General features: G+C 43.4%; 1 protein-coding gene across 1 annotated transcript; it reads right to left on the reverse strand.

Moving 5' to 3' along the window:
- Nucleotides 1-25,592: 25,592 nt before the first annotated feature.
- Nucleotides 25,593-53,813, reverse strand: STC1 (stanniocalcin 1). Its single transcript, XM_085633312.1, has 4 exons — nucleotides 53,576-53,813; nucleotides 48,641-48,783; nucleotides 33,734-33,945; nucleotides 25,593-26,271 (listed from the first exon to the last, which is right to left on the reverse strand). The coding sequence occupies exons 1-4, from the start codon at nucleotides 53,697-53,699 to the stop codon at nucleotides 26,007-26,009; spliced, it is 744 nt and encodes a 247-aa protein (XP_085489438.1). The 5' UTR covers nucleotides 53,700-53,813; the 3' UTR covers nucleotides 25,593-26,006.
- Between the last annotated feature and the right edge of the window lie 18,276 nt (nucleotides 53,814-72,089).

A 72,089-nucleotide genomic window follows, 5' to 3' on the forward strand; every position in this document is an offset into this window, starting at 1 on the left:
TTATTCCCATATCATTCCACGACGGAATATGTTATATTAGGTAAATTTATGAAATCTTTCTATAGAATATTGATTAAATCCGAAGCGAGAGCAAAACATTGAGATGTATATATTTTTTGTCTCTTCGTTTCAGTATACTTTGAATTACATCCGTTATAATGCAATAAAAAAGAAGAGATTTCCAAATCTAGAGAACAAACTACTGTAAGTAACAAAGGGAAGGGTCAATGTCTCCAAACTAACGATGGAGATATATATTTGACTTAAATAAATATTATTGCTTTTTAGTACCAAGAATCAACCAGAATACAAGAACGATAACGAAGTAAAAGAAACAACGTTGTTAGATTGTTGGAAACGTATTGAGGATACAAACAACGTAAGCATGTATTATTATTGAAAGAATCTACTAAAAAAAGTTAAAAAACAGCCACAAAAGAGATTAACAATATGAATATCATTTTAAATCTCCATGGCTGATAAAAGAATGAAAGCACTAACTGAAAAGCTAGAATTACAACAATTAGATAAATTGAGTCACAGAGGTGTTGGTGAAGGTCCAAAACATGTCGATTTGTAAAACATCAGAGATTGGAGTGTAATTATCACATTATGTTGTAGGTTAACGTGTGGCCCCTCCTGATGAAGACGCAGTTTGCGTCGAAACGCGCGTCGAGAAAGAATCTACTCGTCAGCCACTAATGAATATGTACTTATGTAACTGTAATTATTATGTGATGTGATAAAAGTGTAATATTTCAGAAATTCTAACAACTGTATTTTACTTTGTATTATGAAATGCTTTTTAATATGTTATTAAATGAATGTTTTTAAATATAGTAAGTGTTAGTTGAATTTATATAAGTTGCACTCCAATATCTCAAAGAATTCAAATGCACTAATTGGGCATAGATTTATCAATAGACTACAGACAATTTAAACATATTTGCCTAGGGATTTATACCTTACTTGATAGTACCCTGCCCTAGGAATTATACAACTATTGTACAGGGGGCCCTTGCTTTCTCATTTGAACATTACCCACAGCCTGTCTGTATGGGGCTTCATTTCTTCCTTATTAACTCTCCAAATATCGGCTGTTGACCTCTATACTAAATGTACACCAAAGCCTAGTGACATATACCTCATGTGAATTAAGAATATTGTATGACTATCACTCTTTCTGAACCGTAATCCGTGATTTCTATCAATATTGTTTATTTGTAACTTTTTCTATTGTTAATCCTACAATTATACTGTACTATATCAGATTGTAACTGGAGCACATTAGGTTTTGTCTATACTCTGACGCAGAGCCAGTTTTTGCAGTTTATTATATCTAAATTAACCATCCTCCTTCCAATATGGAACAATTGAAAACATTTGGCTTTTCTGATGAAGACTTTGCCACCTTAGTAGGAACTAGCAATTCCTTTAGTAACATTTCCAACACTAATATTCGTAATAATGAAGATATAAACCAATTAATAGACCTTAAGAAAAAAGTGAAGCGCATGGAAGCCCATGGAGCCTTTATGCTCGAATATCTTAAAGTTGGAATAATACCACAAGGATTACGTATTCGCAATATTCCGGGTCTCTTTGTCGAGTATAGACAATTCCTAGAAAAATGGAGCATGATTGCCAACAGGTGCTCCAGAGATTTCATGATCTTAATTATAGAAACTGCAAAAGAACTAGTCAACAAGTTGAAATTAGAAATTACAGAATTAGAAAAAAAAATTAAGAAATCCAATGAGTTTGAAGAAGCAAAAAAGAAATTAGAGAACTCTGAGAGAGAACTTTCATCCTTCTCAGATTATTTAACAAAACGGAAAACAGAGAAGTTGAGTAAAGACAAACGTTATCATTCTTTAGAAAAAACGTACCCTTATCTAGGAGAGAATTTCTATAAACAAAATCAATATGTTAATGATAATATCCCTAGACAACAGAAAGTTAAAACTTTCTCAGATACCACAGACTCAGAAGGTGAAGATAACTCTAATTACTATGAACCCCAGAGTTTACAAAGATCATATCAACCAAACCAACAATCACGTCGTCCTTTTTTAGCCCAACGCGGGGGACGACGAGGGAGACAGAGAGTGAGCTTTCAACTACCAGCAAGGGAAGAATATCAGAATCACCAATACCAGCCAGAAACATCCCATGTCCTAGAGACACGCAAGAGACAGTATTGGAGATGAGGAAGGAAATACCAATCTTCAATCTTTCCACAGAACCCCTTAATACAAGTATCCTTTCTTTACTATCTAAAGGTTTATCCTATGTCCCCCACACAGTGACTAACAAATTTGAACTACACAGAGATATTATCTCATTTTTCCGTAAGATTAGACTTAAAAAATTTTTTGGAGACAATAATAATTGCATGGAAGCATCGGAATACAACGAACTACATGTGAAATCAAACTTCACACCTTCACTCGAACAAATTGGTCCAGAAGTAGGCGTGTTTGAACACACAGTGCTAAAACGTCTGAATCAAGTATGCAAGTTTATCCCCAAACCAATATACAATCTAAATAGAGAAGAATATCTTACTCTGAAAGAGTTAAGAGAGAACTCTACATTGACCATAAAAAATTGTGATAAAGATGGGGGCATTGCAGTGATTGACACTGTAATATACGAACAGAAAATGACCACCATGCTTAATGATCAAAGATTTTACTCCAAAATCAAATCAAATCCTACTAAAAAAATCAGTCATAAAATTAAAAATTTGACAGACAGTGCCTATGATAAAGGAGAAATTAGTAATAAGGAACACGAATATCTCAATAGTTCCCTTGAAAAAATGCCATGCATATATGGAATCCCAAAGGTACATAAGAATGAATTAGACCCTCCTTACCGTCCTATAGTCTCCACTATCGGCTCGGTAACTGAACCCTTGTCGAAATATGTTGACTGTAAACTGAGACCCTATATTCCTAAGATACAGTCCTATATTAAAGATACTAGGGACATAATTAACAAAGTGGAAGGTCTTGAATTTAATCCAGGTAGGAGTACATTAGTAACCCTTGACATAGAATCATTATATTCTAATATTCCGCAAAAGGAAGCTTTAGAAGCCGTTACATGGTTCATAAATCAATATGAAGTCCCAGGCCCTACAAAATTCATACTTGACTGTTTGGAAATTGTTCTAAATGAAAACAACTTCGAATTTGGAAATAGCCTTTATAGACAAACTAAAGGCGTAAGTATGGGAGCCTCGGAAGCGCCTTCTGTAGCCAACATATACATGGCTCTGTTTGAAACCAAGAATATTTTTAATGAAATTGCCCCCTTCTTTGAGTCGATCACTCATTGGTCTAGATATATAGACGACATCTTTTTTATCTGGACCGATGATGATCATGAACTCGACGAATTCTTAACATGGCTAAACCTCACTGATCCAAATCTCAAATTTACAGCACATTCAAGTACACAAAAAGTAGAATTTCTGGACATTCTCATAAAACATAACTGTGGTACTTTAGAAGTAGACCTATTTGTAAAGCCTACCTCGAGAAATACACTTCTCCACTTCGACAGCTATCATCCTAGAATACAAAAACAAAGTATACCATTCTCCCAGTTTTTAAGAGTTAGACGTAACTGCACGAGACTAATAGACTTTAATAATCAGGCCGTCTCAATGAAACAAAAATTCATAGCTAGAGGATACCCACACCGATTGGTGAGGGAATCATATAAAAGAGCCAGATACTACGACAGAGATAACCTTCTAAAAAGAACCTCTAAAAAAAGAACCACACAGCTTGTATGTGTCACTAAACATTCGACACTCAATGCTAAAGTCAAACAAATCATAAATTCCAACTGGCATATCTTAAATAGCGACCCCACACAAGAGTACACCATACCGAAACCTTTATTTGCTTATAAACGCAATAAGAACATTAAAGATATGGTAGTACACTCAAGGTTTTCTAAAGTTAATACTTTCATACAGAAAACAATTGATGGAGATCAACCCTTAAAGGGAACCTATAAATGTCTATCTTGCAAATCTTGTGACTCTGTCCTAGAAGGAGAAGTTCTGATTTTCAATAATTATGTGATTCGTGCATCAAAAATGTGGAACTGCAAGACACAAAATGTAGTCTACTTAATCATATGTCCCTGTAGATTGGGGTACGTAGGAGAGACTTCTAGAGCAATCCACACAAGACTAACTGAACACCGTTCAGCAATCAGAACTGCTAAACTTACTGCCCCTCTAGTGAAACACTACATTGATTTAGAGCATAAACCTGAACAAATGCAATGGAGAATACTAGAAAAAATTAAATGCACAGGAGAAAATGAAAATAGCAGAATCCGAAAGTTGAGAGAAGTCTATTGGATTTTTTCTCTTAATACAGCAACAAATGGGCTCAACAATGAGCTACCCTGGGAAAATGCAATCTGATTAAATAGATATTATAGAGAAAACAACTCCAAAGTAGTAGAACTCCCTGAATTATTAATATTTATATAGAAGAAAAATGTTTATATCAGATCTAGGATTGTGACACACTGTACTATACGAACATCTAATGAGAGATTCGGTATAACTGTAAAGATAACCATTTACCCTTCTACAAGTATTATTTTGCATTATCATACATAAATTGCCAATACAGTTTGGCCATTTGAAAAGAAAACACAGGGTAGAACTCTTGTCCTATCACAGCTTTCCTTGGATATCGTAGAAAGAGAATGTAGCGAATCCGCACAAACCTACCCCTAGGTAACCAATTGGAAATGAATTCCCCGGTCTAATTCCCTCGATATCCTATGAAATCCTATGAAAGAGATTGTAGCGAAATTTTCTACTAATCCACCCTTAAGGAACCAATTAGCAACGATTGTTTCACTGCAATACCTCTGATATCCAACATAAATCTGTAAAAGAGAATTTAACTGGATCCTAAGCAACCAATTGGAAAGCAGCGCCAAGCCACAAGACCGCCGATATCCAATTAGAATTTACAAAAGAGAATAGGGCCATAGACAAAGTTGTCAACCAATGAGATATTTGATCCCACGCGCGAAGATATACTTAAATAACACAGAGGGAAAGGGAAATATAGAACGTACCGCAACAGACCGAGTAGGACGCAGAGACGCCGCCGGTTCATACATCGACAAAATTATTTTAAGGTAAGAAACCTACGACTGCTAGCCCTACTAAGATGACCCATATAGTCCCAAAGAAGTAGGCGTCTTAAGAGTATAACGTAGGAATTAGACTCTAGAAGTTCTTATTTAAAAACAATGTGAAAACTAGTCCAGAATAAATGATGTATACTTTTAAGATAGTAAAGACATACTCACTATGACGACCGATATTCACTTAAATGAATTACGATGTCTTTCAAATCAACACTGAAAAACGTAAAAGTAAAACAACAACTGTCTGAATATATATCACATCTCATTTTTTAGTTTTACCCGTATGACGACAATTGCCTTAAAAAAAGACCGTCGCCTTCATCATTATTCCCATATCATTCCACGACGGAATACGTTATATTAGGTAAATTTATGAAATCTTTCAATAGAATATTGATTAAATCCGAAGCGAGAGCAAAACATTGAGATGTATATATTTTTTGTCTCTTCGTTTCAGTATACTTTGAATTACATCCGTTATAATGCAATAAAAAAGAAGAGATTTCCAAATCTAGAGAACAAACTACTGTAAGTAACAAAGGGAAGGGTCAATGTCTCCAAACTAACGATGGAGATATATATTTGACTTAAATAAATATTATTGCTTTTTAGTACCAAGAATCAACCAGAATACAAGAACGATAACGAAGTAAAAGAAACAACGTTGTTAGATTGTTGGAAACGTATTGAGGATACAAACAACGTAAGCATGTATTATTATTGAAAGAATCTACTAAAAAAAGTTAAAAAACAGCCACAAAAGAGATTAACAATATGAATATCATTTTAAATCTCCATGGCTGATAAAAGAATGAAAGCACTAACTGAAAAGCTAGAATTACAACAATTAGATAAATTGAGTCACAGAGGTGTTGGTGAAGGTCCAAAACATGTCGATTTGTAAAACATCAGAGATTGGAGTGTAATTATCACATTATGTTGTAGGTTAACGTGTGGCCCCTCCTGATGAAGACGCAGTTTGCGTCGAAACGCGCGTCGAGAAAGAATCTACTCGTCAGCCACTAATGAATATGTACTTATGTAACTGTAATTATTATGTGATGTGATAAAAGTGTAATATTTCAGAAATTCTAACAACTGTATTTTACTTTGTATTATGAAATGCTTTTTAATATGTTATTAAATGAATGTTTTTAAATATAGTAAGTGTTAGTTGAATTTATATAAGTTGCACTCCAATATCTCAAAGAATTCAAATGCACTAATTGGGCATAGATTTATCAATAGACTACAGACAATTTAAACATATTTGCCTAGGGATTTATACCTTACTTGATAGTACCCTGCCCTAGGAATTATACAACTATTGTACAGGGGGCCCTTGCTTTCTCAATAGAGTACTATATCAGCCAATACGCAATCTCTGCCCAGTATTTAAGTGCAGAGTAGTAAAGTAAGTGCATCAATACATATGTGATTACAAATACCAAAGATTTTAATGTAATCTGTGAGAGACACAAACAATTTGCGTACTGTGAAACATAACTCTCCAAGTACTGGACTATATTAATTTTTAAAACACAGTCACCCCAAAAGTCAAATTGTTGTGAGAAAGTCATTTTTACTAAACACGTTTGCAGGAACTTTACCTAATATTATGATGTTGATTAAAATGACCTAGTACATAATAAAGGTTACTTTTTAGTTCAGAGAAATACCTGAATTTAATTATTTTCCGTGACTGTCTAACATATAACGTATGCTACCTACTACATATGTTTATTGGTAAAATGATTCTTTGACCCTTTTCGTTCTTTGGGGAGCCATCAGTTGTGTCCTTGACCTATATCACCGGCAAGTCACTGAGGATTTTAACACCTCCTTCACTACACAGTTGGGAGTTAAATAGGGAATGTGCGTTATGCCACTACCTACTGTTGATCCTTGTTTTTAAGAGTTCATAAACCCAGATCTCTTGTTGTAAATAAGTCTCTGATACCCCAGAGCTGATGCATGATATGTTTATTAGGAACAGAGCTTGTGATGTTCACAAGAGGCCAGCGAGGCTTCCATCTGCCTGAGGTGGAACTCTAGACAACATCCAGGGCACCGTATAGAACGTTGGGAAGGGGTTACGCTTAAAGCTACAACACATATTCTCTTCTTACAGTTGAAATCACAGGAATCATAAAATGTGTGTTGCAAAAACTATAAAAGGAACTAAATAAATAAGCAAAAAAGCATTTCAAGGAAGACATAAAAATAAACAAATACACAAAGTATGTTGATGCATATAAGTCAAAGTAGTACCAGTAAACAGGACTCATAAGAAATCATCCAACCATTCAGGAGCTCTCCTGGACCTTAATCCTTGGTGAGCCGTACAATAATTTTTATTTTGTCATAGAAAGTACTACCACTCCACCAATCAACTTCTGTCATGACAACAATTCGACAACCTTCTCATCCTCCTCCTTCTCTCACAGAAATCTCACCATTGCTTCCACTGTCATCTACCCCTCTCATCCTAATCTCACCATCAGACATTGCCATTGTCATCAACCACTACAACCTTCATTGATATCTGCATAGTCTCCACCCTTTGATGTAATGCCACTCTTCTCCTATTCTACCTATGACCATTCACCAACATTCATAAGCAGGTTTGATGACCTGTGGACTATCAAACTTGGTGAAACCAGATAAACACCTTCACCCAGTCTGCATTTTCTAGGTTTTTACTGACACCATCCATACATTGAGTTTGTTCTGCCTTTCCACAATTCACCCCATGTCTCAACCACACTGGGACAATTTTTAAACCTGCACCACTGCCTCTCATCAAAGGAAATTGTAAATAGCCTGTAGCTCCACATTCCTATGATGTTCCTGACTGTGTTCTCGACCTCTAAAAGACTTTTATCCAACATTTTCATAACCATTTTGGCAATCCGGTTGTCCTGTCCACCTGTCCAATTGCCTGGGTGTTATACAAGACAGTTCCAATATGTTTGGAACCACAAATGTCTAGGAATTACATTGTTACATGAGATACGAGCTGGGTGCTATTGTCAGTCACCAGGTAAGATGCATGCCCTATCTGCAAAAAAACTTCTTTCAAAGTTTGAAGGCTTATGTTGGCTGTTATAGCCCTCAAGTAGATGACCTCAGTCCACTTAGTATGAATATCAGCAAGAACCACTGTATAATGCAAATGCTCTGGCTAATGGTGACAAACAGTCCAAACAGACCTTTTCTCATTACACTCCTGAATCACACAGATGCCATTCTATTGCAGAATCTAAACATGCCTTAAGCCTTTTTTCCCCTTCTGTGCACTCCACGCAATCGGCAGTCCACTTGGAGATCTGATTGTCCATGCCAGCCACCAAAAGGTCTCCCTAAAGCATTGTCTACTCATTATTTGTCTCAAGTGACCTTCATGTGCCGTAGTTATCATCTTGTCCCTTACCTTAACAAGGGGCACAAATCATTCACTATGAATCATCACAAATTGAACACATGACAGCCCATCTAATATATTGATTAATGGTCAACCATCTCACCTCTCTTTTTGGACAAGGCTACCTCTCTTGAAACAGCTATGCCAAAACCTTCCATGGCACCACTCACACTGGCAACCGCCTTGTAAGTAGCCAACCCTTCAGTTGTCTCCTGATCATCTAGCAGCCAAGAAAAATCAGCCACCTTCTTTTTCCAGCAGGCACGTACTCTAGTTCAAATTCTGTATTTGGGCAGCCAACCGTGCCAGACTCAGTAAACCACTACTTGCCCCACCCATGTAAAAACTGTCAATAGAAGTCTGTGATCTATCCTTTGAATTTTGGAACACCACACAAATACTTGGTGCCCAACACTGCTGACAGATCCGGTCTTTCACTGACTGGGTACTTCCATTCCGTGGCTGAACGGGCCCTGGAGGCAAAAGCCATAGTCTTTTCCTTTCCACCTAGAATCAATGATAAAATCACTCCCAGATCAATCACACTGACATCTACTGTCATGCAATACTTATATCATATCAAAAGGAGTTAATATTCCTGCTTCAACTATGACTTTTCTAACATCCTCCAAAACCTTTTTGCGGTCCTGAAGCCCACATAAATGATTTCCCTTTTTTCAACAAAACAAGCAGGATTTCTATTTTGCCTGCACATTTTGAAAAAAATTGCATAGTGCTCAAATAAGTCTATAAACACTGGGTTAGGAGCATTTAAAATAGTTCCAACCATGTCCGCTTTTGGCTTACCTCCTTCAAGTGAAATTGAATATCCCAAGTAATTAAGCTCCCATTCCAAAAATCTGCATTTCTCCTTGCACAAGGTCATACCAGAAGCAAGCCGGTTTTCCAGAATACTCTAACTTTGTTGTAGGCTCCTTAACCCTTTTCCAAAAGAACAGAATGGCATTCATGAAAAAAATTATATGTTCTTCCCCTCAAAGATCTCAGTCAGAATGCATTAAAAAACTCTGGTGGCAGAGACCAAACAAAAGAGTAAACTGAAACATACCCTCTGTTATGATGAAAGCCGTCAGCACCTTTGTCTCCGAATACAACTTGAGCTGATGGTAAACACTCCCATTTGAGAAGTAGTCACCATCCTTAAGTATCAAGACCATCTCATTTATATTTGGGAGAGGGAAACAATCAATGATAAAATTAAGATTTAACGAGCACATGTCCACACAAACCTTCAGGCCCCTTATGCTTCTTCATAATGATCACTGGAGACAACCACTCAGTGGTTTGAATTGATTCAATAACGCCCTCTTGTAGCATGTGTTTTAAAATTTTTGTGACCTTGTCTTTTATGACCATAGGCTCTCTGTGTCCTGTTTTTATTACAGAGATGGCCCCTTGTCTCAAGACAATCCTATGTACCAGCTCTTGACTGTCCCCCAACATCCCTACAGAGATACCCTTGCTACTGCACGTGTATCCTCTTTAACCATTACTTGGTGTCAAGTTGGTGATGGACAATTATACACAATTCATATTGATGTAGTCACCTAGAATTGCTGGCCCATTTTTAGCAATATAAACCTTCCCTTTGACAAAGCAATCCAAGAATCTGAAATTAGCCTATATGTAAAACACAACATCAGTGTCACTGACCTGATATCCCTTTAGATTGATACTCCTTTTAATTCAATTGCAGGTCAGCGTATCTCACACAAGGAGCCTGCATTGAATATGAGCAACACCATTGGTCACCTTAGCTGAAATAGGGCCTTTGGCTGGTTCCTTCTCCAATATCTTCCTCCTTGCTTTGAATGCTTGGAACCTATTGTACAACTTCATTGGAATCATCATCTACCACTGACACTTGAACTTTGATTCCATCATCGCACATCCAATCAAAGTTTCCTCTTCTGCCATATCGCCTAAATACCTTTCCATTGGTAAAAAAAGGTTTTCAAACCTGGAACATGGTAAAAGCTCTCCATATACTACAATATCTGTGTTCTCCTTTTACTGGTGGAGATGGGCCACTCAGGCAGCTTGCTGGTACTCTCTCTTTCACGTCACATTCCTTTGCCAACAGATAAGAATCCTTCTCCCAACAGCGCTCACCTCACAAGGTTATCTTCGTAACCACTACATTTGCCCCCATCTTAGACTCCATTTTCTGCTTTTCCCTAAAGATTTCAGAATCCTCAACCACTTTGGCTAGGACAATGGTTTCGGTGGATATGTGATTACTAGTTCCTGCTTGCACATTATAGGATAAGTTGATCTTTTATCAGCTCATCAGCCATGGGTCGAAACTAATATTTTATTGTACACTTTTGAAGTCTGGCCAAACATTCATCAATCATCTCCCCCAGGACTTTGAGGATGGATATAAAAATTGTCTCATCATTGCCACGTTGACAGATTGACCACATTTTGTATACAAAGAGGCTACAGTGAAGCTTGAAACATCAGGGATTGTTGTTCTTTGAGCTTCTACAGCCACTTGGAAGTATTTGTACACATGTTTCACTTTAAACAGTGCACTTAGCAAGAGGACCTTCTTCCTGTTTGATGATCAGTTTAGACCATCAAGATACTTATTATCTTTTTTTTCAATTCAGTCCTCCCTCTTGATGAGGTGTGGGCTAGATTGAGGCATGATAGTGGGTAGTGGAATCACTGCATGAAAATCCTCCATGGCAAGGGGTAAACAGTTAGATTCACATTACAGACATGCAACGGAATGTCCCACTGAAACAAATGAAAATGAAGAGCCGATTTTGGCAGTCAACACATAGATTCTTCCGTCAATAGGCACTTGCTTGAAAGTTAGGTTCCCAGATGTCTGGAACACCCTCTACAACATGTAAAATGCTGGTAACTGGCTAAGTCTAAAGATACTACATGTACTCAGGTTACCTATGATGATCTGCCACTGGCAGTATAAAAAGTATTTCAATCAAAATATTATTAAAATGAAAGCCGCTTTCATAAATGACAATAGGCAATTAGTGGTTTGAATTTCTGATAAAGTTGAAGATGGCCATTTTGTTTTATAACGCTTTAAAAGGTTATTCGCCTTGCATGCACAGGCATTTCAAACTAGCTTTCCACATCATAGTTGGACTGATCTTAACATATGGGACTGCTTCTCTCCAGATCAGGAAAAAACACAGCCCACACAACTTCCTAAAATCTTCCTGAAGAACGGGGTTTCGATTACTTTGTTCCAATCTCAGGCATACTTCTTTTTATGCACCACCATGTACCTTTAAATGGGAACACCCTTTTATGCAAAAGTAGGGGCTTGGTGTTGTTTTATGACAGGGATGTCCAACGTAGGACCACGAGGGCCAAATCCATTCTAGATTTTCCGGCTGGTCACTGAAATTTGCATACAAATATTGGAAATCAATTACATAGCCTGTGTTTATCCTGAAAATTAGGCATGGGAGTACTTGCTAATAGACTAAAGTTGGACATACCTCTCATGAATTACATTGTATTTTGACATCTAGAAAGATGAACCTCCTACTGTGCGTTTCATCCAATTTTGCTCAAGTTTTAGGCTCACGGAGGAGCCTAGCGCGCAACCAAGATGGCCGCGTAGGTGCGAGGCTCCCGAGGACCTCCGTGACCTCCTGCATAAATCCTGATTATATCCTGTCCTAGATGAGGGGACTGTGTTCGTGAGACCGAGCTGAGGTGCCACCCGTTTTCCGTTTCCAAATCGGACTTCGGACACCGGTGGGAGCATCGATTGAGGTTTGCGGCCTTCTCCACGCCGGCCCCCCGGATTGGAGTTGTGGGGCGATCCGGAGACAAAGTGAACAACAGCGGCGGGCGAGGCTGGGCGATTCGCGTACCCCGCACTTTCACTTTCGCGCCCTCCTTGCTGCCAAGCGAGGTAGGGTCGCGAGGCGGCGTGCGGTGGTGTGACTTCATCGGGGTGCCCTGCCGGCCCGCCAGCTGTGATCCGTCCTTTGGAGCTGTGGTCACCCTCCCCCGGAGCCCGTGAACCGGTCTGTCAGCCCTTTTTAAGGAGATTGGCACGATTTGGGGACTGGAGCCATGTCCACGAAACAAGATGGCGACCGGGCAAAGGTGAAATCGACCCGCCGTGGCGCAGCCCCTCAGTCTAACAACATGGACCGCTACACCCTCCAGAAGGGATCTCCAGAGGCGCCGCGTCGGTCCCCCGTTGGCCCGACTGATGCCCCTGCTTTGCCCGCGGATCTGACCCTCCGGGACGTCATGGGCGCCATCGCCGAGATGAAGGCCTCAGTGGACCAGCGCTTTGACACTCTGGCGCAAAAGATTTACTCGGTCCTCGTGGATGTGGGCCTGGTGAGGGCCGATCTGTCCAAGACGAATGACCGGGTCGACTCTTTGGCCCACACCACCTCGGGCCTCACAACGGACGTGGCGGCCCTCCAAAAGGAGGTGCGCCGACTGGGCCAGGCGAGCGCCCTGATGGATCGTCGACTGGAAGATTCCGAGGGTCGGGCCCGGAGGAATAATGTTCGCATTGTCGGGGTGCCGGAGGGACGTGAGGAGGAGGCAGCGGATCTGTTTGTGGAGGACCTGATCCTCACCCATCTCCGGCCCCGGGGGCTGAGTAAACTCTTCGCAGTGGAACGTGCCCACAGGGTCCCCGGAGGGAGACCTAAGATCGGAGCCCCTCCGAGGCCTCTCATTGCCCGGATCTTCAACTTTCGGGACAGAGACGCTATCCTGCAGACTTCTAGGCAGCAAGGACCGGTCAGACTCGACAATATGGACGTAAACTTCTATCCTGATTTTACTCCGGCGGTCCAGAAGCAGAGACTGAGTTCTCTCGGAGTCAAACGTCGACTACGGGACCTGAACCTCAAGTATGCGATGCTTTTTCCAGCGAAGTTGAGGGTAGAGGTGGATGGCCGCACGCACTTTTTTGATCGTCCCGAGGCGGCCGGGGACTGGTTGGACACTTTGCCCGGGGACCGGGGCCGGGGGGGTGGGGGGGGAGCGGTTGGTGGGGAGGGCTTGCCGGATCAGGACTGAGGGACTAATAGTAGGCCTTGCTCTGGACAACATTATTGTCATCATTGACTGATTGTGTAAGTTCCCCTCCTGTGGAGGTCGTACGGGGTCTCTTGGGGGCTTTCCCTCCTCCTCTGGGGGACTAGTTAGTGTTTTCATCTTTGGGGCGACAGGCACACTGCACTTTGGGGGGGCTGTTCGGGCTCATGCAGGGGTGCAGGGAGGGGGGAGTTCTGTTGGGACAGGTGGGTTGGGGTGGGGTGTTGTTCGTTTTTACCGCAAGGCAAACCCTTTACTGTATTGGTGTTTTTGATGTGCTCTCGGGGGGACGAGTGATGGCTTCCGTATGTGATGGGGGGTAGGGACTTGACGTTGTTGTCTTGGAACGTTAATGGACTGGGGTATAGGATTAAGCGAGGTGTGGTCCTGCAGTATCTGAAACGAATTTCGCCAGATGTGGTCTTTCTGCAGGAGACACACCTTATTGGTAATTCCTTTTTTGCCATGAATCGGCGTGGCTATCGTTTGGTGGCCCACTCGGGCTTCACGTCTGGCTCGCGGGGGGTGGGCATCATGGTTAAGAACTCGCTCCCGCTGGAAATAGATGAGGTGCGCCATGATGAGAGGGGACGCTACACTGCCTTGGTGGGGAGAATGGAGGGCAAAGTGATTGTCTTTGTTTCAGTGTATGTCCCACCGGGGCTACAGTCTACTACTTTTGCGGACCTGGGGCGCCTCCTCCTTGACCTTCCGGGGGGGCTTCTGGTGGTTGGGGGGGATTTCAATGCGGTGGTTTCTGGGACTATGGATCGTCACCCCCCTAGGGACCTCCCCCGGGCGCAGGCGTGGCTGTCCGGCCTTTTAGATACATTGGGATTGGTGGACTGCTGGCGCTTAAAACATCCCACGCAGCTGCAATACACCTTCCATTCGGGTGCCCATGGTAGCCTCTCGCGGCTTGATCATATCCTTGTCCCTGCGGCCTATGCTGGGAGGGTGGGAGAGGTGCGCCACCTGGCGCGGGGTATTTCAGATCACTCCCCGCTCCTGTTGCACTTTGGTGTCCTCCCGAGGGGGGAGGGCAGGGTAGCTCCAATCAATGACTGGTATCTGCGTGACCCCACTATTCGCGCTGACCTGATTAAATCCTTGCAGCAGTATTTCTAGGAGAATGTGGGGTCTGTCCCTTCAGCTATCTCCCTTTGGGAGGCTTTCAAGACAGTTATTAGGGGGGAGGCCCTCTCCTTCATATCCCATGCCCGGAGGCGCGAGCAGGAGGAGGTGACCCGAGTGGAGGCCGAAATTACTGAACTAGAGGGTGATTTGGGGAGTGGGGTGACGGATGCTGCACTGCATGTTCTACACCTTAAGCAAGCGGCCTATAGGGCCCTCGTCACGGAGGCAGCCAGGGGCCTCAGTAGAGAGCAACAGGGGCGACTGTATGATGTGGGTGATAAGGCCGGTAAATTGATTGCGTGGTTGGATAAAAAGGAGAGAGCGAGTCGTGTGGTTCCGCTGATTGAGAGGATGGATGGTGTACGTGTCACCGAGCCAGAAGACATTGTCTCTTGCTTCGCGGATTATTTCCGCGAGGTGTATTCCCCGGTCTCTCCCTGCTCGGAGGCGGATTCTCAGGCCCTGCTTCGAGATATCGCGCTGCCCTCCCTTTCGGTGGAGGACAGGGAGTCGTTGGATGCTGCTCCTACCTCGGACGAAATTGCCCTCGCTATACGCTCGGTTGCATCTGGCAAGGCCATGGGCCCGAACGGCATCCCTATCGAGTTGTATAAGCTGCGACCGGACGTACTGGCATCCCACCTCCGCGCGATGTTCCTTGCGGCCCACTCGCGGGGCTCCCTCCCGCCAGACCAACGTCTGGCTACAATCGTGGTGATTCACAAGGAGGGGAAACCCCGAGACCGGGTTACCTCCTATCGGCCTATCTCGCTCTTGAATGCGGAGCCCAAAATCCTTGCCAAGGTGCTTGCCAACCGGCTGGTCGGCGTGGTGGGCGATTTGGTCCACCAAGACCAGTCTGGCTTTATCCCCCATCGCAACACGGCCCTCAATCTGCGGCGCTTGCATGGGGTGCTCGCGCGTGTTCCGTTTGTGCGGGAGCCGGCCATCTTGGCGTCCTTAGACGCCACCATGGCGTTTGACACGCTCGAGTGGCCATACATTTGGGCGATGCTGGCGAAATTTGGTTTTGGACCGGGATTCATCAGCTGGGTCAAATTGTTGTACTCGGGCCCGTTAGCGCAGGTGGTAGTGAATGGGCGAGTCTCGGCCCCGTTCGCGCTGGGACGGGGCACGCGACAGGGTTGCCCCTTGTCGCCGCTCCTGTTTGCATTGGCCTTGGAACCCCTGGCGGAGTGGCTGCGGTGGCATCCTTCCATCCGTGGTCTCCGTTGGACCCCCGAGTATGAGGACCGCGTGTCCCTCTACGCTGACGATATCCTTTTGTACCTAGCCTCCCCGCGCAAATCACTGATTGTCCTGGTTGATGTCCTGCGCTCCTTTGGCCGTAACTCAGGCCTTGTCATCAACTGGGCTAAATCATGTGTCTATGTGCTTTCCGGGGAGGCTCCCGTCCTCCCGCGGGGATGTCCGATCCAAATTGCTTCGCAGGGGTTTCGGTACCTGGGTGTCTATATCACGCTGGACCCGGTGGCCCGCTACGAGCGAAACTTGCTTCCCCCCCTCCAACGCTTGAAGGAGGACGTCGCGCGCTGGCGGCACCTGCCGCTTTCGCCGCTCGGCCGGGCGGCATTGTTTAAGATGATGTCGTTGCCGCGCTTCCTGTACGCTCTCCAGAACACTATGGACCTAGTCCCGGCGCGCTACTTCCGTGAGGTGGAGAGTCTACAGCGCCGCCTGTTCTGGGACGGGAGGCCGCGTATAGCCCTGGCGAAGTTGACGCTCCCGTGGTATGACGGGGGGATTGCCCTCCCGGACATTAAGCGGTATTACTGGGCCTCCCAGCTAGCTGCAATTAATCACGGCCTCTATGGGCCCGCCTTGAACCCGGCATTTGAAATGGACAAGATGCTCCTGCCCGGTGGCGACTACAATCGAGCACTCTACTCTGGCGCGCCGGATCCCCGCTTGACGGGGCCCACACGTGTCATGGTGCGGGTGTGGCACGCAGCCAATGCAGCTATGGGGTGGAAGGACCGTTTGACCCGGGCGTCGCCGTTGTATGCGCCTCAGCGGTTGGGCTCCCTGTGGACTTCGAAGGGCTTCGAGAAGTGGGACACGATTGGCATCAGTAAAGTGGGGGACCTCTGGACGAGAGGGGGATTTAAAACATTTGAGATGCTGCAGACGGAGTTTCAGCTGCAGGGCAGTGAATACTTTCGGTACTTGCAGGTCCGTCATGCGCTGGGCTCCGTCTTCCCAGACGTCGCCTCCATCCCGGAGTCTTCCCCCCTGGAGGATAGAGTGCTGGATGGCCACGTTCCGGATAGCACGATCTCCCTCATTTACAAAAAATTGATTAATGACCGCTCGGGCCTGCTGACCGGCCTCCGTGAGGCTTGGGTTGCCGACGGGCTGGAGCTGGACGACGAGGACTGGATTTCCGCGGTGGCCTCTCCGAAGGAGGTGGCCATACCGGCTCGCCTTCGTTTCGTCCAGCTTAAGATACTCCACCGGGTTTACATGACGGGGCCAAGGCTTCTGCGTATGGGTTATGCTGAGGATGGGTTGTGTAAGCGTGGGTGTGGTGCTTTGGCGACTTTTTTGCATATTTTGTGGGAATGCCCGAAGGTGGAGCGATTCTGGCGTGGTGTGCATGAGGTCCTGCGTCTGGTTACGCATGTCGCACTGTTGCCTGAAGCGAGGAGATGCTTGCTGAATGTGTGGGAACCAACTGATTACTCGGTTCCGCAGACGCGATGGGTGACTCTGGGATATATGATAGCTAAGCGTGACATCGCTCAACTGTGGGGATCCCAGCGGCCCCCGGCGGTGTCGGCCTGGAAAGAACATATGGATTGGTGCATGTTCCGAGAAAAGGTGGTGTATGTGGCGAGGGGCAAGCCTGGGGCGTGGGTGAAAATATGGGGCCCCTGGAACGCCTACCGTGGGGGTATTTGCGAGCCACCACCGCTCCCTGCTGCCTCACCGGCTCCGTCCCCCTAGTTGACCCCCTCCCCCAGCCCCGGGCACAGAGTTCCCCCAGTCCTGGACTTGTTTCCCTTCCCCCTCTTCAGATTCCTGTGGATGGTCGGGGTCCCTTATTCGAGGAGCACGTGTGTTACCTTCGATTGCGGGTTGCCTTGCGGGTGTGTTTTTCTATGTTGTTGCGTGTGTATAAAATGAAACCGTATTGTGGGCTTAGAGTCATGTGGCTTACGTCGTTGATGTCTCCTGATTTGCCTCTTTGTAACGCCAAGTGCCCTTTTGTAAGTTTGTCAGGTGCTCCTGACACTATAGCGGCCGGCCGGAAGGTTGTAGGCCCATACTTGTATATACTTGAGATTGAAATAAACGGTTTCAACAAAAAAAAAAATAAAAAAAAAAATAAATAAATAAATAAAAAAAAAAAAGTTTTAGGCTCACATGAAACCATTGGGCAGTATACTTGCAAATATCCGGAGTGTTTTTATATTAATAAGAAAATAAACAATATTTCAGAACTACACATCAGAAGTGTAGCCCTGAAGGCTGCCAAGCTGCTGGTTTTCATGTGTTAAGCTAGTGAGTGCCCTGCAAAATACAGGTGTTTTAACTTGATCGTTTTATGTGAAAAGGATTCAACCATGTCAATTCTTTAGCGAGAAGGTTGTGTTGAAGACATAAATACAGGAAACACGTAGTTCAAGTTGATAAATTTATTTTAATCTCTGTAGGTGTCCTTCAAGGGCTTCATAATACGTCATGGCATCTTTATAAAAATAAGCAAAGACAATAACTTGCATTTATTTCTCATCATGGTCGTGTAAATGCATTTCTTAAGCACACATCATGGAATAAAAACATTTTAAATAAATAATGACATATGCCAGCTATGCTCATTGTTTATTCCAGTACTCAACAAAAAAATAAAACTAATAATGACATATTTAATTTATAAATAAACAATGGAAATATATATAATGGCACAACCTTTTTTTTGTCTAAAGTGCAAAGAAATCTCCATGTAAAAGTTATGCATCCAGATGTTTCTCGAGAAGCCTAAAAAAACACTATTTTGCCAGAATATCTCAAGTGTGTGGGTTTAAGTTTCAAATCTGGAAATTTTGATTTAATGATAGCGCAGTAGTCAGTCCATTGCAAAAAAGCTTTACATTAACTGCAGCAAAATCAACTCAAGGCTTAATTAAAGTTGCTACATACTGCATGCCCCGTTCTGCAGATATACAAACATGAAAAAAATACTTAGCCATAGTGTTCAAAAGTCCCTTTATAGCAGTGCAATTTCTATCCCTTTTATATTAAAACAAGCAGTCGCGTGAAAAGCATTTGTTTTAACCAGCCCAGCAAAAGAAAATAAATATATATATTTGACATAAAACCCGGAACCTTTTTTTTGGTAATATATATTATAATGGGGAGATATTGCAAAGTAAATATATGATAGGTGGCCAGGTGTGCTGCAATCAAGCCAGTTCAAATGGTGATAAGTTTTGGCCAGCGCCAAACACAGACAGAATGTTGGAGTCATTTCAAGGAAATTAAGCGCCACAAGGTTAAAAACTTTGCACTAGCAAGCCAAAAATATCAGTCTAGGGATTTTGTTCTTAGACTCAAAGCGGCCTCCCACGAGATCACGACCGATGCGAGCAGTCTTGCTACATGCTAGAGTTCCCTAAAATGGACGGGTGGTGGAATGCACGTAGCAAGCCCGCCATGGCTGGACAGCAGCTGGCTTTGAGCACATTTCTAAGTCACAAGCAACGTAGTGATTTTTTTTTTTTTTTAAAGGGGCCAGACAATGGACGGTTGAAATGTCATCAGTGTGTGGCTTCTTTTAAAGGTGGGCTTTGAGGGTGGGGCGACTAAATGAGGATTCAGAAGAGAAAACAAACTATCCTTGAAAGGAACCACATGTCCGGAAATATGAAAGTGGCTTAAAAGGAGTTTGCATGTCAGCTCAAACATTAGGTCAGATTGTCTATATTGTGCTATAAGACAGTATAGGCTGTGAGTAGAGACAATGAATTTGACCAGTAAAAGTGCATTATATTATATACGCTTTGTAGAGCTCTTGGTTGGATGTAAATGTTTAGTTAAGAAAAGTTGGAGTAAAATCCAGATTATTGGAAGCAGAAATGTAGGGGCTCTGGAACGCCTAGTGCAGAGATGCTGCATCCAGGAATCGCCATTATAAAGTGCGCAGTATTAATGCATCATTACAGCATTCACCCTAAGCAATGAGGAAATGAGACAAAAAATGCTGTTTTCACACTGATTTGTGCAGGTTATTCCCAGATCCCAGGCAGTTTTCTGTGGATGTTTTCTGCTATGGTTTACGAGCGATAGTTGCCGTCAGACAAGCCAGTGTGCAGTAGCACAACTTGTACTCACAGTTCAGGTAGAATGTTCTCCATCTACCCAAATCGGAATTAAAACTTGACTTCCAAGAGTAGCCTTAATGCAATTATGCCATGGCGACAAGTCTTCCAAGGACTTAGTCATGGCACTCGGCAGTGCTAACTTGTTTTTCACCAGAACAGGGCTTCTGGTGTGAGAGGTTGTAGTCACATGTGGCGGAGGGAACTCTCCACCGCACTAATAAAAGGAAGAGATTTCGGTTTAGTAAAAAAACATACAAATACAAACCTAGATCCCATATTGAAACTTTCTCCATCTGTGTAAATTTATTTTAAGAGTTAGCAGAGTCGCCAAGCTATTCATATTATAGGTGCCAGACTGCTTAATTATAGCATTCAGATGCCCTTAATGGGTCCTGCACCATAGGTCATGCATTAGGCCCAAGTGGTTATTTATTTTAAATGTACGCAGACATATCCACAAATGGTAATCCGGGTCCTTATCTTGATTTCATTTCAATCCATAAAATAATTTTTCAGATGTCACTTTTCTGACAAAGTTGGGTCTTCTTAGTACACACGTCAAGGACCAGAATGGCAACTAGGTGTGAGTTCTTCCAGCTAACCAGTCCCTGTTGAACCCACCACATATGGACATCTCTAGCACTGAACATTGGTTGAACTGCAATCGCTACAATGTATTTAAGTGTCAAGGTGGTAGAATCTTTGAATAAGTGTTCACAGGTATGTGATCTGAAAAGTTAATGGTCTATTCCGCCCTTGCACGTTGTCGTGATAAAGGCATAACTCCCTAAAATACACAGATTGTTTTCCTAGATAGACGAAGTGACATTTTTGGTTACAGCAATGCTGCTTTTAACACCACTGGGAATTTTTAAACAAAATGTGCGCCACGCGTTCCCTTTTGTGCATGGGAAATGCAAGCATAGCACCGCGTGGCCGACCCCAATGTAAAACCAAGTTATGGTTGTCTCCAATCAGCAACACCAACCTCAAGGACATTCGGAGTGTCCAAAAAACAGCAAGAGTAAAGTGAGACTTGTTGTGAATCTAAAAGCAATCAACAGCCCAGGACAGCCCAACGTCCTTTTACAGTACTGTGATATCATCATTGGGTTGCTATTCCAAGGACAGCAAAGTTGTTGTGCCCCGTTTCGATTATTTAGCAGCATTAAATGAAGTTAAAGGCTTTTTGGTAAAATAATATATTGCTAAAGATTGTAAAAACAATAAACCTGCTACAAACAGTTTTTCGAAACTGTGGTTCCAACCGACGTCCAGAAAACCAAGCATCACCCTGCAAGCATATGGGATCAGTTACAAAACCCCATCCTAAAATATAATCAAAGCTCTCCAATTCAGAACAGGTTAGATCCTGCTCAGCAATGACACACCTGTCCCCCTTCCAAACAAGACACTAGTTGAGTTTGCAGCAAGGCCTTGAAACCAAAGTTCCACTCAAACACTATGTGTATTCACTCAATGAAGAAAAATGTGTTTGAGGTTAAATGCACTCACACAAGCAAAATTACTCAACGGCAAACACAGGCCATTTATGGATCATCTTCTCACTGTGCCTGTTTAACTTAACTAACTGGACCCCTTCATCTCATATTTGCTCTATTTCCAAACCTAATTTATTTACCTTGTGGAGTGGAGAAGTGTGGCTCAATGATTAGAATGGCAGACCCTGATGCAGAGGTCTAGCCCGAGACCAGGGTTCAATACCCCACCTCGGCGGGTCTTGGGCTAAAAAAATTCCATGGACCTGATAATTCTCGCCTCGGTTCCTATACCAATCATGGAGTCCCACTCTGCAACTCTGGGCAATAGCTTGCTTAATCTCCACAACGGCCCCCACAACGCTAAGGATGCCTGGCCTCCACCTTGGGGGTGCCCAGGAGTGGACGCCTCACAGGGAAAGCCAGGATGGGTTCCACAGCGGTATTTGTACAAGCGCCTTGAGACCCTTGCGGGTGAGAAGTGCGCTATACAAGTATCAAATTTACATTTACCTTGCAGAGCGATCCCGGAAACCTATCTTTCTGCCCACCACCATGGCTTCCTTTCAGCACTCCTGCCTCCCATTAGCCCCACAAAGTTGGCAGAATTTTTTTCCAGGTGAAGTAGAGATACCACAGTTCCCCCTTCTGCACATGACTGAAGAGCCACCCCTTCCTTTCCCTCAGCTCATTTTTACAGTAACATATGGGCTTCCAGTTCTTGCTTTTTTCATGGCCTAGTTTTTGATTTCCAGTCTGCCCTACACTCACTTCCCTTTTCAGGTGGAACATATCCTTCATCCAGTGGCGGCGCCTCCGCTAAGGCAGAGGAGTGTTGTCCCACTGCTTTTAAGCAGTGTCACTGAAGGAAAAATAAAATAACAACGAAGTTATTATCATTTAATTATTTTCCTTGTTGCGGCAGCTTTGTGGGTGAGACGGGGCTGGGCAGGGCTGCTCTGCTGACAGAGGAGGGGAGCAGTGGTTTGCACTTCCTAAAGTGCACAAGAATGTTTGGCCGTCCCTCAAGGGCTGGCCAAATATTCATGCGCACTTTACATGTTTACCAAGCAGGCTGCATTACAGCCTGCATGTAGAACATGCCCAGCCTCCCAATCTTTGGCCGATCCACGGCACTCAGACCAACGACAACGCTGCACTGCAGCAGTCTGACTGGCTATCGGGAGGCTGGGAGCCCGGTGCATCCTGCTTCTTGCCCTGTAAGCGGGGAAGAGGACCGGGAGGAGGCGACGGGGGTCGTCGGTGGCAGACAGGCAAGTGTGTTTTTGTTTTTAATTTAATTTCCTGCTCCCCCTCCGTGCCCCGCGATCTGCCCACCCACTGCTTTCAAATACCACCTGCCACTCCCTTCGTCTCCAGACAACAGCACAGTGCAAGATAACCCAGGCTCCTGTCCTGTCCCATCCTTCTGACATTTTCAAGTAATTAACACTGTGAAAACTCCGTTACTAAATGCGGCACAGTCATGCAGTCTTAACACTGTGCTCGCTGTTGAGGTGTTTTTTGTGTGTTTTAAAAAAAAAAAAACTTTTGCGGGCATTGTTGAAACTATCAGTTTTGCCAACACTATTATACCACAGTCAGGAAATGACGAAGATTAGCTCTTGCTGAAAGTCATTTTTTTGTCTCGTGTTCATTACTGTTTGAGCTATATCATATTTGCATCCTGTCACTGGCCAATGCTACATTATTTTTCCAGCATAGGTTGCAAATAGAGCATCAACGCTTGACCTGGAATAAGGGTCTGTATTTTTAATGCTCCCTGTTTTGCAGGCACCCCAATGCAAATACATGACTTTTACCCTGCAGCTTAAGAAATCATTTATACATTAATAAAATAAACTGGACTGGACCTAACCCAAACAGGAAACACTGTGCTCGCTTACAATACCTACAGCTGTTGGCAGGTACTAGGTAATACACATAAGGCCTTTGAAATTCACACAACAACCAGCACAATTTTTCAGACATACCGGCAACAGCAGCTGAACCCCCTTACCCTTTAAATGTGTTAGTAATTGTATTTCCCGGAAGAATATAGCAAGATTTTCCACGTCTCAACAAAAGCGAAAAAAGGACAGTTTATGCAAATTCCCTACTACAAAGTGCCATTTACCATGTAATTCTACGCAACACCATCCCAAGAAGCCCTTATAAATTATTGTGCACAAAAAAGTAAAAGCAAAATAGAGAACTAAGGAGATAATAGCAAAAAGTCATTGAACGCATCCCACTACATTTTCTCACCCCACAAAAAAAGAAAATAGGTAAAGCATCAAACGGCTGAAGAATTCTATCTTGCAGCATTTTGACATTTGTACAGTACAGCGACAGGCAACTTTGTGCAGCACATGCGAGGCATGACGTCAAGATATCCATTCTACAGTACATGGCAGATCTCTGTGGAAGAGTCTTCTTATATAGAAAGGCCACAAGGAGGAAGATGTGCTTTACAATGCAGATATATGGAGCCATATACAAAAGTAAATCTTATCAGCGTAATACATACGCCCCACCTTGCGTGCAGGGGCTCCTTGCATTCTATTTACATTAATCAAATGGAATGTTCATGACACTTTAAGGAACAAGACCCATTTCCCCCACACACATTTTTGAAGTCCTTTCAATAAGTACCTTAACATAACATTATTATGTAAGACGGATCATGGCAGACAACCAAACTTTAGCCTGGTGAAAAGATACGTCAGAGGACATCAGTGCACACAAGCGATGCATCTAACCAGGATCAACCTCATCACCCATGTTAGCCTTTGGCCTGCATGGACTAACATGCATCCAACTACAGTTTCTTCTCAGACACATCCAGTTTCTTTGTATAGTATAAACTGCATTCAAGTTGTGATTACGGTCTCCAACGTAGAAAAGGCCAACTATATTTGCAGCAGGGAGGAAGCAGCTATGGGGTGATGTCCCAGATATTTTTACGTTTTGCTACAGTCTGTCATAATCAGTGAGTAAGAATAGGGACCAGGAACGCCAAAATGAAAAGGTGTGTCTTGTAGCAACGAGAACTCATCTTACGCGTGTATTACCTCCTATGTGTTCTACAAGTGCTTAGCGAGCGGTCCTCTCATTTTCATGTTTGTAGAAAAATTGAAGATTTGTGAAGACCTTTAAGCGGTGTAGTGGGGTTGGCTGGATTCTCCACATTCTTTTGGGTTTAGAAAAAAAGTAAATTACCAAATTGTAATACTTTTGAAGGGATACACATCATATACTTAATAATTAGGCAGACCCTTATGGTTTAAGAATCTCCTTGGCATCTGCTGTCCATTAGGTTAGAGGACTTCATCATTACTGCCAATTCTGCTCAGCTCAACAAACACACCATGAACTGAGAGTAATGACAATTGACGATGAAGCTTTTGGTGGTGCCAGACAAGCACCCACCTTTGCTTCAGTTATGACAATTGGGGGCAAGACGGTCAGATGCTTGCAGTAAGCCATGGGATATACTGTGCTCTTTCTCTTCGAGTATGACCACTGAAAAGAGGGTATATACATTTTACAAAAAAAAAAAACGAATGGAGGCACTTTCCATGGTTAGCTTAGACTTGCAGATAGAAATGTTTGGTCAATAAGTGCTATACATTTTCTGTCAGCTATTATGGTGTCAAAAGATGAAACTAACTTGCTCTTGAAGACAGACTGCTGAGAACAGAGCTATAAACACCAACACATTCCAAAGATATGGGCCCAAGATTTGAGTGGCAGCCTTCACCAGTATTGCATTACAAGAAGATGGGTGGATTTACACCTCTACAGTATTTGTGAAAGGTTAAATGACCTTGGTCCACTTCAGACAGATCACATTTTACAAGGTCTTGCACAGTAGAAATATCAAACTCTTTTTGTTGATTTTTTTTCTTTCTGCAATGACATGTAGGAATCGGGGGGCGGGGAGTGATTATAGCTACAAATACTGCATGGATGACAAATGCAGAAACTGAACTAAGGATGAAATCCATTGTTTTACCTTCCCCTTGAACTATTTGCGAGAAAACGAAAATTGACTTCTCGGAGAGTATGTGTGTACTGGGTGCATCCCTTGCAGAAAGCACATCATGAGAGCAAGGATGCCTATTTCCATGCATTTATTCTAATGGGAATTGTGAATGGAGTCGATTAAAATGTAAAGGTTATCTAAAATGCATCCTACTTAAAAACATATTTAGTTGCAATTTAAATTTAGTGATTTTTTTCCCTCCAGCTGAGGAGGTTTCTACTTTGGTGAGAACACACCTTGCACCATATTCTGAGCCCTTCTCTCCCTCCCCCTCACAATTAGACACCCTCAGAGGAAGTACGCTTCATGTTGGATGGTCCTTCAGGCCTGAGGTTTCGGAAGTAGACCTTCAGCTTCTGGTGCTCTATGGGACGTCTTCTGTTAAAGTCCCCACGAGCGTGCAGTTGGGAGCAATGACTGCTCTGGAGCAGGTGGAAGAGACTCGCCATATTTGGCCCAATTTTCTCCAACAAGCTCTCTTTAATGGCACCAACCATTTCATCGTCACACTCCAAAAGACTTTTCAGCAGCGCATTGTAATATCTGTGGACATCGGAAACATTGGAACATTAGGACAGAATAACTAACTGGAAACAGAAGATAATGCACCATCAAAGGTAGCTGCAGCCCCCCCCCCACCCCTACAATGACACTATATGATCCAGCATTGCACATCACATTAGGTTTGGTAGCACGGCAAGTACTTTAATAAATACAAAAACGTCCTTAACAAACATTTTATTTGTTAACCATAAGAGCCCCAGTTAATAACATACCATAGTCCAGGAAAAGGGGTAGGATGAAACCACAATCAGGGGCCTGATAATTCCAAGGAATTTCTCCCTTTGTTTCAGATTGGCCAAGTGACATATTGAGAGAGTCTTTCCAACTTTTATAGCGTCTCCCCTTCAATTTGTGCATCCTGCCGTTGGTACCAAATAATATAAGCACACACAAATTGGCACAAGATCAATTGCAAAAGGGCACTACACAATACAGAAATGTATATATTTTTTTCCACTGGGAAAAAAACAAAGGTTATTGGGACGTTATAGTTAGGCTTAGATTTCACACATACAAAACCATAGCAATTCAGCAGTTATAGTTACCTGAGCTAACTATGACTTACGCCCCCACAATGCACTGTTTACGACCTCACATATCACATCACTCATGACATGGTCTGTGACTCAACTGATGACATCACTGATGACAACATCCAGTAAGAGTCTATGTGTTTTATAAACGTTTCTGAAACTTAAAAATAAATACTAAGCTGCAGCAAAAGGTACATAACTGTTCTTTCTGTACTACTGATGAGGGATTTATCAGTGGACTGGCCTTTGCACTGAGACACGTCGCCTGCTGATGTATATGTATGGTAGTGCTTAGCAACAAGTTATAGGCAGTGCATTCCAGGGGCTTAAGTTATAGTTAGCTCAGGTAACGTTTTGTACGTGTGAAATCTAAGACAAACTATAATGTCCCTGTAACCTTTATTTTTTTCAGTGAAAGAAATATACATATAAAACCACAAATGCCCGCTCCTATATATATTTGCAAGAATGTATCTGTAAGAGCCCACCTCATACTTCACAAGCGTAATTCAGATTGATGAGCCTTCTCAAACTATTCACATTTTCTTGCTGGGCAGGGACATTGCAGGGTTGGAAAGAAAAAGGCTAAAATGATGCAGCCAGAACCAAATACCTTAAATATGTTCAAATGTTTACAAACTTTTAAAGTTGCGCTCTTTATGGCAAACCTACATGGGAGCTGCAGTAAAAGAAGGATTATTTCATTTGAATTCGCGAAAGCACATCTTCTGCCATCAGTTGTGGATCGTTCCAGTGCATGACTCAAGCAGTCTCTGCTTAGGCACACCCAAATGTCTGATCGGTAGATTTCAGAGCAATGTGCCTCAACGTCTACGAGCCATAAAACAAAGGGCCTCATTCAAAACATTTTGAAGGTCATGACTCTGAATCAGAGAATTAAACATTTGATTTGCATATGTGGCTTCCTTCCTAGGTATTCGCAAAAAAACTGAGTATTCAAAATAGATTTGCTGTATGTAGATATAACATGTACACAGCTGCTTATTAACCAGCTTTGGAGGGTTGCCCGCAGGACACACAACCTGGCTCAACAAATGAAGCAATCTGAACACTTCATAGGAAACACAACTTCTCTCCCACTATAGACACGAAAAAAGGGGAGATTCCTCCTTTCACATCCCAGAAACACCCTTACTTTTGCCACAGTCGTTGCACACGTTTCCAAGATAGGAAAAAAACAAATACATCAGCGAACATCAACAGACCCATGAGCTTGTGAGCATTTGACACCTTTTGTCTCTCTCTATCACCCATACCAATCAAACCTTTACTGTGAAGGCAATCTCGATGCGAGTACATATTCTACTGTTTGCACATTCTGTTCATACTGCAGGGAGGACAAACTTGGACCGCTTTACAACCATAGCGATGCAGAGTTGCCATCAGCATGTATGGCCACATGGAGAGGCAGACATTTTGGATACTACTATGTCAAACATTCAGAGAAAACTGAAAATCCGTGCAAAAACGTGGCATTCGGCAAGAGAGCAAATCCCTGAAAAGTGTGGGAGGTGATAACAAGATCAGGGGGTAGAATCAGGAGGAAGAATAGCAAGGAGCATAGGGAAACTGCTCGAGAGCAGGACTACCCACTTTTTTGGGTAAGTTTACTTTTGAGACAAAATATAAACTTACCACCTGGGAACTCGAAAATGTAGTGGTGGTGATTGGGGGGGGGGTGAAAATTCACCCTAGGTCAAAGATTACAGGACAGCCAAGCAGGTTCTCCTGGACGCCTCAAGAGGAACATTTGGCTTTAGGGAGATCCTCTTAGATGTTTCAGTAGTGCATATCCTGAAAGGCGGTTTTCCAGTGAGGACATTTCCTGCGCAATTTCTAAAGGTAGTTTATTGCAAATCTTAAGAGCAGAATGTGGGCGTGTAATGAGGAGGCAGAGTGGCAAGATGAGGCTTTAGTGATGCAGAGTTTTTAGGCATCTGTCTTACGATTTGATTTAATTCCCTGGATAATTAGGCATGTTTTCTTTAAAAATGTTTTATTGACATTTCAATGCCATACATTTCCACATTAGAGACAACATTACAGACCCTGTACACCATGTCTTATAGAATGTGGAATTATGAATGTCTCCTTGTCCGTTCGGAACAGAGCATAAAATATCAATAAGCAAAAAGGGTAATGAACCATCCCCCCCAATCTGCTCCCATGCTCCGCTTGTTGCATAGCCCAGTGTCTGAAGGATATACGCCTTACAGGGGACTGTAGCAGTACACCCACCAGTGTAATTCCAGTTCCCAGTGCCATTGTGCAACCGTTCAATAAGGTCCTTGCTCTCCCTTCCACTGAGGTCAGGGGGATTAGGTCTGTGTAGTGTTCACATCTCCACCCACTGCGGTCACGGGGGCAGAGGGGAGTAAGGTCATGGGCCATGGCTCCTCCTGCTAACAGATCATCCAGAAGTCTATAATCGCATCTTACTCTCTTCATATGTGCCTCTTTCACACCCGCCCATTCAGTCACATTGTGCAATCTATCAATCGTCATGGTGGGGTCTCGGACTAAGCCATCAGATGGTTATACGGCATTTAGCCAAAGTCAATCCAAGGATAAAAAACTTCCTGGTGAGCTTCCTATTCATTCTTGTGGGGACTAATCCCAGCAGGCATTGCTTCAGTTCCCTAGGTATCAGTCACCCCCTAGCATAATGCAGGTGCCCCAGGACCGTGTCACAGTAAAAGACGATCTGAGAACAGCTCCACATAACATGAAGGACGTCCGCTTGTGTGTGCTCGCAGCAGGTGCACCCTGCATCTCTACTTGGGTATATTGTGTGTAGATGTTTTGGTGAGAAGTATGTGATATGCACTATGTTATACTGAGCAAGTTTAAATCATGCATTGGCTGAGACCTCATGTACCCCCCTTATGTATCTTCATCCATTCCCATTCTTCAGCCATGATAGCAAACCCACTAAGCTGCCGCCATGTGTCCTCCACCATAAGGAGAGAATTAGGTCTGTCAACCCAACACAGCTTGGTATATATGAGTAATAAAACTGCCGGCCATTGTCAACAATGCAACAAGAGTCTGGGTAGAGTCAGTTTTGGCATATTGAAGAAACTGACCCCTTCCCATATTAAAAGTTTCTTCTGCCTCCTGTAGAGTAATAAACTGGCCTAAGGGTATTAGTCACCTAGGTTGACACAGCCCCCCTTACCCACTCCAGCTGGTTATGGTTCGAGCTATTTGTGCGATGATAAGGATGTGCCACACCTCCAGTGGCCAGGGTGCCCTACGGAGCACCATTCGTACCGCCAGTTCCGAGAGCCTGCACATCAGTGTCAAGATTGCAGCATCATTCCAGGCGTTCTGCTGCCACACAGCAGTAGAGGACCCTAATCTTTGTCTCCAGTAGTACCGACCAATAGGAATTTTTCCAAATTGGGTTCATCGTCAAACCAGGTAATGAGGCATGTTACAATTCAATGCAGCAGACTCTGATTTGGAGCAAAGTTTGTAGAGAGATATCATGGTCAAATTTCTTAGATTGTATGAAAATACCTCTCCACATGGTGTGGTACTGCCATTCAGGAGCAGTTTCTAATCTGACTATAGTCAATAGGAGTGAGGTGTCCATATTCTACAAGCGAATTGATCAGCACCTTAGCAACTTCCTTTAGTTCTTTTTAGAAATTAACGTTGATCAATATGCATAGTCATAAGTAGAATATGGCCCTTTTTACTTTGGATTTAAGGTGAGCATCCATGTTCTATTTGTTTTCTGTAGGATGAAGCCAAGAGATTGGCCTTGTATTATTTCAGTAAGAAGGCCAGCCTCGTACGTATGGATCTGCCATGACTTTACAATATCAACATTAAAGTCAGCATGACTGTAACACTATGGTTCCAATACCAAACCATGTGGCTAGGCTGTAAAATATGATGCTGTTAATAGTTACTGTAGCCTTCTCTTTGCTAGCACTTTATTTATCTAGCATCATCCAATATATTGATCAAAGCTACGAAAGTACTAGCATTTTCTTAATCTGTGAGCTGTACAAGAGACAGGAAAAGACTGATTTTATACCTTACATAATTGTTTTTCTGCAATTTAGTTCTTTTTATTAGAAATGTATAGCTTTTTGCTGTGCTGTTTAACATTTTGTCAAGATGGGGCAGAGGTTCTTTCTCTATTTTAGTTAACATAACTGGTGTCTATATTTAAGATGTGGAAAAGAACAGTATTCGATTACCAGATCACATCACAGTCATAATGTTCAAGACCAAGAACCAGTATAGTTCAACTTGGTGGCCCCTTTCTGTTAAGGAGCCCACAATCCTGATGTTCAAGGAATCAAATGGAAATTTCTTTATATTCCTAACCCTCGGTACAAAAGGATTTGAGTCAAGATTGCGGCTGAATTTATCAACTGCAATCGAGAAGGACATTTGAACAGGATTCTATCAATTTAAATGTGAATGCCAAGATCTTAGAGCTCAGGAGCCAAAATTATGAGGACAAGAGTGCCTACCATATTGTCTGTTTTAAAAAAGTTATAGGTTATTTTCAGCTTGGAATGGAAGTTAGTTCAATAAATGTGAAAGCAGCAGTAAGTATGCTTTGGAGGACAGTCTTAATTTGGCTCTATATTTAATCAACTTCCCCAAAATTGTTTGGCTGTATCCAACTGCATAATTTAGACAACTACTAATAGAGCAAGTACTTGTGAATTGAGGGGCCGATTACGATGTCAGGTGGAAACTTTCTGCCCGACACAGTTTCGGAATTGTGACAGACCGACTCGCAGGCGGCGGTTCCGTCCGACCGGTTATGATGCGACTGAACACTGTGTGGTCGGTGTCCCGTTGTTCCCTATGGGAGCTCGTGTTCGGCCTGACAACACAGGCTCCGATGGAGAAATAGGGGGTGTGTAAAAACCCTGCATCCTGTTGCAGGCACCCCATTGTACCTGCCACACAGTACAGGGTGGTCCCTTAGGTATCCCCTCAACTACCAACCATAGACTGCGAGGGGCCCCCAAAGTCGCTTTCCGACAGCCTTTTTGTGTCAGACTCAGAAAGGCTGTTGGAAATCGACATCGTAATCAGTCAGTCGGAAGCGCTATCCATAGAGGTCATTGCTGCACTCCTACCGACACGAGTATTCAGAGAGCCAGTCGGAACCGATTTGGAATGACCGACCGGTTTACGTTCCTACCGCGAACATCGTAATAGGTCTGTGGGAATGTAAACCGACTGAGTTGGTCGGAAGGGTTTCAACAGGTTTGAGGAGATTCCGACTGTCGGGAGGAGGCTTTCCGCCTGTCATCGTAATTAGCCCCTTAATGTCAAGATGTTATTTTTTAAAGGAAGTGATAAGGCGGTATTGAGAGTTGCCCTTTAATATGACCATTGTATATTACATCCGCACCATCCCTAGATTTATTTTCTGTCCTTATGAATAATAACAAAGCCCTGAGGGACCATTAGGCCCATAAGGCGGAGGTCAGAGTGAAATGACTATGCCTCTTTACTTATATAGTAATTTTTCTAGCACAACTAGACTAAATTAGAACATGAAGTGTTTTTAAAAAGTGGAGGGGATGGGGTTAGAACAAAAACACTGCACTAAATTGCCTATCACATCGGTCTTTGGTGCATGAACAAAATCCGGGATACAAAATATATACAATTTCTTAAGTTAGTACAGTAAAATGGGAGTTGTTAAACAAGAGCATAGGATATTCATAAAGGCGCAAATACTGAAAATTGGAACATACATACAAATTGATAAAAGTTGAAGAATGTTCAAATCACTTCACTCATTAACAGTAAACAATGGTATTATTGGTTAGGGAAATATAGAAGGAATTTGTTCTGGTGAAAGAGCAATGAAACTTCGGAATATTTACAGAGGCAGAATGCAGCCACTGATGAAATAGATCATTGCTTCTTACTGCTTGAAACAAGATGGCCACTCTGGTGCATCGAATGAATGCTGTGGTCAGAGTAAGAAATGTGTGTAATAGGCTTGGAATTCAATGCCTCAAGTGCCTTTCTTCGTGTCAAGTTCTGCCTGAAAAGCAGATTGGATTTAATTCTGCACTTGCCTGGGTACGATTCCTTCAGACATCAGTGGCTGAAGGATATCACTTCAATGCTGATGGTCAGGGGTCAAGTGAAATTAAGTTAAGGTGTATTTATGATTTGACAAAATTCCTCAATTAATAGGGACTAGACAAGAAAGGCTCTCATGTAATATGGCCAACTGCAGGATGGCTAACATTAAGAGCAGCACCATGAAAGGCATACATTCTATTTCTATTACAAATTAAAGTGAGGGTCAGGGAATTCTATATATACATATATCTCATGTCATGTGATTACGGACTTTGAGAGTCCGAAACGCGCAATGGCGGCGGTGCGGGGTAACAAATAAACTCACTTAGGCACCAGAAACCTTGGGTCCGTGTTCGTCTTTGTCTGGGAGAGATCTGGATGTTTTGGAGACGAAGCCAGCTATATATATATATATATATATATATACACACACACACACACACACACACATATACACATGTGATCAAGGCCCGTTTTGCCGGTCGAAATGCGTAATGACTTTGTCTATGAGCAAATAAAATTACTTAGGCCAAGTACAAGTGGAGTTCGCGCCTTCTTCATCGCCGCCAGGAGGTTGAGGATGTATATATATATATATATATAGATGGAAAAAAGTCCCCTTTAATGCAGAAATTGATAGCAAACCCTATCAGGTTTTTACACACAAGAAAAGTGCTAAACAGGTACCCAATATTTGTTTATAAAGGAAACTGCTACCCAGAGGGTGCCCTTTCTCAATGGGCACTTTACCGCGGGCTGGTCACCGATTCATCTCATCCGGTGGGAGGGGGGAAAGTATGAGTTACCTGTTTGAGAAGTGATGAGGCAGCTGCACCACTTCGGTTATTGCTTCCGGGTTACGTTTGGCAATGCTGCATATGTCCAACTTGCTGTAACATTCTTCCTGGACATCGGAAATAACTCTTTGGAAAGTGGAGCATCTTCGAATTGCTAGGAAAACTTTAGACGTAACTCCATTGGCAATGCACTTCAGGCTTTCTTTAACAAACGCCTTTCCCTGTAAAATGAACACACACGTCAAATCACGGCAGCCAACAAACGGAAATACCTTCGAAACAAGTTATAGAACTAAAATGATACGACTACCGAAACAACTAATTGCTACTTATCTCGGAGCACGACAAGAATGAATAAACATTACACAAATGTGCCATATATGATGATGGGAACTTGGTCTTCGAGCCAATATGGCACGCCTATCAGGCTGAAACAATTCTGTTCCAGCAGAACGGAAATTCTTAAAATAGAAAATACATCTACTATCAGGCAGTAGACTGAAGGCAGGGCACATTTTTGAAAGTGTGCTTGGAAGCAGTCATGTACAGGGGAAGGGCAGATAACCGGCCTAAAGGACCTCCACCATGATAACCATGCGGGCAGGTTTTGCCCCTTGGCTGATGAAAGCTGGAGGGGGTGCTAGTGCAAATTCCATTGTTCCCAGGGTATGTGGACCACTTCAACATCTAGATTCTCACAGCTTGGACTAACACCACCAAGGCCCTCATGGTGAATGCCACAATAGTTGGGCCAAATGTTTTTCACCTCCATTGTTACTGATACTTAGCTCCTCATTTAGAGCTAGACTGTCACCCAGAGAGGTCATCTTATCTTAACAGCCAAACTCTCGAGGTGAAGGTTGAGATCTGCGGTTCTCATAATTCCTATGGGGACAGTTACTGCTGTTAAAAGCTCCCCTGCAATTAAGAGTGGACTCCGAACAAATGCCCAAGAGTCAAGATTTGTAAGCTGCTTCTGCTGCAACAGGGGAATTGTCACTGCTTCCAGTTGTAAAATCTTTCCTCCTTGGGCCATGTGTCACAGCTACTGTTCATGTGTTATTTTTAATTACACAAGAGGATTAAAAATTCTGAATAATTGGAATTTCATGTAGATTCTCCCCCAAGGATATTTCAAGAAGCGTAGAGGACGTTCAAACGTCACACCGAATAGTAGCATTGAGCTTACAAACTAAATGCAGAGTTCAACTGTTGTGGATAGTCCACTCATTCCACACAAAGAGTGCACAGTCAGAATCATGGGCTGCTTTCTCCATAAAAAGGAGTACCCTGCCATTACTGTCCCCAGCTCAACTCCAGAGAGGTGGCAGGTATCAAATTCAGATCTCCCACTTGCTGCGAGCGGGAACTCTCCTGTTCCATGGGATTAGTCAGGAGCTAACTGGTGATCTGTAACTTGGGGTGAATGTTTGACAATGAACAACATTCTGCCCATCATCTTTTTGTGTTGCTATAGTCACCCGAAGTGGGAAGGGTATACCAGACATGAGTCCTGTGCTCAATGCCCCACTGGATTCAAGCTAGCCTGGATGATGAGGGGTGATACCCTGAAGCTGGTCCCAGGATGCTTGTTTCCGGTCCAGGGAAGGCCTGGTCTGACAGTCTGGGTGAACGTTTCCCATGGGGAGCATGGACAAGACAGATTTGCATATAGCTGGGCCCACATTGCTGTGGCATGATGAGCAAAAAAAACGATGGATTAAACTCGGATCTGTGGCTGGGAGTGAATGTTTGACAATGTTCAACATTTTGTGCATCATCTTTTTGTGTTGCAATTGTTAGGTGGGTAACCAGGCTCCATTGTAGCTGCTCAGATGAGATATGAACTAATCATATGTTAAGTAGCTCTAAAACAGTCAAAATAATTACCCAACAGGATTCAAAACCGATCATTAGTGTAATCTATTTTCAAACAAATTATCGAGATGGGGAGGAACAGGCAAGGGGTGGGGGGTTGCACCCTCCATGACCAATTAGCATTAAATCATCATGGGGTAAATCTTTACAAGATGTAGTCTTTTGAATTGTTCATCTATTTCCTTTTAAGTTCTCGCCTAGGCGGCGCATGCGCTGCCTCTTTCGAGACATGCTGAATCTACTTTATGGGCTTCAAGCACCTCCCATATTTTCAATTTGTTCCTGTTACTTTTTTGTAAATGCCTGCATTTGTTTGGTCAAAATGCTTGATTAGCTCTGCCTTTTGGTGTTTCAGACCCTCCAGGAGACTGCCCTGTTATATTTGGTCTTACTCTTTTTTTTATTTATGTTCCTTCGTATGCACTTTTTTTGTTGCTTTGCCTCGGCTTGTTTCTCAGCACGGTGCCCACTTCACGGACTCCACATTTGTATTTTCCAACCAGTAGCTTGTGTAGACAAACTTTATTTTGTTTTATCAGTGCGGCACCCGCTTCACGGACAGGCGTCTGCTTCAAGTTTGTTTAATTTATTTTTCTGAGGAGGTAGAATGTGTGGGTTTGGAGTGAGCGTGTCACCTTCCATGTTTCATCATGTCATGGACGCTGTGCCTTATCAGCTTCTCTGGAGCTCTGGTTTCGCTACATTTCCACTCATGTTCATGGCTGGTGCCGGGAAGCAACTTTAGGTTAAGGCCTCCACTGGATTGCTTTTCCCCATCATTGCTGGTTCTTAATAGTGGGAGAAGAACTTGTTTGTTGAATAATTACTCCATTAGAGAAGACTCTAGCAGAGTATTCAATTAACAAGTTACCTCTGCTGGAAAACATCTAGCAGGAGACAGTTGTTGGTCGTCTCGCATCTTGGTAATCAAGCGAGTGGGTCAAGCGAGCCGAGGTCAAGAAGACAGAAAAGCAAACCCAGCGGCAAGCTTCAATCCTCAGGCATGCACAGGTATGCTGGATGGAAAATATAAGGCTGTCCAGAAACCACTCCTATCACTATTTACTCCAGTATCTGAAACAAAATCTCGACTGCTATTCTAATTTAAAGGTATTTTATTGCTTATCTTTAAATGCCTCTATGATGAAAGAAACCATCTCCATTTTGATGACAAAAAACACGCACAAACACAAAGCCTCTCAATGCATTACTGTCCTCTACAGGTCATATAAACAAGACAAAATAGACTAGACTTAGAAGGCACCTTTGATGTGTTAGATGGGACTTGTTCTTACAAAAACTACTCTTTACACCAATGTGTGTTAATCGAGAATGCTAGGAGTTTGAAAAAAGTTATCTACTTTTGAAAGAATGTTTATTTTACAGTAAACATGTTCATTTCCTGAAACCTGTTTCTAAGATACTTTAACAGTCTTAAGTTGGATTTTTTCACTACACAAGTTGTGTTATGGCTACAGGCTTACTAGAATGGTAGGTTGCCCTATGGATACCTGAGGTGAGCTCGACGGGTGGGGTTGTAGTGTTAGTGGCAGAGTTGTGCGCCATTAAGCTTCCAATTCCAATGCAATAAAATGTAGTTGTTCCCTGGCTGTGTGTTAAGTTAACTGTTGATGCAACTCGTCATTGGCCATATAACTGAACACAACTAGTGCAGCCGGATAAGAAGTCTATGTGTTCCATTCACATAATGCGACCCTAAGCACTGATCGACCATAAAAGTTTATATGTCACTCTGTGTATTCTTTCAAATGGCTTGAGCTTCCCATAAAAAAAAAATGAACATACCTCCTAACATTCTGTGAGTGACACAGTTCTGTACATCATAAAATACTGTGCAAACAAATCAGGCAGTTTGGGAATCGGACATGAAGGCTCATTGGAAAGTGGTTGCGAAATCCAGTTCTTCTTCTAACAGGGCACAACAGCTACAAACACTATACTAAAATCAAATTTATGACATTAATACACGTCCTTACCACATGTAGAGTGTCCCTTTGGTATTAGGGACACCAATATAATTGTATTTGACCGATTGCAGAATTCCCATCTTTTTTGACAAATTGTAGTGGTTGACTTTTTTGGGTGAACTTAGTAGCATGTATTCTTTGGTCACCGGTTAAAGGAATGACGCCCAAAAGTGCAGTACAATGTATTTAGCATTGCAGAGGGCAGTGAGTTGAAAATTAACAGATCAGCAGTATGTCAGCATAGCAGCAACAAGGGAGGGCTTCAGCAGGGCATTCTTGTGCCGAGCGTGAGTGGCATGACTGCTGGTGGTGTGGTGGGAAGAGATTCAGGTTGTAGCAGAGCCTAGTAAATGGCAAGCAGGGACTTACTATTTATCAGGGCTGGATGTTCAAGCATATATTTGCTTGAATTTTGCTCTTAATTTGAGTGGGCAGTTTAAAGTAGAATTTAAGGCATTTCTCAAAGAAGATCTGAGAATAGGGGCAAACCCTGCCCATTCAGAAAAAAGTCTTACATCGTCAAGAGGTCCTTAACTCCCACACAACGATATCTCTGTATAGGAGAATCTTAATTAATCTTTCTTGTGGCATTTTTTGCAGTTTTATATACCATAAACTTGGCCCATTAGCAAGTGCTTGTTTGGCACAGGGAGATTAAGATATTTGCCTCAAATCACAGGATGTTAAGCCAATGCCAGGAATTGAACCCGGTTCTCCAGTTAAAAAGACAGTAGCATGTGCCGGGAACAAAGCTGGTCTCATTTCCTCAGGACACAATACCTTTACTGACTCCAGTAACATAGGACTGTAAACGGACTACTAAACTGAGAAAAACTTATAGATTCTTAATACGCCTATTCAGAGGAGAACAACATTTTGGCAGTGCAGTATGAAGGCCCAATTTTAGAAGCCTCATCAATAAAAAAAAGTAAGCATTACCTACAGAGACATTACAACCAAAGAAAAATTATCACTTTCGTGGTGGGAGTAAACCCCTCTAGCTCAAGAATAACCAGCCTGCAACCCATTCTTGGTTATGTATACACAGCTAGAATGTTGCCAAGAGGAAAACACATTTTGGTGGGTTGCAACAAAAAATTTACAAGGACCACTGATGGGTTTCTTCTTTTTTTATTAGGTTCAGAAAATAAAATCCCACTCTGCTGACTGAGCATTCACACGCTCTGGTCCTCATTGCTAGTTGCCTCTTAATCCCGATGGGCTGGTAACTTCTGTTACCGGCCCCATCAGAATTATAAAATCAGTGGGAAGACCATGGTTCTCTCAGCTTTTACACAGCAATTTCAGCTGCTGAAATCTACTGACGAAAATCTGCCCAAAAATTAGGGAATGTCAGGGGGTGGGATTATCATTCCCCATTTCTTAGTTAAGAGGCCAAATCCAACTCAAAATGGGCTGGATTTCACCCCTGGAGTTAGATATTTTCGATAATGGTAATACCAGATGTGGGGAAAAAGATTTAGCCCATTTAGCAGGCCCCTCTTAATGAGGCTCTATGGTCATGGCCGTACAGGACTTTTATTCCACTGGGCATTTTACCAGTGGCTGGAGCCTTTGGAGTTCGACTTTTTAAAGGCCAGGGATGCTCCTGGTCCCTCTGCCACCTTCTTTAGTTCACCAAGGTTAGAATAGATAGAATAGAGGGAAGGAAGCGAGAAAGTTATTAGAGAGGAGAGAGGGTGGAAAGTGAGAGATTTCCGGAAGAGTCAAAAGGGAGCAGGCTGATTTCAGCATTTTTGCCTGGGCTGCTTTTGGTTCTCCAGTACAGCCCAGCCTCTGGTGAAAGTTGATGTTTAACGATTTTACAGATAGTAAAAACTGTAGAAAGCAGGGACCGTCATGGTCCCACAGAACTCCTAAAGCTCAAACATTTGCCATCAGAATAATAAAGAAATGCAATTTAAACGCATGTCCAAAGTGTTGCTTTGCTGATGAAGTGATGGGACACATCAATATGTGCATATGCTTCAGTCAGAAGGATGATTAACTGCATAGCTCACAGTGAGATCAATATCATGACACACATTTACGGCGCCGACTTCATTGGTAAAGACCATGCCAGTCAAATAGGCTTCGGCGCAACGGTGTAGGGAACACATTTTTGTATCACTCTGACCAGCAAGTTAGCCACTTCTGAAGGCTATGTAAATCCTCACAGATTAATCCACTCAAATGTTCAGTAAAGCAATGGCCAAAGTGTACTTGTATATACACTCATAGATTCACAAGGAATAAGGTAAAGATGACTTGGCACTGTGCACCTTTCACATTCTAACTCATGAAGTATATGCCTTTGAATCACCCACCATGGGATGAAAAGTTCTAAAAATGGCCTTTGTGATACATATACCCCCAGGTCCTATTGTCATCCTATTTTTGAGCTATGGCCCAACATATAGAGATGGTCATATACTGCAAAACCCTTTGACTACAGTTTCATCTAGGTGACCTATTCCATACCTCTCAAAGTTCTTTTAAAGGCATGCAAATTAATCCTGGCCTAGCCGTACAGGCTGGACATCTCCTTTTCAATTAGGAACTAAACAAGGCTAGGTACGTCCCCAATCCCCCGCCTATAACACAGACACGTTGAATGCTATGGACTTCTCAGAGAGGGACCTTTATAGCTCCAGTAGACATCATCCAAATGCAGTGTCAGTCATAGCCAATCACATTTTACTGGAAAGTTTCATGGATGTGCTGCTATTACAGCTTCAACCAAAAAAGGATATCCTTAAGATGCACTAGCCAAAGAGAATCCATCACTACAAAGGCCTTTAACAGACTGACGTACAACTTTCGCTCATTTTTTTATGAGGCATTATAATGGAGCATGACACAATTTTAAAGTAATGCCTAAGAGTGTAGTTGAAGGAGAGTCACCAACCACTAGCATTCTACCTATAGAGTATCAAATGCTAGCCAGTCAGGCAGAATTGAATGTGTTTCTTAGGGCTGAAGTATATGTATGGGCTCTTAACTATCAAGCTTCTAAAAGTGATCATATAAACTAGACCACCTGAATTTCTCCCTGAATGACAAAATTAGGTTAGCAAATAAACCCCATCTGCCATGTAACCTGCCGTGTTCAACAGAAAGCGGTCCATCTCAGGATGACTGAACTGTCATCGCACAAGTCATGTTAGCAGAATTATTGGACCATTCAGAGTCACTAGTTTCCAGAAAATGTGAATCCTAGGGATGTACATTATAACAAATGATCTTTGAACTTATCCCTCAAGCACCAGTTGACAGTAGAAACTAGTGACAATGAACTTCATCTTGCTAGTACTTGTAGGGCATCCCCCCCTCATGACCACTATGGCCCCATAGCAGCCACCTCTGAAGGTTAATACATCCATTCTTTGCCAAATGCTCTTGGACTGGGGAATTTCTGATCCACTTTTAAAGGCGATTCAAATGTTATATTCCACTACACGCAATCAAATCAAAACATGGTATCGGGGCAGATAGTCTTAAAAGACAATTCAAAATATGTGTAGCTGCACAAGGGAACCGTTAATTTAATATACAGTCAATTTTGGGGATTGTTTCTGGTATTAAAAACTCCAAGCATGACCTCCCCCCTAACTTGAATGTTCAGAATATCTGCGCTTTGGTATGCAGATGACGATGTAGTTGGACGGAATATCAAATGTCCGCAAAGAGTGTTTCATACTTTAAGAACGCTTAAAAGAATTGCCCCATGGTACCTTAATACAACAAAAATGGAGGTCTATTGGCGGTATAAAAGTGTTGTCAATGGCAAATGGCCACATTACTGATGCCGTAAGCCAATTACTGTTTTAAATACTCATGAGCAAGGCAGGACAATGAGGAGAGTCATAACAGACTCCTATTAAAAGCATGTGCACTGGATCTTGTACAGAGGGATGTTTATCACAAATATTATAGCCCTACTGTTCTTCCACTTTAAAAGCTGCATTTAGAACAATACTTCTATGGAATAGTATCTGTTTGAACTGGCCTCTTTGGCGTGTTTTTCCCTGTCTTTTTTGCTTCTGACCTCCTGTTTTTGACTGTGTACTGCATTTTGTTTTGGCCGGTTTTAGAATTCTGGGCACTTTACCACTGCTGATCAGTCATAAAGGGCAAGTTCTCCCTGTGTAAATTGTGACTGGTTATCCATGATTGCCATATTTGATTTACCGGTAAGCCTGTGATTCAAATGCTACTAGTGGGCCTGCAGCACCGATTATGCCACCCACATAAGTAGCCCTGTACCCATGTCTCAGACCTGCCACTGCAGTGTCTGTATGTGCACTTTTAAACTGCCATGTCGACCTGGTACGTGCACCCACTTGCCAGGCCCAAACCTTCCTTTTTTCTAATAGCAAGGCACACCTAAGGTAGGCCCAATGTAGCCCCATGGGCAGAGGGCAGTGTATTTAAAAGGTAGGACATGTGCTGGTTTGTTTTACATGTCTTGATAGTGAAATAATGCCAATTTTTCACTATTGCAAGGACTATCTCTCCCTGAGTTTTATAATTGGAGCTGCATTTAACATCTCACAAGTGTAACTTTCAATTGGGAAGAGAAAGAGATTTGGAGTTTGGATTCCTTGAACTCAGGATTTAAAAATACACATTTTAGTGAAGTTGTTTTTTACATTGTGTTTAAAAATGCTACTTTTAGAAAGTGGGCATTTTCTTGCTTTACCGTTCTGGGTCTCTGCCTGCCTGTGGGATCAATGTCTGCTTTAGACTGACAGTTGGGCTGTTTGTGCATTCACTATGGACAGTCACACAAAGGGAGCTGAGGATGCCGTGCATATCCTGAAGGCCCATCACCAGGCTGGTGGGTCATCCTGAGCTAGAGTGGTGGGAGAAGTGGTCACTGACACCTGAATAGGGTTGTGCGTATCCTGGCACAAAGCTGTCTCCACCCCCCTGTAGTGTTTCTGGAGCCAGGTTAGAGAAATGCAGGATATTGTGCACTGCAAAGACGATCCTTTGAAGATCGCCTACTTCAAAAGGCAGAAACTGGTGGAAGTGCTGGACCTGTGACAACTTCTTTGTAGAGCACTTCTGGAACAAGAGGAGATTGTGCCAAGAAGAGTTGAAGAAGCTGTAGGAGGGGGGACTGCCACTCTGCTTGTTCCTGTGTTTTGCTGGCCTGCTGCTTCTGTCTTCGACAGTAAAAGGACTGGACATTGTTTTAGTTATCCTGCTTGTCAAGGTTCTTAAAGGGCTTGTGTGCATTCGCCTCCTCTTAAGAAGCCTCAGAGTCATCAAAGACTTCATTTTGAACCCCCAAACTTCTTTGCTGGGAGCTCTGACCTGCCAAGTGGTGCCAATTCAAGTTCTGGGCCCTTGGAGGTGGCCTTGCTGCAAAGTAGAGAAGAAAACCCATGCATTGACCTTCAGTTCCTTTTTCCCTGTTGCAAAAAGAACTATTGATGGACAGAATGCAGAACAATGTCATACATTCCCCCCAGTACAGAGATCTGGGCCTAAATCCATCGTTTTTTTGCTCACCATGACATTCCAGTGTGGACCCAACCATATGCAAATCAGTCTTGACCCTGTGCCCTATGGGAACAGTTCAGCCCGAACTGTCAGACCAGGTCCTCCCTCGACTGGAAACAAGCATCCTAGGCCCGGTTTCGGGGTTTCACCCCTCTTCAGCCAGGACAGGTTGATTCCAGTGGCATGGAGAGCACAGGACTCATGTCTGAGCATACCCGTCCCACTCGGGGTGACAATTGCAGTTCGGGCTGGACTGTTCCCATGAGGCACAGGGTTAGACTGATTTGCATATGGCCATTTCTGAACTGGGGTGGTGGAGTGAGCTAAAGAATGATGATGGATTAAACCCAGATCAGTTGACTGGGGGCGAGTGTTTGATTTGCTCAAATGCTCCGTCCATCATCCCCTTTGGTATCACTTCGTTCTTCCTAAGTTGGCAGGGTATGTCCAGACGTGGGTCTCTTGCTCACTTTGCCACTGGATTCAAGATAGCCTGGCTGATGACGGTTATGAACCCGAAACCAGTCCCAGGATTCTTGTTTCCGGTCCAGGGAAGACATGGCTTGGCAGTTCGGGCTGGACTGTTCCCATGAGGCACAGGGTCAGACTTATTTGCATATGGCCATGTCTGAACTGGGGTGGTGGAGTGAGCTAAAGAATGATGATGGATTTAACCCAGATCAGTTGACTGGGGGTGAGTGTTTGATTTGCTCAAACGCTCCGTCCATCATCCCCTTTGGTATTGATTTTTCCCTGTTGCTGCATTGCCGTGTGGCTGAAGAATTGATGCAGCACCTGCCGTGCATCTGAATGATCATCATGTCTCCGATGTCTGAGACCCCGCTCCAACTATGACACAGGCCCTGCTGTGCAGCTACAGAAACCTATGCATCACCTGTCACCAGACTGGAAAAATCGTCAGAGTGTTTCGCCACATCAACCCAGCGTGTCCTGATTTTTTATGTATTGCACCTGTGCGCCAGTCATACATGGCTGCAGCCCAGCAGTAAGGAACCAAGGCCGCGTGTCAGAAATCGACGCATCACCTCTCCTCACAGTAAGGAACCTACACAGCACCACCCCTGACAGTAAGCATCTGCTGAATCATCTCCCATGGTAGTAAGGAACTGATGCAACACTATGCTTTTCCAGTGCCTCACCTCCCCAGCGCCTGTTTGTCTAATTTTGATGCATCCCAGGTACTGTGTGCTAAATGTGATGCATCCATAGTTGTCAATGAACTGAACTGTTTTATACCTTTTAAAAGCAACCTTTACTTGTGTATGTTGGATTTTTGTCATTTTTGTCTTGAATCTTTCAGATAAAGATCGGTTATTTTTAGGTCCAGTTAGACAGCCCAGCTGTCTCTTAGAGACCTGTTGTAATCGCTCTGTGGGCATTAAGTCCATCCCCTTTCTTGACATTGCTTTTTATTTGTCTGTGTCAGTGTCCTTCAAATATCCCAGCTTGCTAGTGGTCAGTCCTGCCCCTTGTACCTCCTTTCTCTCTTCTGTTCCTCCCACAGAGCAGGGACTTAGTACGGTTTCATTCCACTATGGTTCTTTATCTGTTATTTGTGGGGCTATTTTTCTGCTTGGATTCCTGTCCTGTTACTGTTTGACAGTGTTCAACTTCAGCTCCCTACCTGCTTACATTTAAATATAGAATTCTTACACCCATTCCCTCTTAATTCCACAGTTATGTTACTGCCGCCGTCCCTGCTGTGCCTCCCACTCTGTTGCTTTTATTTTATTTAGGTTTATTTAGACTTTTTGCACTTCTAGATGGTTGCCGTCAGTTGGGCTTTTTTTGGTAGGATAGTTTGGTTTGGGCTTCCTTTTAAGGCGGATTGGGCTTGTTTTGTTACTGCCTGCCTCTGCTCCCTTCTCAATTGCCTGTCCACCTAATTATTTCTGTGCTCCCCACCCCCAACCCTCCCACAATAGGGATTGTGTGGGCCCCCACCACACCTCCAATATTGATCGATGCTTTTTAGTGCATTTTAGGGCAAAGATTTGCCCACAATCATTCACAGGATGTTGAACTGATGCCGAGGTTTGAACACGGATCTCTAGCTCTGAAGTCTGCAGCTCTGGCTGCTGAGCCAAGTCCTCTCTCTCTGCAGGCTGCTCGCATTAGCAGGAGCTTGCTCTGCAGTCTTTTTGTTTCATTTTCGTTGTGCTTTCCACAAGCACCAGTTACATTATACAATTACAGTTTCATATTTTTTGCAGACACAGGGAGAATAATCGGCAGCTCAGGACATCACTTAAATGTATTTAACAGAGCTGCTGATTAATCTCCCCGTGTCTACAAAAAATATGAATATCTCATTCTCATTGTGGGGCACAATACATGATAACCATCGAATTTCCGCTCTGATAATAACAAAAGGTTTAAAGACATGTTTCTACTTTAATATTTTAGGAATCTGGTATCCATTTGGGGTGTGGTCTCCTTTCCAGTAGAAAGTTACAGAATGGACAAATGTGTTAAAAGTAAGGATTGTGGAATGAAGCACTGATGCCTAAATTAAGATTAATATGTCAGTGTCATTACAAGTATAGGGCAGAAGATTGCCTTTTCATTAGTGCCTGTAGCGAGCACCAGCTTCATTATTACGCTTGGCCTGAACGCTGAACGTCGTGGCATCCCATTCGGTGGAGAAGTGATTGCCCCGATCTGGAGGTGTTTACTTGTTCGTTTTGAAAAGAATTCAATTCAACTTCATTGTATAGCCTCTAAAATCCGACTGGGTCTTTGTCTGAAATTCCATCAGAACAAGTATGCTGCATATTAACCCTGCCCAATTTCTACTCAGACTGGATGAAACCACGCAGAGTCTAGAGAGGGGGGCTGTCCTACATGACAGCGCACCTGTCAGGTTTGTTGTCTTCCTGGGGACATTCAGAAAGTATCCCTGTGAACACATTCTGCCCATTGCTTACCATTGGCTTGTATTTTGTAACTCGCGTTTGCTTGGTTTATATTTGCTGGCTTTATTTGTTTTTGTTTGTCCAGCTTCATCCGCACCTCCCATACAGCACTGTTAGGTCAAGCCGGGCAGTGCAGGCACTGCTCAGCAATGCATGCTGTATTCGAGTATGGACTCAAACCCCCACCCACTCTCAGGCCCATATTTGCCATTGGCTTGTGTCATTGTCCTTCGGAAATTAAGGCTTCTAATTAGTTAATAGGCTTGTTAGGTCCTCCTTAGTACCACCTTGTCTTAATTTGTATCCTCCCATGAGGACTGGCCCTTTTACTTCTGGCCTTACACAGTATGTCTTATTTAGTCTGTAAACACTTTTTCTATAACGAGTCTCTCCTACTGAAGGCACAACATGCTTTCCTGCAACATTCAGCACGCCATGCGCGCTTTCACTGTCCAAGCAGCCCAGGACAATGGCGGCCGCATTCTTTGAAATGAAATAGGTCGAGCATTGACAGGAGTTTGAGCTATAGGTATTGTAAATGACAATACTTTTTATTTATGTTAATTTTCAAAACAGATAAATAAAAGGCATTGTCATTTATATTTCTAATAGTTTAAAACTCTCACAAATGCAAGATCTATTGCACTGCAAATGCTTGTTCTAAACTGGTGTGGTGTCCATTTGTAGTGTTTAACTGTTTTACACATTGCCTCTGAGATACGCCTCACTGCTCGCGCCAATCTACCAAGAGGGTGAGCAGAGGCAATCTTGTGTGTAATTCCCTTACCCTGACTAGAAGGAAGGGTCCCTACTTGGGCAGGGTGCAAGCCACTGCCAACTAGAGACCCCCATTTCTAACAGTATTGTACGGGAAGTAATGTACCAGCTGGTTGGAGGAAGCACTGGAAAGCTTTATGAAAGTGGTACTCAATCTGCCTAAAGTGCTCCTTAGTCCATCTCCAATTTGAAATTGGGTTGATCCAAATGTTTCGGATATTGGACTCTTCATATAGAAAAACAACTTTAGAGAAAAAAAACTCAAGTCTGCAATCTTAGTTCATGTAACACACTAGTCCTGCAATATTAAGCCCAAGTGCTGAAACAAAGGAGATCATTTAAGGTTCCAACTGTTATTGCTTCGGATTTAGGAAAGTTGGTTTAATTGGTAGTGGAATTTGAAATCTACTTGCCAAGGCATCAAACAGTGGGTCAAAGAAATAAAAGGGGAAAAATATACAAAGACTGGTCATCTCCAATGATTGTGAAATGGTGTAAACCCAGAATAGTTAGTCGCACGGTTGCAGATTGGGCGGGCAGTGTGCAAAAGCTAGTTTCTGCTTTTTAAGAAGAATAGATATTGAAAGGGATATGCGGCACAGTCAATTTGAGCAAGAGACAACCCTGTGTTAAAAGATGTAATAGAACTGTGTCCTTACTAACATATGTCTCATTTTTAGACTTTGAAGCAATCAGTATTATGTCACAATAGTCTTAATGTATTTTTAAGTTTAACCTTAAATGCTGGATGGGAGTCATTGTACGGCAGGAACACCCATAGTTTAGACTTAACAATTCTGAAAGGCGTATCTGATTTTCTGCATCTGGTGATTTAGGTGCACTTTAATGGATCTTCATTAATACTGTAGTAACTTTGACACAATAAACGCATTTAATACCGATGTTTATGCCCACAGCCTGATTAAAACATCTACAGTAATTCATAGACTCAGTTTTTCCTTGTACAAGTTTAGCTAGACAATACCTGATGAAATCTGGTTGTCAAAATTTAGGCCTGTGTAGGTTTCTTTGTAGGGATAGAGAAGGCATTATGGTACAGTAATGCAGAGTCAGTTAAACTGAGGCCTTCATAGTGAACAACCACAGGTTAAGCGTGTAAGAGACTTGTTGGTAGAGGCTTCGCTCCAAGGAAAATATTAAAACAGGGAACAACAGGATGCAGTTACTATGAGATTCGGAAGTTGATGCAAGCTATGAGGGGCGCTTTCAATTGCAAGGACAAATCAGAGTAGTAAGCACATTTAAAGATGGACAAACCAATCGAATGGAGGTTCATGGACATGTGACGTGTGATGGGCGGGGTGGTCTTCCCGACAACTCACGTACATGAAGAGTACATACAGCATCTGTTTTTGGTTTATCTTGAAAGCACAGCTGTCTGCATGACCTACTGTTAAGACATCTTAAAAATCTACTTTAAGTGGGTTGAGACTCTGCCAGGAGAATGCTCTCCTATCTTGTGATTTTGGATGTTTGATAGATGATTCCACCTCCTATAGAGTGTATGCATTGCAATACATGAAAGACTATTTTACATATAAAAATCCCAAATCACACCTTAAATTCCTTTACATAGATGCATTTTATACAGAAAGTAATCAAATATTTCCTTTTTTCCACTTCAGCAGGCTTTTAAATGTATTACTCAGGGCTTAAAATGCAAGCCAGACATTTTCCTTTAAGCAATCCTCCACCCTCAAAACGCTTCAGCGTCCCCAAGCAGGGCCTATTCACTGAGAGAATCCTCATTAAAGAAGGCACCATACACAGAAATCAAACTGTGATGCAAAAGACCAACCACGTACCTGAGTGTCAAATTTAGCAGCACTGTATAGAAAAGACTTGCAGATGTCATACATTCCGTCAGTGTCACATGTTGAATTCTCCAGGCAAGCGAATGCTCCACAGCCTACCTGGAGGGCACTACTCAGACAGCGCACCACTTCAGCTGCAAAAAGAACACAAGGAGTGAAAAAATGATACAGGTTTGAATACCGTACAGTAATTCAGCAAGACAGGAGCTTGGTGCTTCCAGTAGAGAACGACAGACTTGCAAGCCAACTCAAATACCCACGCTAAATACCATACGTCCAACATCCCAGTCAGGAAACTCACACAAACACAAGCCCTCCACTGATAACCTGCAACAATAGGATCAGACGCATTTCTGCTTGAAGAACTGTAGCCAGCAGCCCCTCTATTCTTGGGAGGGACAATCTCTTGCCACTCACTTGCATCAACATCATTTGTGGTGGTTTCAGTGCTCACAGTTTTGCCCAAGAGCAAGGGATACAACAAGACTAGACCTACTTTGTCACTAGGCATGAAGTTGGGCAGCCATTTTTGAGAGCAAGTAATTGCAGTCCGCACTAGTTAACTCTTCGCTCCTTTCATGGGACTCTAACAAAAGTGAATTTACAACATGGGTAGGTTGCAAACACCACACTTGCAGCGAGAAAGGCCCGGGAGTTGGTGGCACTCCATTGTTTCAATGAACTCTTATTGAAGGCAGCAAGAGCTATTATAAAGTGCATATGCCTGAGAATCTACCACCATTTGTCAACCTGAATCCGAGAATCCAGCTGCCATGCTCATGAGATGTAAACACTCTTACACTCTAACCCAAGTAGATTTCCATTAGGACTGCCTCTGTTCCTTTGTCTCACAGTGTGCAAAACGTACAAAGTGTAGACTTCAGTTCACGTTTCATACTTTATGTTTGTTCTGTAATGGAACGAAGAGAGTGAATACCTGCTCCTACGAGTCAATTTGTCGATTACATTAAAAAGCACTAGAACCCAGCTGCCAATCATCCTACTTTAATCGAAATTATTAAACACCTTTGGTTCCCCAGCAAGTTTCCTTCCTGCCTCAGGCATACATACACAAATCCATAATCAACTCCCTTCAGACTGGAAGGTCAAGCAATGATGCCTTGGACTGAGGGGACCCTGCAGAGAAACTGCAAACTGGGAATCCGTCCGCGCATTTTGTTGGAGGGATGTGCTGGGTGAAGTGTTACAGTTGGCTGTAATACTGGCTTAAAGGTGTTCTGGTTCTTTTGATGTGCATGATTTGTTGTGGGTTTAATCTTAAAACCTTACTGTGTGGCCAACTGGCCAGCATACTATTTAAGACAAATATCATTTTAAAGATTAATTAGACTTTTTTTTATTTTTATACCTGGAGAATAACAAGCTCTATATAATGCACTACGATTACATATCTAGCTAGTTAAAGATTAAAGGCCAATTACCCACCGGATAGTGGACCAATCATGCCAAGGATGTTTCAGGTCAATCAATTCTCACTCCCTTGATGAGCGGCTTCAAATTCTGCGAGTGAAATTGATGCACTTTATTGAAGTGAAAATGACGCTCCCCTCGGGAAATGTCCACCCGGAAGAGCTTCCAGCTGATATGTGCACCATCACACACAATTATTTAGTAGGCAGAGCAGTACTCAAGCTCTACGCTACCCCCTCCCTTCCCCCCCTTCCCCCCACACACACGGTACTGTTCAAAAACAGGCTTATGAGAACTTGCACAAGTGTTTAGTGCATGGAAAAGCGGCCCCTTGACGGCAATGACAACGGTCTGTGCATGGAGTTCTTGTCTGGTCTAAGGCAACAAGCAGTTGAGCTGTACAGAACACGGAAGGGGTCCGTTGGAAGTGGAACTATGCCATGTACACGCCGCCATCGACCCAATAGTGCACGATAAGGGGTGCATTTAACCAGTAGAGTGTAGTGCACCAACGGTCTTTACTCAAAGTAAGCAATGCCTTGATCTATACTGGCCCTCCCTCTGGTGGGGACGCGACACCATTGCCCCCTTCACCCCCACAATGCCACACACTTGAGGATCCCTGCGCGACTTGCTGGTGTTAACACCAAAGAGGGAATCAGCGTCCCAGCCCTCGACAGACTGAGGGAAAATTTAAAAAACAACAAAAAAAACACATGTTGTAGGGCTGCACTGTGTTGAAGCGCCAAGGGAACTCGGATTGTGCATGACGTAGTCGAAGCAGCCATTAAAGCAGAACATGTCCTCCGCCCCTAGAGACTCGAACCACACAGTTGGGGGAAGAGCCCGTTCATGTCTCATATCGCCCGTTTGATGCCAAACCGCGCTCTCTGCACTTGACCGAATAAATACTTTCGAAGCCACCGAAACATCTTGCAGTAATGAGACACACTTGAGCAGGGGTGTGTTGGAGGGTGCGGCCAACACACGTGCTTTCACCACAGCCTTCTGCGGCACATGACCCGGGTACTTCCGGTGCTGGACAGCGCCTCGCTGCTGCCGGTGTTTCACACACATTCGCGAGTGAAGCCTCTGGAGGGCATCTCTGGCGATCATTTGTCAACAGACGTAGGGATCTCACTGATGGACACACTGGTTACCCCTCGCACTTGACATGGACCAGGTGAAGCTCTCAATAATAGCCTAGGCGTGAGTGAGGGCCACTCTTCAGAGGTCCTAAAACTGTGATTCTTCAGTCAATCTACACTAACCAGGTCCTGCAACAAGTCTCGAACCTGCACCCAATAACACCACTTTCATCAAAGCCTCTCATAAAACCGCCCCCCCCCGTCCGTTGGAGACTTACCGATAGCACTATGCCCAGTCACATCTCGGCAATGAATGGCGCTGCCCCGGGCGAGCCGTGAGTCACTCTCCCCCAGTTCCCCCTCACTGGAGTTGAGTGCCTTGCCCTCTATAGGTCAGAGTACTAAGCCCTATATCCGAACCCCTCACTTGGTTGCTCCACTCCCCCACACCTCCCGCCCCTAGCCTCCAGCCCCAGAACTGCCGCTGATGGTCACTGCTTAAATGTGACCATATAAAGCCTGACCTTTGATCCATACAACGCCCCTCCCACCTCCCCCTCAAATCTACTACTTGTTTCAAGGGTGCTCGCATCTCATTCCGTCTTTCTATGGAACTGGGGGAGCCGGGTCTGGTGGCTTTAGTGGACCAAGGCGTCCACCGTAGGGGTGTATGTTCGACCTCATGGTCACAGGTTGAAATCCCGGAGGGTCCGCTCATCCTTCCATCCTTCTGAAGTCAATAAAAGCAGTACCATTGAGTTGGGTATCACAGGTTGAAATCCCGGAGGGTCCGCTCAGCAGTCAATCCTTCTGAAGTCGATAAAATTAGTACCATTGAGTTGGGTATCACAGGTTGAAATCCCGCAGGGTCCGATCAGCCTTCAATCCTTCTGAAGTCGATAAAATTAGTACCATTGAGTTGGGTATCACAGGTTGAAATCCAGGAGGGTCCGCTCAGCCTTCAATCCTTCTGAAGTCGATAAAATGAGTACCATTGAGTTGGGTAACAACAAACATCTGTTACTGTGTCGCCCTCCTTCACTGGAAAGGGGTCTCTGCTCTCCCTGGCCGCTACTTACCCCGCATGCTGCTGTCCCTCTCTCGACCTGTGCTGTATGTTCCGGATCCTCTCGGGTGCTTTCTGCTGCTTCTCTGGTCCCTTCCAAAGCAGCCCTTCCTCTCCCTTGAGCTGTGCGCTGCCATTCCGTCGCCCCTTTCCTGCTGCTCCACCCTGCTCCTTAATCGGAGCTGTGTGCAGCCATTCCTCGCACCCGAGCTGTGCGTTGCTAATCCTTTGGCTCCCATCCAAGCTGTGTATTGCGGCACCTTACGGGAGCTGTGTGCTACTGTCCTCCTCCTCGAGATGTGCGGTGCTACTCCTCGCCTCATACAAGCGCTGAGAGGCGGGCGAGGCGCGGAAGAATCGAGCGGGGTGTCGAACTCTGGCTCAGCTCGAGGACTTCTTGGAACTGCGAGCCTAAAACAAGCCGAGCCTTCAGGTAGTTCCTGCCACCCTCCCTCGTCGATAATTTTACGACAAAGTCGTCCTATTTCAACTTGATATAAAAAATAATATGTATGTTCATTGAAACAAAATGTCCAGGTGTAGCTCCTCGAGAAAGAAAGAAAAAAAACAGCACGAAACTTTGATCTAAAGCAAAAGAGAGAGAAAGAGAGAGAAATGCCCTTCTTGTGGCTTAACTGCACAAGCAGCAATCTAAAGATCAACCCCGGCTTCCTTCCTCGACTAAAATCAAATGAGTGATCAGAGGCAATTATCTTATTTCACCTTGCCTCCTATTCCATTATCACGTTTGAGAGAGCACTTTGAAATGCATCCCTTAAGGATGTGCATTGTAAAAAACCTAATTGTATGTGTTTTTAAGAGACCCTATATCACAACTACCAAGAAAATATATAGGATACAGACGACAGCTGGCTTACTTTTGAATCACTAGCGGCATCGCCATTGGGGTAGGGGGGCATACATGTTTCCAAGATAATGTTTGTAAATTATCACTTGCAATAAATGGCATTCAATGCAAACTAATTATCTAGAGAGAAACACTTCTGCAGGTTAAAAAAATAATTTCATATAATTGTTATGCCACCGTTGTACTTTTGAATGGCTTTCGATGCACAATTTAAATGAAGAAGTATGTGAATGGCTCAGCTCACGTTATGGTCCTTAGAGCCAAGCTGGACCCCGGGCTCGGTTCTCCCAGTTCATTTTCTGGCCCGCCCCCCTCTAGCTGCTGCTGCGAATACCCCCCCACCCTTATATGAGACGTGACGGCTGCTTCCCCCGCCGCCTGTCCGAGCTCTGTGTGCCTCTATTCTTTCAGTGCTCTGTGTGCTCCTGCTCCTGTCCCCCCTAAACCGTGCGCGTGGTCCCCTCGACCCTTACCTGAGCTTTGGGCTGCGCCTCCCCTCGACCTGCGGCCGCTCAAGGACACATCCTGCTCGAAGTCCTGGGCCGCGCAGGTACACACCACCACCAGCAGCAGGAGCAGGGCACACTTGTGGAGCATTCTCTGGCAGGGTCCCTGAGGGTGGTTCTAGATGTTTCCTGTGTGTTTCTGGTCCCTTCTGGGAAGCTGCACAGCTCTCCTGCTAGTAGTTCTAAAGCTGTCCGGGGTTTGAAGACCGAGCTCCTTTCCAGTCCGCCCTTATGTACCCAGCACGTATCGCACCCAATCAGAAGCCCGGTGAAGAGAGCCAATCAGGTGCCATTCTCATTCATGCGCTGATGAATAGTTTAAAAAACTTAACTTTCCACTGAGCCGGAAAAAAAAACATCCTGAGGATAATCGAACTGCAAGTGGCACCCGTCTCCTCTCTCTCTCTCACATGCACACGACAATCGCCTGCTTCTAACAAATATATTAATCAAAGAAGGTCCGGCAGATAAACTGCACTTCACCAGCAGGGTGTGGTGAACCGGGGATCCTGCCTTGTCGCCATCAATAGGCATTAATTAATGCCCCACCCCCGACGAGAACAGTTTAATCCGAGCAAATAAAGATTTCAAGTTGCCCCATTTCCGTTTTTTGGTGACACGAGGAGATAGGGCATGCATGCATTTCAATTAGTTAGTTTGATGCTTGACGTTTGGGTGGATTTTGTAAATGCTGTATGTGCATGTAGGACTTTACCCCCCTGCCGACCTCACCTGAAACATAAGGGTGGAAATATGTGCACTGCACAATTTACGAGTTAAATCGTCTGAATATCGGTGCCTTTGAATTATTTCTAATCAAGGATGTAGTTGTTGGCGAGTCTAACATTGTCAGTGAATGCTCGTTTAGTGAGGAGATATGCAGAGAGATGACTGACAAGCAGAACATTTTTGCAAATTTTGGACAGTAAAAGGTTGCATTAGGGTTGTACGGCATACAGTACAAAAGCTGAAAAGTAGCTCCCAAGTCATATTTTACACTTTCAGTCAGTCCTGGGAATTTTTTGCCAACATCACGTTGCATTCTTGAACATGCAGTTTCCGATCAAATATTTTCATAGTCTCAAAATCCCAGCATGCAAAGTCCCCCTTGGTGTTAAAGCCAGAAGTGCTGCCACACCTAACCGTAACAAGTGTGACTGCAAATGTGACACCTGACATAAGGCCATTTGATATCTATGACAGCATTTGGTGGAAGCAGAGAAAGCACTCAAAACAAGATCTCAGTTGCACAAGCAGAATGCATGCCACCTAGTGTGAAACTTTCAGCCTCTCAGCGCTTTTGAGCTCAAACCCCTTTGCAGTCTGTTTCTTGCAGCATTGCATTTAAACCGGAAACGTCAAACTATAAGAATACAAATAACAAACAACAAACAAAAGCAACTCTTCTTTTTTTATTTAATGTACATTTTTGTCCTTCCAGGAAAGGGGGTGGGGGCGTCAATTGTATATGTCCATCTCCCTGTTCCCTTTACCCTCCATAGTCCTGGAGAAAGCCATCAACCTCCAATTCACCGAACACCTGGAGAGAAACAAGTTATTGGACCCTTTCCAATCAGGTTTCAGAGCCAACCACAGCACTGAGTCAGCCCTGATCTCAGCAACAGATGACATCCGCACCCTACTCAAGAGAGGAGAATCAGCCACCCTGATCCTCCTGGACCTATCAGCAGCTTTCAACACTGTCTCCCACCACACACTCATCAATCAACTATGCCAGATAGGAATTACAGACGATGCATTTAGATGGATGGCATCCTTCCTCACAGGATGCACCCTGAAGGTCCGCCTCCCTTCCTCACCTCGCAACCCAGGTACACCATCTGCAGCGTCCCTCAGGGCTCATCCCTCAGTCCTATCCTCTTCGACATCTACATGACACCCCTCACACAGGACATCAACATCATCTCCTATGCCGACGATACACAGCTCATCCTCTCACTCTCAGTGGACTCCACCTCGACGAAGACCAACTTCCACAACTTTATGAAGAACGTCTCAGCCTGGATGAAAGGCCACTGCTTAAAGCTCAACATGGACAAAACGGAAGTTCTGATCTTCGGCAGACACACCGCCCTCTAGAACGACTCCTGGTGGCCAGCAGAGCTCAGACCCATCAACATGCAAAAAGACCACGCCCGTCACCTCAGCATCATCCTGTACAGCAAACTCTCCATGAAACATCAGGTCAACACCAGTTCCTCAACCTGCTTCTGCATGTTCCACAAAGTCTTCAGACAGCTCTTCATCAGAACCAGGAAAGCGGTGACACTGGCCCTCATCACCAGCCAACTAGACTATGGCAATGCACTCTATGCAGGCACCACCACCAAACTCATGCAAAGACTCGAGACGATCAAGAACGCAGCTGCCAGACTGATCCTCAACCTGCCCAAAAGGACACACATCATCCAGCACCCGATGGACCTCTACTGGCTCCCCGTTCAGAAGAGATTTAATTTCAAGCTTCTAACCCATGCCTACCAAGCCCCCCACAACCAAGGACCGCCTACATGAACCAAAGCCTACATTTCCACTCTCACAGATAACATGTATTCGCCACTGAAGCTCTGGAGAATGCTCCTTCTCCCATCTCGCCACCAAAGCCTGTATGCCCTCCCCCTTCACCTCCGCACCGCACCCTCCCTGGCCCACTTCAGGAAGGGACTCAAGACCTGGATCTTTGACTGATTCCTGCAGCATAGCTCCTGTATACCCTTTAGGGCGATAAGCTGTGCTATACAAGCATTTAACAATAAGCTGAGACTGGGGATAAGCATTTTGCATACTTCCACTCCCCTTCTAAACTAAACGCTGAGAGATGCCTGCAGTGTGGTTGGATCTGCACCTGAACACGTGCAAAGAGAGAAGATTTAAAGAGCCAGAGCTGCACACTGAACACATCCATATGAACCACTTCCTACTCTGAGTGCTGCTTTCAAAATCACCCAACAGGTGTGCACGTGTTTTTTTCCTCATTTTCCAACTACTTGCATTTGTACAGCCCAATAGCTACTTCTGTTAGGTTAGGCCAGCACCAGAGACTCCTGCAGAACACTTGTTTGGACCAGGGACGCAACAAAAGTCCGTAAAGTGGATGGAGCACCAGTCTAAAGCCCATGGATAGCAGTGAGAAATGGCCCCTTATCCCATTCTGGAGGGTGAGGGGGTGGAGGGAGAGGAGAATAATTTTGTGTCACACTACTCGTTCGGGCCTGCAGACATGTATATATATATCCAAGAACAATTACTGTTTTCACTTTATTCTATCACCATCACCATAATACCCATGTTCAACATTGCGCTGCGAGAGAGGGGAGCAGTCGCAGAAGCACTATTTGACAATCTACCTAATATTGTTAGTCAAGTAAAAACACCTAACACCCGAACCACAGAAGACAATAGCAATTACAAAACCTTACTGAAAAAAATGGAAAAACTATTACGCACAGAAATCACAAAATGGCGGGAGGCCAAGTCACCGCAGAAATACAGAGATGCTGGGCGAGTACCACGAGGCCTGAGGATTATGCTATCACCAAGTTTTGAAAACCCAAACCCGGATATGCTAAAGGAGTGGGCAGAGAGCAATCTCGAAGCATCAATGCGTATGGTAACCATTCTGGTCAAATACGTAGAAATCGATCGAGCAACTGTGATAACTGAAATAGACAAAGTGGAAAAAGAACTAGAGGCTTGTGAACAAAAAGAAGCAATAGCAAAAGGAAGAGTAGAAATCAACGCGCGTCTCAAAAAACACGAAGAAACCATACAAACCCGTAAGATCTTTAAGTTTGCCAGAGATAAAGCAGACTATGAGTGTGGGCAAATATTCACCTTCGCTAAAAAATACGATAAAATCAGGCAACAAAGGCTCAACAAAATAACCCTACAAGCGCAACCACAGAACGCACCCGGCGGTGAAGGAGACTCTTCATCGATATCTGACCTAAGCTCGGCTATAGAAAGTGGTACTGACTCAGAAGAAAACGTATGCGAAAATGTTTCTAAATATGTTGATTTTTATCTTCAGGAACATGTGGTTTCCCTGCCATCCTACCTTAGAGACACAAGTGACTTTTTGCTGAAAATCAGAGAAATCAAGTGGCAGAACGATTATGTACTTATGTCTCTTGATATAACTTCACTATACACCAGTATACGCCACGCAGACGGAATCAAAGCTTGTAAACACTTTATAGACAAAAGACCGATCCACTGCTACAAACACAATGCCATGCTATTCTTCCTCATTAAGTGGTGCTTAACACATAACTATTTTATGTTCAATAATGCTGTCTACCAACAACTCAGGGGAGTGGCCATGGGTGTTTGCTTCTCCCCCAGCTACGCATGTCTACATGTGGGGTGGTGGGAGGAGTGGGTCCTCAGGGACACCCTCTTCGTAACTTGGAACAACAACATCGTATCCTGGCTAAGGTACATAGATGACATTTTTGTTATCTGGAGGGGGGATGTGGAAAGTGCTAAGGAATTCATGAATGTACTGAACCATAATCAGTTTAACCCTGAATTCAATGCTAGCATCAGTACCACCTCCATTGATTTTCTTGATGTGACTGTATACATTGCTAATAAGGAAATACATTCTAAACTGCACAGAAAAACCACGACAGGGAATTCCACACTCCATGCCTCAAGCTTTCACCACACGTCACTTAATTGCCAGTATCCCTTACAGTGAGATGCTGCGCTTGCGCAGGATATGGAGCTCAGAGAGTGACCTCAAAATGTCGCAGGAGGAGGCCTTTCAAAGGTTTAGAGCTAGGGGGTACACAAAAGCTTGCATCAAAAAAGCAATCAACAAAGCCAACAACATTCCCAGGGAAGAACTTCTCATAGGGGTACCTACGTCAGATCCCTGCACCGCCACCAGTGAACTTGCTGCACAGGAACACCCAGTAACCACAAGGTTAATCATTACCTACAACACGCAGGAAAGAGCTATAAGATCTGCCATTAACAAGCACTGGGGGATAATTAGATCAGATCCCACACTGGGCCCAATGGTAGCCCAACGCCCCAACATCTCGTATAGGCGTGCGGCCTCTATGCATGACGCCCTGGTAAAAAATAGCCCTGAAGTCACTGATAAAACTAACTGGCTCTCGAACATCAAAGGCTTTACTAAATGCAATAGTTGCAGGGCTTGCAAATTCGGCATGAATAGAACACAGGTGGACTCAGAGTTCAGAAAACAGCCCCTTTTAATAAAACATAAACTCACATGGAGAACAGAGTTTGCTATTTACCTGCTCGAATGTAAATGTGGCCTGCGATACATTGGAAGAACTAAGCTTCAAGCACACGCACACATCCTGCAGCACATACGGGCCATTGTAAATAACGACCCAACCTATCCTGTTGCCAGGCACTTCAGGGAAAAACATCTGAACAATCTTGATCATTTGCAATACTCTGTTATTGACTGCATACCGATCTCCAAAACAGGAGGCAACAGAGAAAAACTGCTAAGACAGCTTGAGAGTAGATACATCATTGAATTCAATACCAAGGCACCGGCAGGGCTTAATGCCAGTGAGGACTTACACCACTTTCTATGAGACATCCTTGATACCCTAGGCTAATCTAGTTTTTGATACACTGATTACTGGCCTCCTCCTCCCTTCTACTGATTTCTGTGTAAATACATATGCTATACCTTACCGCTATCTGTATTCTCCATTGTATATATATGGATTTGTTCACTATTAAATGTATTCATCTTAGATACCTGTATATACACCCCTGTGTACTACCAGCTATACCTCTTTTTTGTACCATCTTACTATTTCATTTTGTTGTGTCTTGAATAGCCATTGCGCACTAGCGCTGTGATCTCTACTTTAACGCTATTCTGCTCGTTAGCATGGTAGACCTATTTCCATGCTTAACTAAGGGAGACCTATGTCGATTGCAATCACTTAGTTAATGCTTCCAATAACTTTAAGTTCATTGAGATATGTGAGACAACCTTGGTCTCACGTGGGGTGAGCCTTATACCCCTTCCTTGGATACATAACGTTTTCTTTATTTCTGATATCCCCCGCTTTCTCTTTATATTTATTTTTTATTTATTATTTATTGCTAGGTGGGGTTGTTTAACCGAAACTGTAATAGTAAAGACTGGCTTAATTTATCTATAACCTTGACTTTGTTCTTCTTAGGGTTCATTATCCTGACTTCTTACATTTACATTCACTCATAAATTGAACCACACATAGAGCACAGGTGAACCTGCGCCCACAGTAACCAAGCGCCGGTTTTCCTTAAATGAGCACCTCAGGTTCCCGACTGTCGGCACCACGTTATTTAGCTTCTGGTAAAGTACTACATGCTTTCCCTTCACCTTCCCTCTCCCCTCTCTCCCTTTACTACACGTATTTAACACATAATGACTCATTTACTAATCACCATCTATGTGTAACATTACATTTGCCAGCATTAAGTAGACGCTCTTTTTCTAAATAATTAATTAAAATTATTTTATTTTATTTATCCTTTTTGACCAGCGCTCGCTCACTATTTTTTCACAAGCGATTCCCCATACTTTGACACACACGTGCTATACTAAGATCTCCATCTATACTTAGCTTTGGCCAGGTCAAATAGTACCAGTGTTTGCCTGCTATATATTACATCTCTTTTCATAGTGTAAAAGATCTGAGCTTACCGCAACTGAGCATTATATTGGCAACTTTGCCTCTGGAGCTCCATAGTCCTTAGCCGCAGGCACATAGCACACCTTGTTGCACTGCCATCAATCGTCCAACTCACACTAGTACTTCCTTTATTAGCCTCTAGTGCCACATGGCACAGTTAGTCTTTTTTCCATATTGCTTGATGAGTCACAATCCTGGACTTACCGCAAACTCTGACAGTAAAGCATTTCTTCTGCTGTAAAAACGCACGGTCATGTTGCAAAACATCTACTCACTGCATGAACTTAGTAAAGTTACTATTCGTTTTATGTGTCACCATGTATGTGTATCAATGTTACTCACTGCTATGCAGCCCAATGTGCGAACAAGGCCGCATGTCTGGCGGCCGAAACGCGTCACTTTTGGATATCTTTATGTTGGAATAAAGACAATTGATTTATCCTCGCTTGTGGAGTCTGTGCCATGGTGTTGCGCCGGTGTTACTGGACCAGCCCTAGGATTTTCCTTGGATATATATATATATATATATATATATATATATATATATATATATATATATATATATATATATATATATATATATATATATATATATATATATATATATATATATTATCTACTGGCGGTCGTCAGTAGATAGTTATAGTTAGGACCGTGTTTCCATAGGAAATCCGCAACATTCTATTTGGAATAACTTTGGCGCCGGTTGACGAATCCTCGCGAATTTTTCAAAACTAATGGGGCGCTACGCTCCGCTCCTACCCTGACAGTCTCGGGGGGATTCGTCAAGCGGGGTCTGAGAAAAAAGGGGGGTCCCAAAACGCGTTTTCCCCATGCATTTTTCCATAGGACCTTTAGTCCAAGCTACAGCCCGAACGGCTGAACAGAATTACTTGTAATTTGGCAGAGAGGTAGTCCGCAGGTCAAGGATGTGCCTTTTGTAGGTCTGGTGTAAATCTGTTCAGTAGTTCCTGAGAAAATAGCATTTAAATCAATATATATATCTGTAAGCGCGCAAAAATTAACAATAAATAGATAACTTAGCATTTAAAAAACCGTACAAATTCACTGAAAAAACCATAGGTTTCACACACGTTATAGTTAGGAATTAGCATTTAAAAAACCTTGCAAATTCACTTCAAAAACCATAGGTTTCACACAAGTTATAGTTAGCTGTACATTTCACTCGTAAAAAACCAATGAAATTCCACGTTATAGTTAGATCAGGTAACTATAACTTGCGCGACCGCAATGCACAATGTGTCATTTCAGATGTCATCATTGATGTCATGAGTGATGTCACTGACCATGTCATAAGTGATGTAATATGTGACGTCATCAGCAGTGCATTGCGGGCGCGCAAGTTATAGTTACCTGATCTAACTATAACGTGGAATTTCATTGGTTTTTTACGAGTGAAATGTACAGCTAACTATAACTTGTGTGAAACCTATGGTTTTTTAAGTGACTATATATATCTATATATATATAAATATATATATATATATATATATATATATTAATATATATATATATATATATATACTGAAGAAACCATAGGTTTCACACATGTTATAGTTAGGAATTGGCATTTAAAAAACCTTGCAAATTTACTTAAAAAACCATAGGTTTCACACATGTTATAGTTAGGTGGATATTTCACTCGTAAAAAAACAATGAAATTCCACTGTTATAGTTAGTTCAGATAACTATAACTCGCGCGCCCGCAATCCACTACTCATGACGTCACATATTACATCACTCATGACATGGTCAGTGGCATCATTCATGACATCACTGATGACATCATCCTTGTGATAGAGTGGCGGTCGCGCGAGTTATAGTTATCTGAACTAACTATAACGGGTGAATTTCATTGTTTTTTTACGAGTAAAATATACACCTAACTATAACATGTGTGAAACCTATGGTTTTTTAAGTGAATTTGCAAGGTTTTTTAAATGCTTATTCCTAACTATAAAGTGTGTGAAACCTATGGTTTTTTCAGTGAATTCGTACGGTTTTTTAAATGCTAATTTATTCATGTATTATTATTTTTTTTATATATTTATTTTACAATAAACTACGTATTAAACATTGTAATTTTTTTTTTTGGTTTTTCACCGTGCGCGCATGGTGTGCGCACCCCCTCGATTTTTAAAAAAAAATGTAATTTTTTTTTTCTGCCTTCGGGGTCCTTCGGGGTCCTTCAGGGACCCCCTGATAAAGGCTAGGGGGTCAGGAACTCTCTACCCTGCCCCCTTTTCACGTTCGCCACATTCCTTTTTCACTCTCGCACTGAAAACAAACAAAATGGCGGCCGACACTTCCTGATTTCGACCGATTCGAACGTTGACTAACATGTAACCACCAATCACAATTACGCTCACGCACGTTAGGGTGCTCGCACGGTGCGCGCACGGTGTGCGCACGGTGCGCGCTTATAGATATTTCTATGCTTTTAAATGCTATTTTCTCAGGAACTACTGAACAGATTGACACCAGACCTGCAAAAGGCACTTTCCTGACCTGAGGACTACCTCTCTGCCAAATTTCATGTAATTCTGTTCAGCCGTTCGGGCTGTACCTTCGACTAAAGGTCCTATGGAAAAATGCATGGGGAAAACGCGTTTTCGGACCCCCCTTTTTTCTCAGCCCCCGCTTGACGAATCACCCCGAGACTTTCAGGGTAGGAGCTGAATGGAGCGCCCCATTAGTTTTGAAAATTTCGCGAGGATTCGTCAACCGGCGCCAAAGTTATTCAAAATAGAATTTTCAGATTTCCTATGGAAACTCGGTCCTAACTATAACTATCTACTGGCGACCGCCAGTAGACTATATATATATATATATATATATATATATATATATATATATATATATATATATATATATATATATATATATATATATATATATTCACTGAAAAAAACATAGGTTTCACACATGTTATAGTTAGCTGGACATTTTACTGATAAAAAACCAATGAAATTCCCCCGTTATAGTTACTGTAGGCAACTATAACTCACGCGACCGCAATCCTCTGCTGATGCTAATACTGTATTTAGACACTTATTTGCCCATGTCTTCTTCCATTAAATTTTAGCTATACATATATTACAAATATTTTTTTTTCATAAAGACACATATGTCATCAGCAGAGGATTACGGTCGCGTGAGTTATAGTTGCCTACAGTAACTATAACGGGGGAATTTCATTGGTTTTTTATCAGTAAAATGTCCAGCTAACTATAACATGTGTGAAACCTATGGTTTTTTCAGTGAATTTGCAAGGTTTTTTAAATGCTAATTCCTAACTATAACGTGTGTGAAACCTATGGTTTTTTCAGTGAATTTGTACGGTTTTTTAAATGCTAAGTTACTTTACGCCATTTGTGGCGTGCGCGCCCACTTAACGCAGTTTGTTCAGTGCGCGCACGGTGCGCGCACAGTGAGCACGCGGTGCGCTTCGCGCACCGCGTGCCCACGTTACGCTACATGGGCCATGAACGCACGATGCGCTTCGCGCACCGTGCGCACATGGAGGACATATGATGAGCTTCGCTGTGATAGGTAAAATATATGTTTGGTTTACAGCTGATAAGCCATGCACAAAAGGTGACCTTCGGGCACCTTTTGCACACGGGGTGGTGAGAATGTGGATATATATATATTTTTTTTTATTATTTCTTACCGTACGCGTACGGTAAGCGTAATCGGCGAAATTATCGAAAAAATTTAAATTGCCGTTTTTCACTTGGGGGTTCGTTGGGGACTCCATGGACATGACTAGGTGCTTGGGAGCTGTCTAAACAGCCCCTTTACATGTTTTGGGACTTTGTTTTTCAATCTCCTGTCAGAGTGCGAGAGAGAAAATGGCGGCCGCCGCTTCCTGGTTTCGGCCGATTCGAATGTTTACTAAGATCTAAGGGCCAATCAGAATCGCGCTCGCGCACGTCACCGTACGCGTACGGTAAGCGCACCGTAAGCGCACCGTAAGCTTGCTCAGATATATATATTGATTTAAAGGCTATTTTCTCAGAATCTACTGAACAGATTTACACCAAACCTACAAAAGGCACTTCCTTGACCTGAGGACTACCTCTCTGCCAAATTTCATTAAATTCTGTTCAGCCGTTCGGGCTGTAGCTCTGTCTAAAGGTCCTATGGAAAAATGCATGGGAAAAACGCGTTTTGGGACCCCCCTTTTATCTCAGCCCCCGCTTGACGAATCCCCCCGAGACTTTCAGGGTAGGAGCGGAGCGTAGCGCCCACCTATTTTGAAAAATTCGCGAGGATTCGTCAACCGGCGCCAAAGTTATTCAAAATAGAATGTTGAGGATTTCCTATGGAAACGTGGTCCTAACTATAACTATCTACTGGCGACCGCCAGTAGATAATATATATATATATATATATATATATATATATATATATATATATATATATATATATATATATATATATATATATATATATATATATATATATATATATATATATATATATTACCTACTGGCAGCCGCCAGTAGGTAGTTATAGTTAGGACCTATTTTCCATAGGAAATCCGCAACATTCTATTTGGAATAACGTTGGCGCCGATTGACGAATCTTCGCAAAATTTTGCAAAAATTTTGGCCAGCTCCGGTCCGCTCCTATCCTGAAAATTTCACGGTGATTCGTCAAGCGGGGGCCGAGAAAAAAAGGGGGTCCCAAAACACGTTTTCCACATGCATTTTCCCATAGGACCTGTTGACGCAGCTACAGCCCGAACTGCTGAACGGAATTACACCAAATTTAGCAAAGAGGTAGTCCTCAGTTCAGACTTGTGCCTTTTGCTTAAATGGTGTAAATACGTTCAGTAGTTCCTGAGAAAATTAGAGTTAAAAAGATAGATATATCTGGGCGGAGCCTAACCACACATCTCATCGTGAGATCTGATTGGCTTCATCCAAGAAGTGTTGGCAGCCATCTTGGGACCAATATACATGATAGCACCTCATTAAAAAGCATTGCAGTTAATAGAAGGTTTTAAGACTTTAGTTACATTATAAATCATTTGTTGATGGTACCATACTCATTTTAGGAATTGTGGTGTGTTCTAAGGTGATTTTACCATGTGAAAAAACCTTCTGCTGTGATATCATGAATCATGTTAAAGAGAAAACTATTTTCTCATGCTTTGCCCACAGAAGTTTGGAAGGTGATCTATAAACTAAACTGAGAATATATTTTCTGTAAATTCATATTATCTTTCTCAGTCATGTGAGAATGAAGTCTGACATTCTCAGTAAAACATGTACAACCAACAAGGGCAGAGACTGTCAGTTGATTCCTTTGTGTTCTACTGCAGCTTCCCAGAGTGTTCTAAAGAACAACTAGAGCGCTAACAGTCCTACTTATGACAAAAACGTATTGCACACCTGAAGCCATCTTGAATGGAATAAAGTGGTAACTCTTAAAACATTAAATTTAAAAAGGAACACAATGAGGGTGTTCATTTTGCCATAGAAAGCATGATTAGTGCTGCAGAAAGAAAAACGAGGGCACATTTTGAGTGACTTCTCAAATCCTCTTCTATTTCATTAAAAAATTCTGACATGCAGACTGAAATATGCACTTTCAATACCAGCAGCAAACTTCCCTGGTGAGCAGTAGCTTTACTACAGTGATCTAATAAGCAACTAGAGTCCTAACATTCTGAATTTATAGCAAATGTGTGACACATGTGAATGCCGTCTTGATGGAATCAAAGTAAAAGACTGAAAGTATTTCCTACTGAGGAGACTGTAGTAAATGAGGAAATTAGGAAACTTCATAATAAATAAAACTCCCAAAATGGCCACCAGAGACAAAAGAGCCCAAATGTAGGCCAAATATCACCCAGATGTAGCCCAAGTATAGCCCAATGACAGAATGTCCCAGAGTGTTCTAACGAACAACTAGAGCGCTAACAGTCTTCCTTATGACAAAAGTATGGCACACCTGAAGCCATCTTGATTGGAATAAAGTGGTAACACTTAAAACCTTTAATTTACAAAGGAACAAAATGAGGGGGTTCATTTTGCTATAGAAATTATGATTAGTGCTGCAGAAAAAAAAATTTGGGCACATTTTGACTTCTCAAATCCTCTTCTATTTTATAAAAATATTCTGACATGCAGACTGAAACATGCACTTTGAATACCAGCAGCAGACTTTCCTGGTAAGCAGTAGCTTTACTATAGTGATCTAATGAGCAACTAGAGTGCTAATATTCAGAATTTATGGCAAATGTGTGACACATCTGAATGCCTTCTTGATGGAACCAAAATAAAAAACCGAAAGTATTTCCTACTGAGGAGACTGCAGTAAATGAGGAAATTAGGAAACTTCATAACAAATAAATCTCCCAAGATGGCCACCAGAGACAAAAGAGCCCAAATGTAGCCCAAATATCACCCAGATGTAGCCCAAGTATTGCCCAATGACAGAATGTCCCAGAGTGTTCTTATGAACAACTAGAGCGCTTACTGTCTTACTTATGACAAAAGTATGGCAAACCTGAAGCCATCTTGATTGGAATAAACTGATAACACTTAAAATATTTATTTTAAAAGGGAACACAATGAGAGAGTTCATTTTGCCATAGAAATTATGATTAGTGCTGAAGAAAGAAAAATTAGGGCACATTTTGAGTGACTTCTCAAATCCCCTTCTATTTCATAAAAAAATTCTGATATGCAGACTGAAACATGCACTTTTAATACCAGCAGCAGACTTCCGTGGTGAGCAGTAGCTTTACTACAGTGATCTAATGAGCAACTAGAGTGCTAACATTCAGAATTTATGGAAAATGTGTGACATATCTGAATACCTTCTTGATGGAATCAAAGTAAAAAACTGAAATCATTTCTTAATGAGGAGACTGCAGTAAATGAGGAAATTAGGAAACTTCATAACAAATAAATCTCCCAAAATGGCCACCAGAGACAAAAGAGCCCAAATGCAGCACAAATATCACTCAGATGTAGCCCACATGCAGCCCAATGACAGAAGTGTGCAAAACACTTATTTTTTGTGTATTTACAGTTTTATATAGTGCAGACTTTTCAGGTATTGGAGTGCTTTACATGAGCATTGGTTACACCACACAAGATCAAATTCATTTTGGTTGCAGACATGGGGAGATTAAGTGATTTGACCAGAATCACAGAATGTTGAGCTGAAGCAGAAACTCCAACCTGGTTCCCCAGTTGCAAAGTCTGCAGCTCTGGAAGTAACACCACATCCTCTCCCCTAGGTGCAACATTTAATCAAGTGGTCAACCGGATAAAAAAACATAAAGATTACAAATAATTTAAAAGTTCTTTGTCGCTATTTGAAAACTCAGAAAATATGTCCTCATTTTAGTTTTTAAGAGCACTAACCATAATTTTGATGCAAATAAGACCCTCTCATATATGTAATTTCTAAAGGAAATGCTCTAGGTATTACAGTTTTGATTACATCAAGATGACGTCAGGCGTTCCACACTTTTGAAATAAATATAGAATGTTAGCAACCTAGTTGTTCATTGGGATACTGTTGAGAGGCAGAGGCCAGGGGCACGGACTCTGAAAATTGAAGGCAGGTAGGAGAGTGCAGAGGCAACAATTTGACCACACTGGGCAGGCAGGAAGGGCAGTGGCAGCACAACAGACTATGGAGGGCAGTGGAAAGGAGGGCAGGGGCAACAAACCAACCATACAGGACTGGCAAGAGAGGCTGTGGCAATATAATAGACCATTGTGGGCAGAAGGAAGAGGCAGTGGTAGTACAACCATACATGCCAACAGACCTGTTTCAGCCAGGAAACGTCCAATGTTTTTAAGCTCAAATGGGCTTTATTTGATCTGTCTCCTCCCTACAATCTCCTCTTTTTCAATGTAACTCAAAGGGGAAAATTAATACCCCAGTTTTTTTCCAAAATCTCCCTCTTACCAAGTTCAAAATGTTCGCAAGTATGGTACATTGGCTCATGGTAGGCAGGAGGAATTGGGGTAGGGACATGGACTCGAAAACCAGAAGACAGGAGGGACATGTTTAGGTGCACCAAACTGACCCTACAGGGCAGGTATCAGGGTTTGCAGCAGCACAATACACCACACAGGGCATGCGGGACGGGAGTGCAGCACAACAATCCATAGAAAGCAATAGGGAGGGGACAGGACCATGCACATGGACAACAGAGAACAGAGGGGAAAGAGGCAATGGTAGCTAGCTGACCATAATGGACAGACAGGAGAGAAAGCTGTAGCATAACTGACCATAAAGGGCAGGAGGGACGGATCAGGGGCATTACAATGGAACAGACAAGCCAGGAGGGAGGGAATAGGGGTCTACACATGGAAACAGAGGGCTGGGGGCAAGGGGGCAGGGCAGGAGCAGCAAGATGACCATGGAGGTCTGGCAGGATGGGCACTAGAAACAAGACACACCATGGAGAGCAACAATGAGACTATCATGGCATACACACATACCATGGAGGACAGGTGGGAGGGGGTCAGGGGCAGCTAGCTGACCACACAGGGAAGGTGGGAGGGGCCATTGCAGCACAGAAGACCATGCATGGCAAGCAGGAGGGTTAGTGGCAGCACAATGGCTATGATGGGCAAGAAGGAGGGTGCAGGGGCATGCACAAAGGACCATGGAGGATAGAAGGGAGGGTCAGGACCTGGGCACAGACAAGAGAGTTCAGGGGAAGGGGCCTCACAACAGACCGTGCAGGGCAGACAGGAGGAGCAGTTGCAGCACAACAGACCAGGGAGGCCAGAAGGGTGTGGTAGTAAAATGGACCATGGAGGACAGGAGGAAGGGGATAGGGGCATGGCATGTGGACAGGCAGGGTGGAGGTGGCAGGGGCAGGTTACAGTCATCTGACAATGCTAGGCAGGTGGGAGGGGAGTGGCAGCTCAACAGAATACTCAGAGTAGATAGGAGTGGCAGGTCCATGGAACATGGTGGACAAAAAGGATGGAGCAGGGGCATGCACAAAGACATCGGAGGGCAGGGTGAAGGAGAATAGGGGTAGCAAGCTAAGCACAGAGGCTAAGCAGGAGGTCAATGATGGGCCATAGAATTGGGCAATGGAGGGCAGGAGGAGTGGACTGGTACATCATGCTAAATGGAGGGCAGTGGCAGCACAGCAGACCATGCATGGCAGGAGGGAGGAGGCTAGTCCATGGATTCAGACAACAGAGGATAGGGAGGAGGTGGATGGGGTAGCAAGCTAACTGTTCTGAGAAGGTGGGTATTAGGAACTTTATTGTTTTTAAAATGTGTGTCTGTGCGAACTACTTAAAATATGAACAAGTATGCAGCATAATCTCACTTTTATTCAGGAAGAAGAGGACGTTTGTGACTGTGACTCCGGGCTTACTTGGCAGAAACACCCCCTGACCCTCCACCCCCATCGCAAAATGTAATGCCTGTGAAAAGGGCAGGTGGACGCAGTGTTATATAGAACATAGTCCTGAGAGCACGATTGAAAATGAAAACTAGATATAGTATATGGTATAAACTATGCATCAAAAAGTGTGATATAAGATGAACCGGGGCGTGAAATATAATATTCAATACATTGTGCACAATGACAGATTCATTGGCGAGCGCGAGATAGCACAGGCACAAGCGTGGGCTATGCGATATGCGCCTTGGAGTGTAATATGCACAGGGCAGTGTTGTGTAACCTAACTAGTCTCTAAAGTTGTAATATAAAATATATGCTGGGGAGTGTAACGTTGCATATGCACTGTGACAAAGATATGGATCCCAGATTGCAATATGTATGGCATAGCGCTGTGCGTTATAACATAGGCATCAAGGAAGGCACGTTAGATGGGGCAATATAACCCGTGCGAAGGCAAGTGTGGCATGACATATTCACAGGGTGGTGTTACAGTGCACATGGGCTAGCGAGTGTCATAGCATGTGCACTAGCTGGTGGAATATAACACAGAGGTGTGTGGCACTCGGCACGGCGGGCACTGGTGGGTGTAACACAGCATTGGGCTCAGCCAGGAGCACGCTATGACTCTCAAGTGAGGTTTGTCTCCTTTACAGAAAGTAAAATAAAAAATATTACACATCCGGCGGTGGATGTGTGTTTTATTAACCGTGAGGGGGGTTTCTTGCATAGTTTGGTTGAATTTTTGTCGAATCCCCTTTGAATGGCTTGGTGTGCGTGTGTATTAAATGTGCCCATCAATAGCTACCCATGTTTGTATAAATAAACAACAAGGGTGTCTACTTGGAGAGTACCCACCTGCGGGGGCGCCGGGATTAGGCACGGTAGAGCGTCAGACACGTCAGAGCTTCACTAGCGATGTAAATACATTCCACGTGGATTCATTGTATGCATAGTCGCCTTTTAATGGTACCTAGTGGGCTAGTTTGACCCCAGGGACCCTTAGGATTCAAGGGGACTTATTCTCTCAACTTAGAATGGCCACAGGGCGCGTTAAACAGTGGTGAAGGGAGGGGACGGGGTCTGAAGTGACATGTGCAAACACGCCCTGTGGCGCGTTTTAAGTTGGGGAAATAATTCCCTTTCAATCCTGAGGGACCCTGGGGGAAAACTAGCCCACCAGGTGCTTCCAGTAAGCGCCACTGCTCTGCGTTGCAGAGAGGTGGTGCAGGCCGTGCCCCTTTTTACACCTCTCTGCAATGGCGCTTACTGGACGTACCTAGTTGGCTATTTTGCCCCTAGGGACCCTCAGGATTCATGGGGACTTAATCTTCCAACTTAAAAAATGGCCCTAGGGCGTGTTTACACAGTGGGGAAGGGAGGGGACGGGGCGTGAGGTGACGTGTGCAAACACACCCTATGGCACGTTTTAAGTTGGGGAAATAATTCCCCTTCAATCCTGAGGGCCCCTGGGGGCTAACTAGCCCACCAGGTGCTTCCAGTAAGCGCCACTGAGCTGCGTTGCAGAGAGGTGGTCCCGGCCGTGCCACTTGTTACACCTCTCTGCAACGCAGCTCTGTGGCGCTTACTGGAGGTACCTAGTGGGCTAGTTGGACCCTAGGGACCCTCAGGATTCAAATGAACTTCATCTGCCAAATAAAAACGGCCACAGGGCGTGTTTACACAGTGGTGATGGGAGGGGACGGGGCCTGAGTTAACGTGTGCAAACAAGCCCTGTGGTGCGTTTTAAGTTGGGGAAATAATTCCCCTTCAATCCTGAGAGACCCTGGGGGCAAACTAGCCCACCAGGTGCTTCCAGTAAGCGCCACTGCGCTGCGTTGCAGAGAGGTGGTCTAGGCCGTGCTCCTTTTTACATCTCTCTGCAACGCAGCTCCGTGGTGCTTACTGGAGGTACCTAGTGGTCAAGTTGGACCCTAGGGACCCTCAGGATTCAAGGGGACTTAATCTTCCAACTTAAAACGGCCACAGGGAGTGTTTAAACAGTGGGAAAGGGAGGGACGGGGCCTGAGGTGACGTGTGCAAACACGCCCTGTGGCGTGTTTTAAGAGGTAGTTTTAATCCCCTGCCCTATTATATACTAGGGGCTTACAGAGGAGGTCATGCTAATCACAGGGGCACCCCAACACATAGTGTTCCCTAGTGTATGTAGGAGTTTTCACTGTATTCTGAGTGTCTTTTAACATAGCACTGGCTCTAGGACTGGTTAGTCAGACTCAGTTGCCAGCAGTATCCATCTGAAAAAGTTAAGGGTACAGGATGATTTTGCAACAAGGTTTCTTTCTGTTCTTCTGTTTGTTCTTTCTGCACTTTTCTTCGTCTTTGAGGACTTCTG

This window comes from Triturus cristatus, chromosome 11, assembly GCF_964204655.1.
Source record: "Triturus cristatus chromosome 11, aTriCri1.1, whole genome shotgun sequence".
Taxonomy (NCBI): Eukaryota; Metazoa; Chordata; class Amphibia; order Caudata; family Salamandridae; genus Triturus; species Triturus cristatus.

Bases quoted from the DNA above. Each gene is read 5' to 3' on its own strand.
- STC1 (XM_085633312.1), bottom strand. From the start codon at position 53,699: ATGCTCCACAAGTGTGCCCTGCTCCTGCTGCTGGTGGTGGTGTGTACC. The intron at 48,784-53,575 runs GTAAGGGTCGAG...TTCTTTTTGCAG, and splicing joins AGGCGCAGCCCAAAGCTCAG to CTGAAGTGGTGCGCTGTCTG. The intron at 33,946-48,640 runs GTACGTGGTTGG...TTCATTTTACAG, and splicing joins CTGCTAAATTTGACACTCAG to GGAAAGGCGTTTGTTAAAGA.